We start from the raw sequence: 71,401 nt of genomic DNA on the forward strand, positions 1-71,401 counted from the left end.
TAAAATGTATTTTTATAGCAAGTGTCAATTTTTTTACAACGAAAGTTTAACATTTTACCCTTCCTCTGATTATCTTGCTGCTGTTCAGAAAATAAAAAAGGAGAAGGGTCTGATGCTTACTTTACTAACATGTGATACTTCCTGCAGAGCACTGCCCCCACCCAACACGTGTTTTTAAACAAAATTCATGGTCGGTTCAATGGTCACAATTATTCACTTGTGTTATGGCTTATGTGAATCCATTTCTTGCAGCAGTTGTTGGAAGGTGAGGACCCCATTCCAGCCTATTCTCCAGGTTAATGCCTGAAAATGTAAGAAATAGTTTATCATTTGCACCTCCTCCTCCTCCTGACTGGACAATCCCACTGCTTCTTTTGATCTATCAGCTCACCCCTCCCCTGCATACCTGTAAGACATGTACATTTATTACATTATATGTTTGTATTACATGATATTTTTATTTATGTTTAATCTTGCAGAAATCTCTTTTCCTCCTCCATGATACCTCAACAATTTGATTTCTAGCCAGGCCTCAGACTGTTTCCTATTTTAATTTGATACGGCACCCACAAATTCTTGTGTTGTTACAGTAAAACAATACAGTAAAATATTTTAAAAGTATTTTAAAAGTGCCCAACCCACTTTAACTCCACACCCTCACAGCTGCCTCCCCAGACCTGACAGAAAAAAGCTGATATTAAATGCAAAATTTTCAGCCTGCTGGAACTGTTATAACCCTGATCCACTGCTTGCACATGCCACTTATAAAAACACAACTCCCAAGCAAAGGCTTCTTCTTTGCTCCCTTGAAGTTCTCATCAAGAGGCAAGTAAAATATTTTGCCTTAAAGCCCCAGTTGTTCACACCAAAACCACTTGCATTCCTGACCAAATATGACTGTTTTAAGTTCATGGTTTTGTTTAAACTAAAGAGCCTGGCCAGTTACAACTGCTATGGGTGCTGGACAAATGCAAGAGTGGCTTGTGAGGGGCACAAAGGTACAAGGTGGCTAATGCCATGCAAGGAACAGCCTGTGTCTTTCTTGGGAAAATACTTTCTGATTGTTTTTCCTAAGGTAGGTGCTACTTGGCCTTCAAATAAATAATTGAAGGACTGTAAAAACTTTGTTCTGGACTCCTTGGAAATGGGAGAGGGCAAGGATGTAGAAGTTACTTCAGTCTCCAGCAGCACCCGTCTCCCAGCACATCCGGTGAGACTGGCAGGAAGGATGCACCAATAATGGTGGCGTTTTCTTATTTGTCAACCACAAATCCATTTCAGTATCAACAAGCAAGTTACACTCACTCAAAACAGCTGTCAGAAGGGATCCATCTGAGTGGGTTTTCACAGCATCCAAGCCATAGAAAGATGCATGGTCCAAAAAAAAGGGGCAATGCTGCAAATGTTGCTATCCCAGGGTGGGGGTTAAAGGCTGTATAACTTATTGCAAATGCTGGAATATCTAGTCCCTTCCAGAAGACTAGCCTAAAATATTAATCTTTAAGAATTCTTAGCAAAATTACTTATAATGAGTATTTTATTTACTAGTGAGCCATTTAGAAATAAATTTCTTCAGTGGTTTTAATGCATCACTGAATGGAAGATGAGCAGACTTGAGCACTGTAATCATCATGGTTGCATTGTTAAAACTTCTGACAAGACCAACAAACCATGGCCCTGGATACTTCCAGGGATGAAGCACCCACAGTTTCTCTGGGCAGCCTGCTCAAGTGCTCCATCACTCTCAGAATAAAATTCTTTTCCTAATATCTAATCTAAACATCCTCACTTTTGATTTGAAGCCATTCCCCCTTGTCCTGTCATTACAGGCTCTTACAAATCATCTTGCTCCATCTTTCCTCCAAGTTCCCTTCAACGACTGGAAGGCTGCATTAGAGCACCCCAAAGTCTTTTCTCTTCAGGCTGAACAATCTCAGTTTTCTCAGCCTTTCCTTGTTAGCAGAGCTACTCCATCCCTCTGATCATCATCATATTAAAATTTCCTATAAAGTGAACAGAAGAGAGATCCTCAGGAGGGACAAAGCAGTCCCATGTTAAGAATTGTGTTCCTACAGGTATATTTTTTGAATAGGATCTTACCCAGACCTGAGTCCATTCCTAGATATAGCCCTATGCTGATCACAAGTCTATCAAATGATGATTTTTTTTTGGTATTTAGAACGTGTTGGGCAGGCAAATTTCTTGGGTTTGCTTCGGCCGCCTTGTACTTTTACAGAACAAATGTTACTTCCCACAGTAATTGCCATCTTCCTTGTGCAATGACTTAGAAATGCCAGACAGTCCTAACACCAGAACAGTGAAAACTGAAGAGAATTATTTTTATTTCCAGGAAGGAGGAGTTCAATTAATGGTGAAAGACAGATGCTGCTGGGCGGGACATCCCTGCTGGGCCCTGACTGCTTGTCAGGGGGCTATAGGCAGATCTTCAATTTGTGGTTTTCTAACCCCTTCTAATGTGCCTGAGCATTGAAAAAGCAGTGATGTAAAACGGGACCTTTTTACAAAAAACTGGGAGGACACCTGGATAAAATCATTACCAACTTTTCCAGTATCTCCATATCTCTCAAGCTGCTCATTCATGTGACTGTTTGCAATGCTTAGAGCAAAGTTTCTGATGTGACTAAAACACTATAGGATCAGGAATCCCCTGCTGCCCAGACTGCAGGATTCTAAAGGATATCATGGAAAAATTCAGGGGGTGAAACACAACTTTAAAGACAGCAGCTTGTAGCTCCCAGAGACTCCAGAGGATTGCATCTTCTTTCATCAGGATTGAATTTGATCCAAAGTGTACAAGATTTGTGTTGTGCCTCAAAGCTAATTGAGGATTTGTGGCTCTCTCTCTCTCAGAAGGGAAAGGTCAGCCTTGAGATTTCCAGGTCAGAACTGCTTGACAAGGATTTAGTGTCATCCACAACTTGAGACATGCTAACCAGATTTCTTCTTTAAAGGCAGTGGTTTAACTGTGAAAAGAAGCTAAGAGGACAAAACTGTGAGGAAAGAGATGATTTATTCTAGTGATTTATCCTTACACTTCCAGGGTCTCAGACTAAAAGATGTTCTCAGCACTGCTGTGCTGAGTTATTGCAGTTTAGAGATGTAAACAGGACAGATTTCCTAATCTGTGGGGTTATTTGTACAAAATAATTTGTACCTTCCTGGAAAGACTGGATCCTTGCTTGGTGTAACAGGGCAGCCCAGCCAACTTCTTCTGTCACTTGGGAAATCAAAGACAACTCCAGAGATGAGCAGTGGGACACACACCATTTAATTATCACCAGCCTGTTTAAGCATTCCTGTTTTTCCAAGATTATATGGCTGGACAGTTGGAATTAGGCTGTAGCCTGGGAGAACATTACACTGGCCTCTTGTGCACCATATCCCCTTTCATTGACAAACTAACACTTCTTTAATGAGATGTGCTGAGGTTGTTATCCAAAATACATTCCTTATCCCAGATCTCATCTCTAGCACCTCTCCCAGGGGTATCTGGGAGTTTGGACCCAGACATATTTGCAAATCCAGGACTCGATCAGGTCCCAGTGAAGTCAATAAAAATATTGTTGGTGCTGAGCAGACATGCATTAGGCTCAAAGGAAAAGTAAAACCCATCCAAGAAAATTACAGGTTCTTTTTTCAGTCAAAATATGTCTTCTCTCTAATTTTTTTTCTGCTGTTTTAACTTTATAATGAGTCTAAGTAACTGAGAAAATGTTTAAATTTTTAAATGTTGAATAGTCCTGGCCCAATGCCCAAAAAGTTAATGTGACCTTTCCTAATACGTGCCTCTTATTAATTTTGAAACTTACTGACTCCAGTCAAGAATTTTTGGGGATGATAGAACACTGAAATGTAGGAAAAAAATACTAGGAGGTTGAGAAGTGAACTGTAGTTCACAGGCATCACCATTTTCAGAAAAATGGAAAAAGAAGAATGAACACTTGCAAAACTTTGGTGAGTTAAACATTTCATAAGCACAACCTCAGGGTTATGTTAATGCAATTATTTACACAGGAATATTAATTTTTGAAGCTTTTGTGCCTTCAGTTAAGCTGTTCCTTAGAAAAATGGTAGACTTGCAAAGCAGCCCCTGGAAGCGACAGGGGCAGGTCTGTGCATCCCACCACCCACCCTGACCCTGCCAAGCATTACAGGCGTGCACATCATTTTCTTCCAGAGTGGTCAGAGGTTTATTTGCTGCTTGGAGAGGAGAGGAAAGGATGGGGATGAGCTTGGAGACCTGCATCTTTGTGCAGTCCTGCAGCCAAGGAGCACCTGTTCCTGGCACTGTCCTGCTTTGTGGAGAGGAAACATGGGATAAATAAGCACTTTTGTTTGTCGGTGTGGGGTCTGGACCTCAGCAGGGGGAAATCAGTCGGAATCCTCAGGGGACCCCTTGCTCTCACCTTCCCAGACCCGCTCCAGCACAGGGAACGGGGCATTTGCCATCGGCAGGGAACGAGCCATTTGCCATCTCCACCTATTCCATTGGCAACGCTAAGGCGCAAAGGTGACTGCGGTCACCTGTCCCTGCTGGAGCCCCAAGCAGGGGGTGGCAGACGAGGGGACGGGGCCAGCGGCTCTGTGCGACAGCGGGGGGATGATCTAAGGGTCCGAAGCCATGCCGAAGGTCAGAGCAAGCATCGCCCCCTCCCCGCCCACCCTGCCGCGGGGCTCGGGGCAGCACGGCCCGCGGCGGTGGATGACAGCTTGCGGCACTCGGTGACAGCCCGGCTGCAGACAAAGACGGCAAGTTCGGCGCTGCCGGGGCAGGAGCCGGGGACACGGCGGCACCCGGGGGCTCCATCCGCCCGCGGCCGTCCCTCGCTGGGTCCGGAGCCAGGCACAGACCTCTCCTCCTCCTCCTCCTCCTCCTCCTCCTCGTCCTCCCGGAGCCCTGCGGGCCGCAGCCCCGGCAGGACGCGAGGTAAGCGCGGCTCCGGCCGCAGGCACATCCCGAGCGTGGCTGCCGGCGGTCCGGGACACCCCTCGGGATTCTCACACACGCACAAACATCTCTCTCCTGCCGGTCTCTCTCTGCCGTGGTCCGGCTTCCCCCGGCTCTTCTCCTCTCCTTTCCTCTCTCCCGCTCACTCTCGCTGGTTTTCTCCTCCCCCCGAAGCCGCCGCCCCCCCTCCCCCTTTCCGCCTCCCCTCAAGTTTCTCCTTCTGTCTGATTAAATGAGAAGGAAGTGTGGGAGTGGTGGTTTTGAAGCTCTCCCTTTAAGAGGCAGCCTGCAGTGACGAATTGTTGAAATTGCCATTGCAGGATGGCATTCCGCTATAAATTCATTGTTCCACCTCCTCTCATCTTCACATTTCTCTCCCTTCTCCTCTTGTTCACATCGGCAGACTGGGGATAACAACAACAACAACAGGAAAGATACAGGGAGGGGGCTTTTAGAGAAATCCAGGACGTTTTCCGCTTCTTGGGCTTTTTTTTTTCTTCTTTTTTCTTTTTTTTTTTCATTTTTAATCATCTCACCGGGGACGATCGAGGCGGTTTTGGGTGCCTGAATTTCTTCTCTCCCCTTCTCCTCCTTCTCTTCAAAACAAAAGAGGGCAAAAGAAGGAAAGGAGCCCACCGGAGCCCGAGAAAGTGCCGAGTCGCAGCAGACCTGCCCTACTGCTGCTGGTGATGATTCGGTGACTACAGCAGAGAAGTGGAAGAGGAGTGGGAAGTGCTCAAACTTCTCTACTTGCCGGCTCCGAGCCGTCTCTCCTCCTTTTCCTCTCTCCTCACTCTGCCTCCCCGGCAGCAGTGATTTGGGAATTTTTTTTTTTTTTTTTTTTTTTTTTTTTTTTTTTTGCCTCTTTCTCTCACTCTCTCTCCCCCCTTCCATGTTCGCCCGGCTCTTCCCTGCAGAGAAACACAAAAGTTCACACGCGAGCTGCTTTTGTTGACATTTTTTTCTCTCCCACTCACACTTGACTTCGGGAGGGAGAACTTTTTTACTTTTTTCCTTATTTTTTTTTTATTTTTTGTTGTCGTTCCTTTTTTTTTTTTTTTTTCCGTTCCCCGCACCTCTCCTTTTCCTCCCATCCCTTAACGACGCTGCCCCGCTCCACCGGCCGGCTCCCGTTCTTGCCATCATTATCACCACCACAATTCCCAGTACCGCCGCCCCGCTGCCCCGCGCCGAGGCGAGGATGCTGCCGGCGCTGCTGTGGCTGCTGCTGGCCGCCCGTGCCGGCCGCGCCGCGCCGCCGCCGCCCGCACCTGCCGAGCCCGGCGCGCCGCCCGCCCGGCCCCCCGCCCCCGGGCCGCCCCGCGGGGCCGTGCGGCGCCTCGACCCGACCTACGCGGGGGGCGGCAGGGCGGGCTACGTGCTCTACGCCGGGGGACAGCGCTTCCTGCTCGACCTGGAGCGCGACGGGCCGCGCTGCCACTACCGCGGCACGGTGGACGGCAGCCCGCGCTCGCTCGCCGTCTTCAACCTCTGCGGCGGCCTCGACGGCTTCTTCGCCGTGGGCCGCTCCCGCTACACCGTGCGCCCGGCGCGCCGCGCGCCGCGCGGGGAGGCCGCGGCGCGGATCTACGGCGAGGGCCCGGCCCGCGCCCCTCACGTCTTCCGCAGGGAGAGCTTCAGCTTCGAGACGGTGCCGGCCCGCACCAGCTGCGAGACCCGAGACCCCGCCAGGCCGGCGGGCGGGGACGGGCGGCGGCGGCGGCGGCGGCGCTCCGTGTCCCGGGCCCGGCAGGTGGAGCTGCTGCTGGTGGCCGACGCCTCCATGGTGCGCAAGTACGGGAAGGGGCTGCAGCACTACCTGCTCACCCTGGCCTCCATCGCCTCCCGGCTCTACGCGCACGCCAGCCTGGAGAACCACGTGCGGCTGGCCGTGGTGAAGGTGGTGGCGCTGGGCGACAAGGAGAAGGGGCTGGAGGTCAACAGGAACGCCGCCACCACGCTCAAGAACTTCTGCAAGTGGCAGCACCAGCACAACCGCCTCGACGATGACCACGAGGAGCACTACGATGCCGCCATCCTCTTCACCCGCGAGGTAGGCATGGCCCTGGGCTGGGCATGGCCGTGACAGCGACGAGATGTCCCTCGAGCCTGGGCTCCTGCCCGGCTTTGCCCGGTGGTTGCCGCCCCGCTCATGGATCCGGCTCGTCCGTCGGGCAGTGCAGCATCTCGGGGACCGGCACCCGCTGCCGGGAATGGCGGAGCGCTTGAGAGCTGTGTATGGCCCCTGCCCTGCGCTGTCACCCCCGCCGTGGGTTCACCAGTGCAGTGTTGGGACCCCAGCCCGGTGGAAAGGTGGGAACTTTGATCGTGCGACTCAGCCCAATGTCCCTTTGCTTCAGCCTTGGTCCTGTCTGTTCCTGTGAGATGTTTGACACCCGGCTCCTCTCGCTGTGCAGAGGTGGTCCAGTCGGGAAGGGCTGATAGCACCTCCTAGCCTAAATTAGTCCCCAAACAAAGCTGCTAGGGAAAGTGGTGGAGAGCACCTTAAGAGCACAGACGTCTTGCTTGTGGAGCACATCGGGACGCTGTTTCCAGCAAGGATCGCTCCACCGCGCTGGAAGCCAGCAGCGCTTGCGGTTCAGGGGTAGGACGTAAGCGCAGACCGCAGGTAAACAGGGCTGCTCAAGCCGAGTGAGCTGGACAGGTTGGTGACAAGGGGCTGCAGTCCCTGTCCTGTCCCCCGAGAGGATGCCCTGATCTGCTGTGGGTTGGATCTGCTTGTGCTGCCCATGCAGAGCCGTGCCTTGTTGCTCCACGCTGGGTTGTTGATTAATTACATTGCCAGAGGTCGTTAAGGGACATTGCTCTGGTAGACATGTGGCCGAGTTTATGCAATGAAGTTCTGTAAGAATATCCCTTCAGCGGTTTGGGTTTGGTGTTTTCTTTTTTTCCCTTTCCCCAAGTACGAAAAAAATAACTGCATGACTTTCCGTTCATTTGAGTTCTCCGGCTTTGCTACATCGTAGGAGCCTGCCAAAAAGGATGCTTTGGATGGTTTGTGGAAGGAGTTGCTCCAGAAGGGGGGAAAAAAAGCGCCTGGCTTGCTTTTATGGCTGTAAATAGTTGAAACATTAGGTCCTGTGTCAGGCATCACTTGTACAACAGGAGCCCTTTTTAGCAGTTTAAAGTCCATCAGTGCAATTTGCGAGCTTTCATTTTTTTAATCACTATAACCTGAATGAAAGCAGGCTGCCTAGACTGGGTCAGAATGTTTTTGGGTTTGCTATAAACATCTTTTTAATGGCTTATTCAGCCTGGGCCAGAATCCGTAACTTCTCTCTGAAGAGTGTTTCTCTCTGCCAGTATTCCCACTTATTTCCCTGGTCTATATGACAATTCTGAAACTAGGGTGGGGACTGTGAACCTTAACGTCAATTATTAAGTTAATTTGGACTGAGATAGTATGTGACTTTGAAGTGCAGTTGCTTTACAGATGCTTAGCTGTAATTCTTTGCATGGACACCCTCCTGCCAGAATAAGAGGGTGCTACTAATCAGTAATCCACTTTCAAAGACTCATGAGCAATGCATAGCATTACCTCTGTAGGATGTAAATAGTGCATAGAATTAACAAATTACCACGGTTCCTGTGGTCTCCTTCCACTCTTAAGATGCAAATGTTGCTTGCACTGCTGCTGTGGGCTGCTTCTTAAGAAAAATAAAACAGGCTTGTGTTTTCTTGGTTTACATTTTAACAGCTTTAACTCTGGGATTAGCTGCTCAATGCAGTTCAGGACAACTTAATCTGCTTTAATACTTTGCTGTGTGCACACGGACATTGTTTGGCAGTGTTTGACTGAATTAAGAACCAGACTGGAGTTTCTTGCTACATGCGTTCATAATGTTCTTTGCAGAGAGTGTGTGTGAGCCCACACGATTTTTATATGCTTACCCTTGAAATGTCAACATGAATCTATTTGTTCCTTGTGGAATGTAAACACGAAAAGGGTTAAAGGATGAAAAAGCGGTGGAGATGTTTCCTGGAGAAAACAGCCCCGCTTTGAACTAAAGGAGAGATTTTTTCCAGTTTAGCTTTTCAATGAGAGTGGCAGCAGTTGGCAGGAGAGCACCGCTTTTACAACTCTGTTTTGGATGGATGAAGTTGGTTGCTAAGCTACAAGACGCCTAGCCGTGGCTGCGTGTTTTGATGGGCTCTGAATATCGTCATGCTGATTTTTGAACATCCAGATGTCTCTTTCTAAGTGCCTTGGGTTTCAGGCATTGGGCAAACGTGTGAGGTACTTTTCCATCGTTGTTTACTAACTGAGGCCACCTTGAGCTTCGTCAACAGAATAATATTTGCAGACCGTTTGTCAGCTGAATGCATGGCCTCAGCTGTATGGAACTGGCTTTGTATAGATAGAATCTGCATTGTGCATGGCTGGTGCCATACAAATCCCTAATATAATAATTATCTTTGTTCCAGAGTGACATTTGATTGGATGTTATTTTTTTACACCAAAAGAGGGCTTTATTTGAGTTCCTATATGCAGGAAGAATCCCGACAGAATTCAGCAGTGTTGCTTCATCCTCTTTGGTTGTCTTTACTTCTTTAAAAACATATTAGTAACCTTTGGTAGACTGAGACTGCATTGGTAGCTCTCCTTTATTATTAAATTAGTTGTGGTTCACATATTATATAAGTTCAAATTATGGTTGTGATCATGATCATCATACTAGGAAGTACTTCCTGTAAAAAAAAATTAGAAGGAAATTCACTGATTCTGAGTTAAACCAGCCACTTACTTCTGGTCATAATCTCTATTTAATTGGATAAGGGCTTTAAAGCAATTATCCTGCAGATCACAGTAAATCAAGATGAACATGAATTCAGTTTAGAGTGATACAGGCAACATCTTAAAGCTGTTTTTAGGCTTTGTGTTGCTTATCAGTAATGGCAAGGGTCCATTAGCTGCAGTGGGTCCTGTGTTTACTCTGTAAATGCAAGGATCACTAGAGTTACATATCTGGCCATTGTGAAAACCTTATGTGGACACAGAAATCAGCTGTCACTAAATATTGAAGAAATTTAATTGGGTTCCACAGTGATTTTTTTCAATCTGATAATGAGAAGTGTATTTTTCCAGTGGTTGCCATCTGTTTTTTTGACCCATGAGGAGCAGGATGAAGCATGGCAGAGGTCTGACTTGACAGTAACCAAATGTTGTGATAATTTTCTGATATTTCTAAATTTCCTCAAGGCAGCTTGACCATAACAGTCTTAGAGAGTACATGGGTCCCCTGCTGTTTGATACGTTGTGGTCGAGTCCTTGCCAGCAGCTGTAAAGCTTTGGGCCCATGAATGCTAGAGCATCCTCCATGGAATATGGTGGTGCAAGGATGCAATTCTGGTGGCCAGGTGAGTCTCCTCCACTCTGTAGAGAAGTGGCTGTGTGGTGGGGAGGAGGGAGGAAGAGCTTGCAAAGCCCGCTTTCCCTGGAGATTAGATAACTTGTTTTCCATGGCAGTGAAGTCAACAGCAAATTTAGAATTTAGTGTTTCATCACTTGTTCTCAGTGGCAGTGAAGTCAACGGCAAATTTAGAGTTATTCTGTTTCAGCCTTTTTCATAGTGAGCAGTTTGCTGGAGCTGGAAGCAGATTATTTTCAGATTTTTATGGGTGTAACAAAACACTTGCAAGATTGTTTGCCACAGTAGCAAAAAAGATTAGATGGGACTTGCAAACTGCAGTTGAACTCACACTGTTCTTTTTCTGAGGTCCAGCCTGCTCTGTAATTATCCTGTAGAATCCATACAGTCTATTTCATTAGTGGCCCTTAGTTAAATTTTAAGTGAACTATTGAATGCAGTTGGACAAAATCCAGCTCTCTTCCTCTCCCTCCGGTTCTGAATCATCTGAAGATTAAAATAGATGTTTCTCACAGTAGATACAGACATTAGGAGCAAGAAAAAAATCCTTTCCTACGTGCTTGTTAGCATCATCTGTGATAGTACCATCATGCCTGGCTTGAGCAGAGGGTTCATGCTAGAGCCAAAGGCCACTGTCCTGCCTTTTTCTACACAGTCATTATATGGGGCTGGTGTGTTTGATTTAGTTTAACTGTCCATCTGGCAGTGCTGTTGAAATTTAACAGCAAGCTTTGTATTATCTTAGCTCTGTAGATGATAATTTCACTGCACAGAGCACATGCTTTCTTTGGCTCCACTTCTTTCCTTCTCATATTTTTTTTCTTTTCTCTGTTATCATCTCCCAACAATTATTGTGCCCTAGCAGTAAAACAAGTCACTGTACCAATGGTCAATACAATATATTTCACTGTTAATTATTATTAATCTGAAGAAATTGTAGTGTGATGTGTATACCAGTTTCATAGTGTTTTCACCAGCTTTGTTGCACATCAGATACATTTAAATAATGTCCCTAAGAAAAACAAAGTGGGACATAACTGATAGAGAAGAAGTTTGAATTACCCTCATCTGGAGAGATGGTGTGGAGTTTTCCCACAAAGGAACTGTGGCTTAGGCAGGTTAAATCACACATTTTTTCTTGATCATCACTCACCAGTTTCATAACTGAAACTTCTCCTCCCCATGCAACTCCTCCTTCCAAATGCTTTATGTGCATTTTGTCAGTATTTTAAATAACCTGTAGTTTGCATAACTGCTGTGGGTTGGGGTTTTTTTTCTTCAAATGTTGAAGCCCCAGGCTCATATTTATCATATAAACCCCAAAAGCAAATCACCTCAGTTTTTAAACTAAACTACTGGGGAAATTACATTTGGGTTTTGTTTTGGCAGGTATCACCATTGTGGTTTTCCTCAGAAGGTAACCAGGCTTTGGCCACCCTCTCAAAATAATGGCCAGGGGAGGACAGAGCAGTAGCCCAATGAGCCTTTCCTCACCCAGGATCCTTTCTGCTTATGTGAACATGACATTTTAAACCACGTGTGCCATTCTAGGTTGCTGTGACATCAGTGAAAGTTCACCCACTTTGCAGAGGAGCTCATGGGAGGGTGGATGTGTGTGTTCCTAACACCACCTCACCCCACCCTCCCTGCCCAGGCCTGCGGTGGGAACACTGCTGCAGGAAGTTGGAAAGTCGTGCTTAATTCCTTCCTCTGCTGCAGGGATTTTAGGTCTGTATGGCCCACCTCCCAGGAGATGTCCTTAACCAGGAGGTTGTAAGCTGTTCCAGGTGTTAAGGAAACTTTCCACCCCTCTGACCAAAGGTCTGTCACTGTTTAGTGAGTAATTCATATGGTGAGAACGAGAGGAATCATGAGCTGAAGCCACTGAGTGGAGCGCAGCGCTTGGAGCAAGGTGGTCTGGGTTCCTCAAGCACGGAGAGGAACTGTTTCTGTGATTTACCACAGGCTGTTCAGTGGGAAAGAAAAGGGATGAGCAGCAGGGAGCAAAAATTGGGTCCCTTCACTGACTGCACCTGAGCTGCAGCCTGGGCTAGGGAAACCTTGGGCTCAGGGGCTGCTCCAGGAGGAGCCACAGCTCCCTGTGAGCTTGGCAGGAGCCTGGTGTAGACCATAAAGCGCTCTCCGAAGAAAGATATTTCTTTTTGGCCTCGTCCCTGGAAGGAATTTGTAGCTGGATCACGTTCTTACTGGGAAAAGGCTTGAGCTGATGAGCTGTTGCAAAGGGACCAGAAGAACAAGTTAACAGAACTGTAAAGATTTTAGCTGTGCTTCACAAGAAGGTGATGTGCAGCTTGGCCTGCACAAAGCCTCATCCTGTGGGTTCCTCTCATTCTGGTCTGAGAAGCGCTGTAGTGTCGGTTACCTCAGGGCAAGAGGTGGAGAAACATCTGAATGAAACATCTGCTGAGTGCCCAGCCGTTCCAGACTGTGGAACTGTGGCACTTTGGGATCCCACAGGATCCCAAACTACAAGCCCTGTGAGGGGTAGGTAGCTCAAAAGACCTGAGGACATGTTTTTCTGTCTTTAAATCCCACCAAAGTGTCCACGTTGGTGCTCACATTGCGTTTTGGATCTGGTCAATGGGCTCTGACCTAATACCAGGTTTCACTAAACAGTTTATTCTTGTTTTGAAACCTACTGTAGAACACATTTCAGGTGAAATGAACTCCCTGCTCCAGCCAGGACATGGTGATAGTTACCTACCTCCCTTCACAACAAGGCCATGTATACATGGCAGTCAGCCAGCTGTTCCTGATGGATTTAGGATGCCAAGAAAACCTGGCCTCTAATGCGCTGTCTAATTAACTACTAGACTTGTGATGTACAGCTTAGTTTTACTAAGCCTTTGCCAAAGTTTGAGTCTTAACATCACTTGCCTCCTGCACAGCAAATGCATTTCCTTGTCATTCTTATGTTTTGAAACTACTGTAAAGTAAATCAAGGGCCGAGCTGCTTTCCTTCTTTAGAAATATCAAAAACTTTCTTTTACACTGGTGCCACTGTTTCAAGGCAGTTGAGCATCCAGATCTGAGTAGCTGATTAACTTTCTAGTAGAATTTAAAAAACCCAGAGTGAAGTAATCATTAGAAACTGATTTTATGTATCACGAGTCCCCTCTTTCCTCATGCTTTATTCAGAGTATGAAAAGCTGAGGCTACCCACACAGATTTTTTAAGATTGCGTAATTACATTGAAGCCTATTTTTAACAAAAAGTTAACATATTTTCCAGGGAAATAAAACCTTCTACTGTACTCCCAGAAAGTTTACTTCATGAAAGTAGTAGACTGCTTTCCAGGACTGCCCAGGAAAGCAAAAAACAAATGTAACTATTGATTCTGGTAATGAATAATCCATAGCCAGTGTTTGATGGCTAAACAGGATTTTCAGTAACATCACTTGCAGTCAAGCTGGTATTGGTGAGTTGACCCAAAAGGAAACTTTTCAGAATACTTGTCTCAGAGATGCCACTTGAAAGGCTGCAGTTCTGGTTTTAGTATGTACTTTGAATAGAAATATATTCCAGTTCAAATCATACAGAGGCAGGAGAAGTAAAGCAGTGAATGAGACAATGACAACATAGAGGAGCCCTCAGTAATCTGCCTAAATGATTATTGATAATGTCAGCCTTGGCTGCATATGAGCATCCTCAGGCAGCCACCAAGGGCTGGAATTGGCAGGGAAAACCAGGATGCTCAATCCATGCTCTGCTCAAAGCACAGCCATGGCATGCCCTGCTCTAGCAACAGATGGGCAACCCACAGACATCCTCATAACAGCTTCTGACAAAGGAGCTGATGCCAGAAAATATTTCCTGACCTTGTTCTCAGAATCCTTGACAAGCCCCTCTGCTGCTTCCCAGCTGGGATTTGGCAGCGGCCACAGAACTCCCACACCAGCTGCTGGGGGGCCACAGGGAGGTGGCCACGGGGGACTGAGGGACCAGGGCTTTGCTGGAGCACTGCCCACACTTTCTGACCCCAGAGTGGGCACTCTTCTCCTTTCTGGGGATGGCTGGTCCCACGTCATCTGAGGACACCTGATTGCCAGCTGTCCATGGGGAACTGGAGGAGCTAGGTGATCTGGCATATCAGCAGTTTGCAGAATCATGTCTTTCCAGCTGTGGGATTTTCTAGGACCAGCCTTGATCTAGGGAAGACATTGTAATGCAGTCCTGTGCACAGCTTTTGAAATGCTGAGGTGAGAGGTGACATCTCTGCCCTAATGTTCCATGCTCCACACATCCCATTAGAATTAGCTCTGTGAAAGTTTACAAGATTGCCTGCTTAGAAAAATTTTATTTTTTTAGTTACATTTGTGTAACAAACTTAGTGAATAGTTTTGAAGTCTGGTTGTGTCTGCTGGTGTAAATTCCCAGTGTAGCTGCTTCTTGTGTGCAAATGGGAGTAAATCCTGAGTGGCATGAGGCATTTGGGTGCTGCTGGCATTATTGTGCCATGCTGGAAGCAGCACTGATGTCAGTACCTATGTAATAATGACACCCAAATATAAGAAAAGACCGAGTGACATAGAATCTCATGCAGAGACAAAGCCTGAATTAACAGAGTTTATACTGTTTTGGCACTCTCAACCTGTCTAGCCCTCCTAAGTAAGCTGCTTTCTGTCTGATTTATTTGCTTTTTGGTACTTGTGTGAGAATTCAGTTCAGCTGCTTGTGTGGATTCAGGTCACATTGCTCCATCACAGAAGGACAGGATCAATCATGTTGGAAATAACCTCTGAGACCATTGAGTCTAACCACCTTGTGCTAGACCATAGCACATCCAGTCTTTACTTAAACACCTCCAGTCTGGGGACTCCACCACCTTGCTGGGCAGCCCCTTCTAATATCTAATCACCCTCTCTGGGAAGAAATTCTTCCTCAATGTGCAACCAAAACATCGAGCTTAAGACAGTGTCTTCTTGTCCCAATGACACTTTCTTGGAAGCCAAAACTGAGCCAGAAATTTCTCCTCCATATATGTAATACTGATTTATATTTTTAGCTTGAAAATTATCTTTGTTGGGAAAAAAACACCTTTTTTCTTTCTTTTTGTGTGTTTGTAAAGAGATGCTCTGTCACAGTATCTGTGCACTAGGTGTGGCTTTCTTTGACTTCAGTGGGATTTGAATCCTGTGCTTTTCCAGGTTTGCCTAACCTGTCATAATCAGTGAACACTGTTGCTCTGAAGCCTCCTACAAGGTGTCTGTTATTCATGTGGATTAATTATGAAAGGCTTCATAAAAGGAAGCCCTTGTAGAAAGAGATCTGAAGGGAAGAAGAGAATCTTGAAAATGAAGGGGAAAAGTGCTCTTTGATCATTTTGATAATAACATTTGTCATGCCTTGAAAATGACAATTTCATTCAACCAAAATGAAATGTTGAAGTGTTACAAATGGCATGGCCTCTGCTTTTCCTTCTCATCCAAAAAATGTGTATATATGCACATGCACACTAATATTCTTCCCTCTGCTTCAACAGAAGCATGGAGAAATTACTGCTGGAGAGAAAAACACAATGTCTGACCAAAGCTGAAAGACAAAACCTGATGCTACCTGCCTGGTAGCACCTATCTATCTGCATGTGGGAGAAGTGGTTAAGTTGTTGGGATTTTGCACTCTCATATCACTGACTCTCAGCAATCTCTGATAATTGCAAAATACTTGGTATATTATTGGGTAACACACTAGTAATTGTACTGCTTGGCAGATGTGGAATAAGGTTTCACATGTAGCAATCTCATTTTTGTTAATTCAGAATATAGGATTGGTTTCAGAACAGAAAGGTGTTCTCTGGTTCAAGGACTGATCAGGAAGCTGAAGCTTTCTCTGGGCCTTGGTTTACCTTCTGTAAATAAAGATAATTTTCTGGTTTTATTGTCAGTGAGGGAATGCTTCCACAGCATTTTTTGAGTACTTATCTCAATGCAAGTGTGAACATCACAGAAATACAAATTCAACTAACAAAAATTAGCTGCAGAACATATCCAAAACCTGTTAAAGTCCATGGAAATACTCCCGCTGACCTTACCAGGGATTGCCTTGCTGTGCTTTTAGTATCTCTAGCTGGAACTTTACACTGACATTTTCATCCAGGCCCTGCCATTGGCAAAGGCGCCTTTAACCGGTTGTTACCGCTGGGTGTAAAAGTTGATTGTAATGATTTTTATTTTCCCTTTTTTTTTTAATTTTTCTTTTTCCCTTCCTGGGCAGGATTTATGTGGGCATCATTCCTGTGATACCCTGGGAATGGCAGACGTTGGGACCATCTGCTCCCCCGAGCGCAGCTGCGCGGTGATTGAAGACGACGGCCTCCACGCAGCTTTTACGGTGGCTCACGAAATTGGTATGCGGTGCCTTTTCTGTTCCCCTGCCAAGCCAAACACTCCCAACAGCTGCATTAGGAACCAAAATACCCTGCAATTAATTCCAGATTTCCCCCGGCCCAGAGCCCCGCCTGGGGATTAGGGCTGTGTACATATGCACTTCAGGGTTAACTAATAAGGGATCAGAAGGCAGGGGAAGGCGCACAGTAGGTGTTTCCTCCCTGACAGTGGCCTTTCTAAGCAGCACTTGAAGTGAAAATTCAAAGGCTGCTGCTACTGCTCAGAGATGTCAATGTATCGCCCTCCTGAGAAAGCTTTTGGCCCATCTATTGTAATTTGCATATGCTTATTTATTGGAAAATAAGTCACATTTTTCAACTTGTTGCACCCGCTGCTGTTAGGAAGCTTTTTTCTTTATATTACCTGGAGAGAAAAGCTTTTGTGACAAAAACCCAACATAATTCCAGTATCTTTGTAAGTGTACAGAAATTCAGTTTAAATTCTGTAATAAGTGAAATAATATTTATGTGATAAAGGTTTGGTCACAAAACCTATTTAGCTTTGTTTCAGTTTCCATGTCAGTGGACAGCAGTTAAATTAGGAGCTTTGCATGTACCCTTCAGAAGGGTTTAAAATAGAATTAGTGCCAGAAGAAAGTTTATGTTCTGGGATATTAGTTATTATTTATTATGTCATGATATAACCCTTCTAGAGAGATGCTGCCATCTTGATCATGTTTAATTTACTGATGTTTTGTGAACTGTGTTTACTGGAAACACATTTGCTATAAGATCTGTTCGCTTTGGGGAGTGAACAGCAGTTTGAAAGTGGGAGAGTGTTGCTTTCTTTTTCTTTTATTAAAAAAATATTCTTGGAAGGAAATAACAAGGAAAGGAGAACTTTCACAGAGAGCCAGCTGCTGAATTGCCTTGTACCTCGTGCCAAACCATAGTAATGTTTGCTTTGGGAGTATCATTGCAGTGGTTCCATTTTCAAGGAGTTTGCAGGTGGAGCCTGAGATTTGAGTGTCTTATACATATGGCTGAGGAAACAGAGGTCACCAAGGATGGAAAATGACCTCACTCTTCAGTGACAAGTGATCCTAACCCTGCTTCTCCTATAGCTCTGCAAAATAATTGCATCACTAGTACATGAGAAGTATGTACACTCAGGCATTGCATGAAAGCATCAAATACTGTGGCAGGATGAGTCTCCAAAGCAGAAATTTTGTTTTAGTAAACAGTGATGTCACAACAAAAGAAAAAGTCCTCTGGAATCACTAATTTAGTGAATTTAGAGAGAGCTACAGCAGTGTAGAAAGACAGATTCACATGAGATGTGGATGTGGATGCTGTGAATGAGCCATCACAAGTCTGGGATGTGTTAAATGGGAAACTTAACCTGTCATTCAAAGCCAGAGTGCTTGGTATCCCTTGCACCCAGAAGTGATGTCTCTTCTGAGGGGCAGTGGGCAGGGTTGGGTGAGGAGCCCTTTTCTTGATGGATCTGGTGTGTGAAGAAGAGAGCATTGTCTTTCCTGCCATTTTATCAGCAATAAATACATTTTTAGGTAGAGTAAAAATGAAAGAACACAGATCAATAAAGATAGGGATGAGCAGCAAACGCTCACGTAGTTACTTTGAATTCCACACAGAGAAAATACAAGCAAAAGTGAATTATTTTTAGTGATCTAGAAGCACATTTTGGAGAAAGGCCATTTTCATACCAAGGCATTTACAAGAATCTCTTAAAACTATAATTTTCAATGTAAAAAAGGCATGAATTGAAGTGAATAAATAAGAAGCCTAATGGACATAAAACCTCTAGTTTGAGGCTGTTTAAAATAACATCCTCTTTTTTTTTCCTCCTCACCAGAAGTTTTTAAGAAAGGAGGGGTGTCAAGTCACAGAATGATCTTTGTGTGTGTGGCCTGAAGTGGGAGAAGCTGAGAAGAAAACAGCTAAAATTGCTTGAGTACTTATATTAAATCAAAGGTCAAAAAAGGATGAAAAATAAAAGTGTGGCATCAATACCCTTTAGTTAAGCACTTTGGGGAAAACCTTGCTATATTTTATTTGGAGACCAGATTTCCTCCTGCAGTCCAGAAATCTCCAAGTTCCCCCTGTCCTGTGGGCAGGGTGTAGCTTTAATTTTACAGTGGCTCAGTTCTTCAGTCAGAGGGGATGCTCTGAGCCCGAAATGTTTTTTCCTGTCAGTTGGAAGGTCAAGGTGAGCTACTGGCTGAAGCAGAGTCACTCAGTGGTTTTTGTGCATGGGAGCAGATGCAGCATCTTTAGCATGGACTTGATCCTCACTGTGACTTCCAGGGGATCTGAACGCTCTTGCTTTCCCTCTGAAGGATCCAATAGCATTTTCCAGGCTCAGAGTCTTTCTCTGGAAGGCAACCAAAGTAAATTGAACTGCAGCTCAACCCGACAGAGGAGGATGCACAGCCCAGGATTGGTGCACAGGAAGCCAAAAAGCAGCTTTGCTGCACAACAAACCTGCTGCTTCTGTTGCCAGGGTTTCTGCCACATCATGTGGGAGATGTTTGTTTTATTTCTTCCAGATAAAATAGATGGATTTTGACCAATAGTTTTCGAGGGGGGGAGAATGGACAAGCAGCAACAGGCAAACCCTCCACAGGCCTGTAAAGGAGAGCACAGGAAGGAGTATATGCAGCCAAATTCTTGGTACAACTGATTAGCTGGCAATAAGAGGTGGAGATCTTTATATATAAAGTTTGATAAGGTAGGACCTAAACTTTGTCCTGCTTGTACGTAGGAAAATCAGTAATAGCTTGTCTCCAATGTCAAATGGAAAAAAAAAACTAGGATAATGCAACAAAAAACCAGAAAGAAACCTTCTAACTTTGAATGTGGTAAGCCAGTTAAGCCAGTTTCTGCTCAGAATACAGGGGAGCAGTGCTGCCATAAATATTACTCTGAAATCACAGCCTGCCAAGACATCCAGCCACCAACAGTAAATCCATATCTGGTTATTTTCTAGCAGAGGACATGCTGCTGTCAGTTGGGACAGCAGTAGCTTCATTTTCTCAAAAATAACCCCTTCTCAGGATTCTTTCCTGAACTCATCACCGTGTTGTGGCATATGGATGCTTCTTTTTTACTTCTAGCAGCTCCTTCAACTACACCTCCACAGCTCTGTCTGAACTTAGGAACAGTATGTAGGCATTCTCCAAGCCTTTGTTATCAGCAGCCAGCTGTCTGCAAAAAAATGATATTTCCTTGGTTCATGCACTTCCCTGCCTCTTGGGGACATGTGGAGGAGAGCATTAAAGAGCCTGAGATTGCTCATAATCTTAACAATTATTTAATGTCTTTCATAGGGCAGCACTACATTGCTTCTCCATGTGTCCCTTATTAAAATAACCATCAGGAAGCAAAAACAATGAGATTTGCATTCTTAATACTCTGGACGTTTGAATCAGAGATTTGTTACTTTGACAATGCTGAATTATAAACAAGTGAAGATCAGCATGATCTAGCATCAGCAACAGGCACAGTCAGTCAGCTGGAATTACATTTGACATATTTTGTGATGGGATGTACCCATGTTTTGCAGCCTGGTGCTGTGTTTTGAGGTACAGTCATGGTCAGAAGTTTGTGCTGGATTCCCACTGTGCTTTGGCACAACCATACCACACCCTAAACAGTTTGCCATCTATGAAAGAAAAATGAGAAGAGTTCACGGGGATCTAAGTGGACCTACTGCTTGTTTTATCAATAGGAAATTTCCCCAAATCACAAAGGGAATCCCAGGGAAAGCCACGAATTAAACCTGAGTTTTGATTTAGAGTCTCATGAGTTTTGATCTGGTCCTCAAGTACAAAAGCAGCCTTCCTGCAGCCTTCAAGCAGGCAAAGCTCCAGTTCAGCTCAGTGGGAGTTACATGGGTCTAGCATTTTAAATTATATTTGTCTTTGTTCTTTCCATCAATCTTGAGAAACTTACTTTTAAAAAAAGAGGCAATACAGCTTTTTTTTCTCAGTGATAATGTCCATTTGACCTTTTGCAATGTTCCTCTGTTACACAAACACTCTGGCATGCAGTTACTCCTTCTGTCCTAATACGGTTTACTGATGTTCTTTCCAAGTATTTTATTTTTAGGCTATAGCTTTAGCATTGCTGAGTGGAGCTAATTAAACCTTTGTTCATTAGTTTCCTTTTATCTTTCACATGTGACTTTTGGGGAGGAAAGGCCAAAGGGTGGGATAAAAGCAGTCTTCAAATACATTTAAAAAATTGCCGCAGAAATTTGCATAATAAATCATTCCCCATGTCCACAAGGGGTAATGGCCTGAAATCGCAGCAGGGGAGATTTGCTTTAAGCATTGGCCAAAATCATCTGAGCAGGACAGTTGAGGGCAGAAGTGAGGTGTTTGGGGAGGCTCCTATTCTGGAGGTTCACAGGAGCCATCTGGCTAAAGCAGCTGTGGCTCAGGGGATGCTGATCCTAGCCCAAGGCAGAGGGATGCACAGGATGCCCTTTCAAGGTCTCTGCTCAGCATCATCTTCTGTGGTAATGAGGAGGTATCACAACATCCTCCACAGCTGGGCTGTGTGATGCCTGAAACCAAGGTGCTGCACAGAAACTAAAACTAGAAAATCATGGAATGGTTTGTCTTGGAAGGGGCCTTAGAAATGATCCATCCCACGCCCTGCCATGGGCAGGGACACCTTCCACTATTCCAGGTTGCTTCAAGTTGGCCTTGGACACTTGCAGGGATGGGGCAGGCACAGCTTTTCTGTGCCAGGGCCTCTCTGCCCTCACAGCCAAGAATTTTCTTCATATTTTAAGTAATGAGTTTGGTAGCAGATCTTTTCCAGCATGGCATCATTCTGTGGCCTCTGTCACCACTGAGGACAAAAGTGTCATGAGCACCATTAGCAAAATGCATTAGAGAGCATAATTTTCTGTAAAAAAAAATTTTAGAAGTGAAGTATTGCTCCTGGCATCTCTGCTTAGGTAGTTCATTGAAATAAATCAGAATCCCATGAATTCTGGATGGATTGGAGCTGCTCATTCAGAGCCTGAGCTGTGTTTGAGCTGCAGGCCACTGAGGAAGGAATACCATGTCTAACTTACAGCAAACTCTGATTCTGACTCCTTCAGTAACAAATGAAACTGAGAACAGTGTGTGTGATACTTAAAGGAGTCTTTTGATGTCCGCAGAAGAGACAAAAAAATCCTCCCACTCCTTGTTTTACCACATGTGCTCATTTTGTGTACACTCAAAAGTAACTAAAGACAGCAGTCTTTCCTTTGCCATGTTCTGCTGAACATGCAGCCCTTTGATTTCAAGGCTGTCAAGATAAAGCAGATAAAGACAAGCTTCAGACCTGACAGCTACAAATCTCCTGGAGCCTTTCATTTCAAGGGGGATACCTTGCCAAGGGCACAGAGTCTCACAGCCACATGAGAAAAACAGTGGAGGTTGTGAGTCTCATATTAGGTTTCTTTCATGACAGATGAAGTTTAGGCAAATATCCAGGTAATCGTAATTAGGCAGATTTGCTTTCTTAAAACAACAAAAAATAACAGAGAATACACTCATCCAAGTCTTCTCTGCTGACATACATCAGGAAAATTGCTTGATTCCTCCTCTTTGAACCTTTTTTTTCAAAGTTCTATCTTAACTTCTTCTTGCAAAAGCTCTCAAATTAAGCCTTCATGAGCATACCCCTTGTGATTAAGGGGAAAGGTGGGCAGACAAAGCAAAGTCTTCACAAGAGCTGAAGGTGGGGCAGAAAATTAAACTGATGCCTCAAAAAGCAAACATCTAAAAGGTTGTTGATTAAAATTTTGAATAAAAATTCTTGGCTTGCCCAGTAATATTTTTATTAACTTGTAATGTTATATAAAATATAGCATCGGTCCACCTGCAGCAGACATGGTGCTTAAAGCAAACTGTAAAACTCTGTGTTCTGCCTAATATTTCACAGCAGTCATTATCAAAAAATATGTTACAGTCATGGTTTAGTGGTGGATTTGGCAGTGTTAGGTTTATGGTTGTGCACAATGGTTTTTTCCAACTAATCTAAGTGATCTCTGATTTTATGATCCTAAAAGAAATTCAGTGTTCAGCCAGGGCCTCCAGCCTTCCAGACTGCAGGTAAAGTAGGGATTGCTTTCCTCCTTGGCAGCTAGATAATACCAATCCAATAATGTAGTTTTTGTGGGGGAGACTTCCCATGCAGCAGACAATGCAATTTTTTCATTCTTGCACTGTGTACTCCCACAGATTCATTCATTTACTGTGAGCTGCTGTGAATTATGTTCTTTCCAAGCTCCTGAGTTGAACAGGTGTGAAATAGGTGTCACCATCTCCTGCTTCTTCATTAAAATGAATATTTCTCTTCTACATGCCCCATTAATTGGTGCACTGTGGACCTCCAAGGCCACATCTTTTTAATGATTATTTAAGTCTGTGTGGACACAGTGGTCTCAGGATTGCCTGGGCAGAGCCTTGCCTGGGAATTGCCTGTCTGATAGGGGTGATGAGTCTGTGATCTCCCACAAGTCTATTACAATAAGCCAGCTCAGCACAGGTTTGTTTTGTGTAAAGTCTGCAGCTCTGGTGGGTGAATATCTTATTGGGCCTTTTTTTTTAATGTCTGCTCCTGAGAAGAAGCTGCACTCCAGACTATTGTTTCATTGAGTCTGAAGAACTCTTTTAAGCCCGAAATATTAAAACCTGCCTCTGGGCTGGAGATTTAAAAGAGAGAGTTATTTTTTTTAATTATTTTTCTTTCATAAGTAGCTGATACCAGTCAAAGAAAAGTGTACATAAAGTTCAAGAATAAAAAAAAAAGTGGAATGGCTAGTTTTATATTTTATCCAATTTTTTGGTAAGCTTGTGTTCAAATCACTTCTGTTTAATTAATTGTTATTGCTTAGGTCCATCATGACTTCAAGAGGATTCCTGAGTGATAACACCATGAAGTTCTTAAGAAGGAGTCAGAAACTCACTGGAGCTAGAAAAACAGCCTGTGCCAGAAGAAATGGTTTTATTTTGACAGAGTTCCCACATGCAATCTTTGTTTAGCCAAGGGGAGAGCAGGAGGCTGATACAGAAGGTCTGGGCTTAGCCCAAGGAATATTGAGCCAGGAGCTTCCTGAACCCTGATCCCACGAGAGCCACTGACTCACAGGGGAACCTGGGGCAAATCTGACCTTCTTTTGCTCCCCAGTTGTCCCAGCTGCAAATGGGGTGAAAAGCATGACCTCACTGGCAAACATGTGCTTCATCCGAGCTGAGCTCCTCTGAGAAAACAAATTACAATGCCTGCAGCATTTTTCAGCCTGCTGTGTCACCTTGCATGCCTCCTGTGGTCAGAGGGAGTGCAAGAACAGCTCTTTGACATGCTGTCCAAGTTCTTGTCCATAAGCAGGGATTGGTGGCTTTTTTCCAGGAGACCCACCTTGGTTTGTGCTTTAGCAAAGCCTGGAGTTGGCTTGCTGTACGTTGTGGATATTTTGTTTTCTTGTTTCTAATGCATGAAACACCAGTGAAAAATGTGTGACAGTACAGTAATTTTGCATGCTGTTCACTCAGAGAACCTCTGCAGATCGTCTAGAACTGTATATTAGGAAAACCCAGAAATATCCAGACTCCAAGAAGCATTTGGACAATGCTCTCAGGCACAGGGTGGGATTCTTGGGGCTGTCCTGTGTGCAGGGCTAGGAGCTGGACTTGGATGATCCTTGTGGGTTCACTCCAGCTCAGGATATTCTGTGATTCTGGTTTGCTTCCCAGTGTTCCTGGGAATAAGAGAGCTGCTTCACCACACATACAGCACAGCTCTGGTGAACTCCTGCTTTCCCCACAGGGCTCTTGTGTCCTGATCCTTTGTCAGAATCTGAGGTATTGATGATTCTGAGATTGTAGAAAGTCTCTGTCTTTCTGCCCCGCTGCCAAAGCAGAAGCCATAATTGGTCTGTGCTGGTTTCAGGGTTGTTTATTCTGTTTATCTCTAACATGTTCTGCTGCCCTGCCCAGCTCTGTCCTGCAGGGCAGCGTGTGGGGCTCTGCCCTCAGTGGGATGTTACAAACATTAAATACCAGAAACTCCCTGGGCTGGATTTACAATAATGTGCCAATATCTGTCACCTACGTTGAACACTGTGTCCCCAGCCTAAACCAACAGAAAAATGCCAACACCACAGTGAAACATGGAGGGCATGAAGAAGGAGAAAAAGGACAAGTCACACCCAATTTCCTCCATCTTGTGCCCTTTGGACCCCTAATCTAGAATCCTAAAATTTTACTTTTGCACCCGTGCCACACTTAATTATTACTCATATCAAACACTCAGAGCTTGTAATTCATCCTGTAAGATTGAAAACTCTTTTCCATGGACAGAGATCCCAGACAGTGTCTCTGGGGGCTCTGTCCAGGGGGTTCCTGACCCCCTGCCAGGGTCCCAGACCTTCCAGGGCAGCCAGAGGGATGCCCTGGATTCCCACAACCCTTAGAGAGGATGGAAGTTTTAACTGACTTCTCATAATTTCTCTGAAGAATTCCCACCTTGTATTAGGGATATACACCCCATTCCTGCAAGGTGTAGGGGTCCTTTTTGAACCCATTGCAGGTATTGTTTCCTGTTTAGCAGGTGTTGGCCTTCAGCAGGGAAAGCTGTGAGGAGCGGATGTCACTCCATTTGGGTCTTGGGTCTTTGTGGAGTTGAGATGAATTTACAAGCAAGCCACCTCCTCCTTGGCTACAAGAGGGCAAACCCTGCCTCCCCTCCATCCGTTTCCTTCACCATTTCATGCATTCCTACAGCATAACTTAACCAAACACCATTGTCACACCATCCTGCTGGTAAAATTGTACTATGTCATTTTCACTCAGTGGGAACTGTCAGCACCAGTAAGATGCTTCATTAAGGAGAAAACAGCAGATAATCTACGAACCCATTCTCAATCAGTCATCATTTTACACAGCTGCTGGGAGCCTTTTTTTTTTTCTTCAGTAGCCCAGTTTGACGTTTGTACTGGTACAAAATGGGGTGGGGCTAAAATTGGCATTGTTTTCAAAAGCCTTCTTTGTAAGATTTGTATTCCTCGAGTCTTCACTTCTGTCCACAGCTTTCTCCAGAGCTCTGCTTCCATGCAGGGTCACTTGAAGGATCAACCTTGCAAATTTGGAAGGGAAGTACCCCACCAGAAAATGCCAGAAACCATCCTAATGTCATGTAATAACATCAGCAGGGTTTTATGCATGTGAGGGGTGGTGCGGAGAGACTTCTTGAAGTAGGAAGGGAAGTTTTGGATGCAAAAGGATAAAGGGTACAGGTGTTGAAGGACTTTGCTGTTCTCAGTTCTGTGCTAAAAGGAGCAAAACTTAGCCAGGCAGTATTTAGAGATTACACAGCCCAGTGATGTTTTGAATTTTGATTATTTTTAATGAAATGCAAAACCAGATTGCAGGATCATTGGGAGTTTCTCATATGCTTTAATCACTTCTAAGTCTGGTCAGAGGTCCTTAAAAGGCAAAGTTAGAGCAGGGAGAAATTTAGGTTGTGGTAAGAATTAGGAATTTTAGCTCCATAAAATCCTTTGAGAGTTGCATTCACAGTGTTTATAAGTTCATGTGTCTGTCACCCCAGGACACATGCATACAAAGTTAACTGGCAAATAGTATGGAGAGCTAAAATCCATATATTTAATGCTATTATCCTCACTAACATCAGTGGGGGGCTAATTTAGAAGCCCTAATACCGACAATCAGAATTATGTATTTTGGAAATTATTCACTACGTACAGCTTCTTTCCTTGTCATGATGGGGTTTTTTAATTATTTTTGAAAATTTTAAAGATAACGAGGGACAGTCACAAATACTTTGGGAAGCTTCTCCTCCTCCAAAAGGCTGAAGTCTGCCAAGTAAGTGACTTGGCTCTTGTCATGTACTGGAACAATGTCCTGATTTAATATGACAAAATAGACGCTGCTAATGAGGTGTGTCCTCAGCTCACCCTATTTATCACTGTAAAGCAGAGAAGTTATGCTGCTCTCTAATTAAAGGTGAATTCAGTAGCCTGACACTTTCCAGGAGATGACCCTGTTTCAGATTCCTCTGCTTTTGCCAAAGCATTTGGGATGAAATATTCTGTGTTGAACAGTGGCCTGAGAAGCATTTAATTTTATTTATTTACTCTGAAATTCTCCATAGAGGCTGTTCAGCCTTTTTTTGAAGAGGGCAGATAAATTGCAACAGTGTTATGAAGAAATCCTCAGTCTCTCTGCTTCAAGTGAAGAGCTTGAAATTTACCTGCAGGCTTCCTCATATCCAAAGGATATTTTTTTTATTTGTCTCTATGAAGGAGAAAAAAAAAAAAGAAAGATGGCATAGGTAGCAGAGAAACTCAAGAGTAGCCCAAGCTGCAGGAGCATTAACAGGCTGTGAATTTGTGCACTGTATTGTTTAATTATATACTTGCATGGGATGTTCTTAGCAGAAAATGAACAGTCCTGAAGAGTGAAGTACAGTTATGCAATAAAGGGATTTGTCTGGGGAACAAGACTGCATCTTATGTGGGTGAAGTGCTGCAGGGTGGTACCAGAGCCTGAGACAAACTGCGATTCTGCCCTGCAGGACTGAAAGCTCCATGTCACAGAGTTCTGGGGAGTTCTGAATGGTGCTATAAAATGCTGAGCACTCTGAAAAATTACATCCTGGAGTTGCTGGTGTGCACCCAACTATCATTCATATCCCATGCTGAGCCAGTGCTGAGTGCCATGGGATGTTACTCAGCCAAACTCTTTGGATCAATGCTCCAGCTTTTTTTTTTTTTTTTTTTTCCACCCAGGGCTGTTTAGTTCCAAGGCAAAGACTTAAAAATTAAGCTCCTTATCCACTGAGAGACCCTCATTGCCTTACTTCACAAACATTCTGCAGTGAGGTAATTTCTACAACTGTGAGCACTCTTGGATCAGTAAATACAATATAAATACAATGTATTAAATGTTCAACCCACTTCCAGAAAATTTGCTCTGTAGGTTAGAAGTGGTGCACTCATTTGGTTACTCTGTCAGAAGAATCTGTCAGTTTGAAATAATAATCTTAGCAGTGAATTGTGTTGCTCAACACCAGCATTTGTCTGGAAAAAACAAGGCTGTTGTCATCTCTTCAGAGCAAGTCTTTGTATGTAGTGCTGTGTCAGATAGAAACTTGACATGTACCTCCCGATATTCAGTGTCTTAGTGCAGCATAAAATCAGCATTATCTGGCCTTATATAGGAAGTATTGCCAAAAAAAAATGGTTTTACTTACTTGAAAAAAAGAAAAGGCCCAATCCTACAGAATGGGTCCCTTTCAGGGCATCAGGCTTTTTTTTCTGCAGTGCCTTTGATAGGTGGTCTTGTCCTTATTAAAGGACTCTCGGTTTAGCCTTGCATATCTTATTAATCAACTTCTGGCTTAAGTTGAACATTTGGAGCATTAAGTTCAGGCTTCAGCTCTCTGCAGCTTTATTCCCATTTATTCTTCTACCCTTTGTTTTGTTGCATCTTAAATACTTTTATTTTTAGCTTTTTAAAAAGATGTAGCACCTTTCTAGACTGTTGCAGACCATTTTCACAAAGTTTTTCTTGCTGAAGGTGATTTGGAGAAACAGTAAGAAGTCAATTGTTGATAAATATAAATGAGTATAGTTCCCTTCCCTCACATGGCTGTGAGCTCCAGCTGGTAAACGCTGGATAGTCATATAATTTAATTAATTTGTTTCATTTCCACAGGGCACTTGCTTGGGCTTTCCCATGATGACTCCAAGTTCTGTGAGGAGAACTTTGGCTCCATGGAAGACAAGCGCCTGATGTCCTCCATTCTGACCAGCATTGATGCTTCCAAACCCTGGTCCAAGTGCACTTCAGCAACTATCACAGAATTCTTTGATGATGGCCATGGTATGTGTTATCACTCGCTGTGTCAGCTACATGATACTTCTTACTGTCAATCTATATTTTTTATTAAGAACATTTTCTGGCAGTTTATTTGCTAAATATGACATTTACCCCTTGGGGAATAAGGACAAAAAATTTGTTTTCCAAAAGTAGAAATGAAAAAACATAGTCTTCAGCTTCACTCTTTAATGAATTTTAAAGTCTTCACTGTGGTCCCAAAGCAACTGCAGTTATTAAACAAACCACTCAGATTCCAAAAGGCTGAGATAAAAATGACATAATTGAGTGAATGAATCAAGTTGTTATGGTAACCAAAATGCTTATGGATAAATGTATGGTGTGTCTGTTGAATGTAAAGGTTTGCTTTTAAATATTTTGTTGGCTGGTTTCAGTGCTCTCTGAAATACTTTTCTGTGAATGATTTAATTTTTTTTCTCTCAATTTTATTAGATCCATTAATCTGTACTATCCTGTTTTATGATCCATATTGCTCTGGCATTGATTTAATATTACCAAATTAATTTCCACAAATGAAGAGAACTTTCCCTTTTGAGTTACTGAGGTAACTCTCCCACCATCCATGAATGACCTCTCAGAGAGTGTAAGGAGCTGTTTTCTCCTCAGTTCATGAGTAGCTGTCATTTAGCTGTGTGGTCTTCAAGAGTTATTGATATGATGAAATTATTCATAGAAAATTTCAACTTCTCATCATGTAGGTCTATAGTCCTCTGGGAATTAATTTTATTGCTGATGCTGTTGGTGTGATTTTCAATTCATATTTAAGGAATCTCTTTTCTTAATGGATCAGCCATTCAGAGACCTTTTCTAAGTAACAGTCTTCTGTAGAAATTTATAATTTCCCAGGTTTTTTTTTAATCACAGATCTGTCCTATCAGAATACAAATGCCATCTATTAAGTCAAAATGGAAGTCAATAATTTGACTTCAAACAATATGAAAATTTCATCTGACAATCACTGGCCTCAGCAGCACAGGGGCATGCTGAATGACACCATAAAGTGATTTTCCTCAGCAGTGGAACACCTGACAGCTGAGTGCACTGCAGACAGCAGCATTACATGAAGCCAGCTGAGTAAATCACAATGAAAATGTTTCGTCCAAGGTTAGACAGGGGCCTGGGGAGGATCAAGGTGCTGATTCCTTGTCTCCTGGTGCCTGCTCAGAGAACAATAAACAGCTCTGTCATGGTATCATCATTTTTTTTACACTCACGAGATGACCCCAGACAACAGTTTGACATTTAGGAAGAAAAGGCTCGGTTGGTGTCCAGAGGAGAGTGACATTTATATTCATCTGCTTTTAGCAAAGCCTTTCCAAAGGTACTAATTGCCTTTATTGTCATGCCAACCACCAGGCTTGGGATGGTTGCTTGGGACTTAGTGTGTTCAGTCCCAGTGCTCTGTGCAACCTGGAACAAGGACTGTTTGTATTTTAATTAATTTATATCCTGCTTATCTTCTTCCTGCACAGATCTTGTTCCACCTTCTTTTTTTTTTTTCCCCTCCAAGATATATTACACATGGCATTGAGAGAGATAATGAGATGGCTTAATTAGCACTGTCATCAGCCAACAATGTTGCTCTATTCCAGGGTACAAAGATGGTCTTTGGTTCCCAGGACTAAAGGAAAAAAAAAAAAAAAGGGACTAGCAGTATTATATGCTCTGGATGTTGAAATATAATGCAGAATTGAAGCGCTCTCTGCCCTCCCACCAGGGGCCATGACAAGCAGGAGGTGGGACCAGCTGGTGATAAAAACACCTGCAATTCATTTCACCCTGTCCAAACACAGACACTACTACAGTCCACCCATATAAAGATGTTTTTTTTTTTTTCCTGTGGGAAATCCATAGGGGCCTTGCCTATCTTCAGTTTTGAATTTATCGTATGAGATCAGCTGGAGCACCTGGCTTTGTAGACATTGCACAAACAACTTCCCTCAGTTAAAGAGAAGTTTGGATCTCATTTCCCTGTGTTCTGAAGGGGAAAAAATGCTACATTTGCTGTGTGAGCTTGTGAAAACTGTTTGTTACTCACATATAATGGGTTTCAACTGGAATGATTGACAGATTACTCTATGCAAGGATTAGACTTTTCTTTCCTTTTTCTCTAAATTTTTATTTCCAGTCGAAATGAAGTGTTAGTATGGTGTTTTAAAATACTGAAAAACAGCTCTGCTTGCAAGTTTGATAAACTTAGGCATAGGTATAAAAGCAACGTATAATACTAAATATTGTCATGCTACAGCCTTCCCATCACTGCCCTCACATTTCAGTGGCTTTCTCCCTCCTTATGAGATATATGAAGGAGGATTTCCACTGCTGTTTACTTTTACAAAGTGTATTTTTTCCAGAACTTAAGCAAATTATGTCCAAAAACTCCAGGAAAAATCTTACTCTTCATCACATCTCTAATATTTTGCGCTACAACAGCCCAGGGTATTTTTAATTATCTTTATTACATGACAGTTAGCATTGGCACACCTTGTCTACATTACAATTTCAGCATAATGCAGATTAAATAGAAGGCTAGGGTAAATCAGGGTCAGCAAATAGAACAGGTTTAACAAGACAGTTTTTGGTTGCAAGTCATCACACAGAAAGAATTTTTGGCTAATTTGGCTAATTGGCATTAGTCTTTAGAAGAGCAGAACAGTTGCAGTGTGTGTTTTGGAAGGAAAACTCTAGCTATTGAGAAATGAGGTATTTGGTTTGCTCAAACTCCCTGCCATGGCATGAAATTCTATTCCATTTTGTGTAAATAGTGAGGGTTTTATAGATAGGCTTTTTTCGGCCATTATGCAAGTGAAGAACACTGGTGTGGGTTCCAAAGTGAGGTAAATTGTGGTGAGTTATTTTGGCCGAGGATGAGTGAAGCTTGCCCAGACCACATATCCCTTTCATGAAGTGTAAAAGAGGTTACACTGAATAAATAGTTCTCCGTGTCAACAAGTGAGATTTTCAATAGTAAAAAAAACAGCTATCAGAAGATAACTAGAACATAAATGTGAATTCTCATTTTTAGAGTGTACCAGACAAATCTTGACCACTGCAGACCTTAAAACACATATACAAATCTTTACATTCATGCAGTTTTTTCTTCATGTTATTTTTGGGTTTTTGTATAAAATGCATAACCCTTTTCAAACTAGTTCCATAAACAGCCAAGTATCACTCCTTAAAAGAAAAGTGCAGTCCAGCTTTAGTGGCAACATTAGTTTTGATATGCAGAATATATTTTTCTTTTAGGCTGGTAGAAATTTCGATTTTTCTATCTGTTTTGTTTGGGTTTTTTGGCCTTATTGGCTACAAGTCTGTGCTTTTTGATTTTTCTGGAATCCCTTTAGAAGCTCTACTATTTCTGACATCTCGATTTAAAACTCAGACAACAACTGTGCTTGCTTTGAGTCTTGCTTACATGAGTCTAGCTCGCTCTTTAAATTACAAACTGATAAATAGCACAGAATGTGTTCCTAGTCTTGTGTAAAGGACTGAAAGGCCAAAAGGACCTGGATAAACTCATTTACACCTCAGGCTGGGAGCAGGCAGCTCAGCAGTGGGGTCAGAACACAGTGGGCAGTGGTTTGACGTCGTGCAAAACCTGATGCCACCTCCGAATCTTCAAATCACCATCCCTTGAAGAAGGCTTGCTGTCGCCCAAACGACTTCGCAGCGCTGCAGGGAAAATAACAGTAAATAAGTGAGTGAACAACACCTTGGCTTGCTCTTGCAGGGAACTGCCTGCTGGACCAGCCCAGGAAGCAGATCATGGGCCCCGAGGAGCTGCCGGGGCAGACGTACGACGCCATCCGGCAGTGCAAGCTGGCGTTCGGCGCCGAGTACACCGTGTGCCCCGGCATGGACGTGTGCTCGCGCCTCTGGTGCGCCGTGGTGCGCCAGGGACAGATGGTCTGCCTCACCAAGAAGCTGCCTGCCGTTGAAGGAACCCCCTGTGGCAAAGGAAGGATCTGCCTCCAAGGGAAATGCGTGGACAAAACCAAGAAGAAATACTACTCTGTAAGTCACCCCAAGGGGGATTTGAAAAGGTGATTCCATGGTGCTGGTTTTTGTGGGAGTCAGATTGAAAGCTGCCTTGGTTTTTTTTTAGCACATAATTGGGGTGTTGTTGGTGAGGGATTTAGGAAAAATGCTGCTGAGGTTCAGGAATTGTATTTTGTTCTTTAAGGAAAGCCTTTGTTCCTGGAGCATTGGAGGTAGTGATTTGCCCATTCAGTAAATGGCACTTTATCAGGACATGAATTTCTGACATGGCATGGAAAGCAAGATAAATCTCATCTCCATGTTTAATTGACAGCCCTCATCTGAAAGGCCCCAAGGCCCTAATTCTAATGAAGAAAAGGGCAGATGAAATTAATCTGGAGTATAACTTCTGGATCAGAAAAATTTGTGCTTCCAGTGACAGAGAACCTCTGTCTACTTTATACATCTGAAGAATCCCCATCCCCATGAGAGCTGTCAGCTGCACAGTTTAGATACTTTTAAATTCTCTGGGTAGAAAGTAGCCCCTTTTGTTACACCCACAGAAGAGATGTGTAGCTTTGTGAAAATAATTGCAAACTATGGGAGCCATTCAAATCAAGATACAGCCTTTTAAACACTTTTTTAATGGATTCCTATACCATTTTTTATGTATTTCAATACTTCAACCTGATATTGCAATACTATGGCCAATGTAGCAGAGTTGTCAACTCCATCTCTTGCCAGTAATTCCAAGCAATACCAATGTGTACATCACAATAACTGGATTTAATTAATCTCAGATGAGAAGTATGGGTTTATTCTGGGAGTTGAATCCCTTGGAGCCAGTTTAACAGGCCTTTCTGGTAGCAATAGCAAAAAATAAATGAGCAGTCCATGAAACCATGGGTGTGTTCTGTGAAGAGGCTGGACGTGGCTGTGTGGAGCAAGGCCCAGCAGTCGCTTTGCACCTGCAGTGCAAATCAGATGTCATCATCAGTGTGCAGATAAAAGATAGAAATTAACTTTGCTGGGAGAAAGAAGGTTCCTAAGACCTGTTACCCCTGAATGGCCAACTGAAGGAATTGCCTTTAGTTGAGGAAAACATTAACAGTGACTTTGAGGCAACAGCTCCATTCATGCTTGGATGACAAACTCACCTCCTGCTGCTCCATGTGTTTTTCAGGCTTCGAGCCATGGCAACTGGGGGTCCTGGGGACCCTGGGGACAGTGCTCCCGTACCTGTGGTGGGGGAGTTCAGTTTGCCTATCGCCACTGCAACAACCCAGCCCCCAGGAACAACGGGAGGTACTGCACAGGCAAGCGGGCCATCTACCGCTCCTGCAACGTCACCCCCTGCCCCGCCAGCGGTGAGTGCCCCCCTGCTCCAGCCCTCCCTCCCTTCACAGACCCTAAACACTGATTATCTGCCCTGAAACCACACAGCAAAGGCTCTCTGTAGCCTCCCCAGACTGTATTTATCAAGGCAAGATGTTCAGCATTCGTACAATATCCTAATTCTTCACCCACACCTCGCCATGAATGCCATGGAGAAAGTGAAAAAAGTCAGTCCTCTAAAATGAAACATCATGCAAACTTCAGGCCTTTAATGCTTGTTATGCCATTGGGGGATTTCCAAGCTAAAACAGTAGAGGGATTGGAAGGCCGGTTCTAAGTAAAGAAGTGGTGTGACATAACTTAAAAATGATGTAGGAAAGAAATTGGAATAATAGATGGACATAATGATATTTCCAGCATGGTCTGAAATAGCCACTAATGATGTGAATAATTCCACAGCTAAATCTTTCAGACAAGAGCAGTGTGAAGCAAGGAATGGCTATCAGTCTGATGCAAAAGGGGTCAAGACTTTTGTGGAATGGGTCCCCAAGTACGCTGGAGTACTACCTGGAGACGTCTGCAAGCTCACCTGCCGAGCCAAAGGAACCGGTTATTATGTGGTATTTTCTCAGAAGGTAACGGTAGCTCCAGTCAGGGTTTCATGCTCCAGCTTAGATATTTTAGAAATCTTTCCCTACAACCAGGGAAAAGAAGTTAATCATATGATGCAAATATTTAACTGTGTGATGAGATTTAATAGTTTGATCCACTGGTTGTACCTTAGGGCCAGAAAATGAGATTAAGTTTTTCCATATCTCAGTATGTGAATGCATGAAAATTATGGGCCTCTCTGCAGAAGTTTGTTTTCAGTAGTGGATAAAGGACTTTCTGCCCGGAGTTTTCTGTCATTATGGGGTTTTCTGGAGGAAAAAGAGTATTAGGAGAAAAGAGTAGGTGTAACCCTGAACTGTGTTTAAGGAGTCCAGAGTAACTCCTAAAGAACCAATTAGCATAGGATAATTAGTGGCACAGATGAGACTTCTGGTCAATTTGTTCTGTCAGATGCAGTCCAAACTGAAAGTTAGCTGTCCTTGCTTTTGTCCTTTAATCTGCATTTTTTACCACCAATATTAGAGGAGCTCAATGTGGTCTGTCAGGGGAGGTGGCCTGCTCTGAGTTGGTGACTAAAATGAGGAACTAGGTTTTGCCAGGTGGATCCAAACCCACAAATCTCTGTGGCAGTTTCAAGCAAGTTTTATTTGCTTGCCCAGGTCACCGATGGCACGGAGTGTCGACCCTACAGCAACTCAGTCTGTGTGCGAGGGAAGTGCATCCGAACAGGCTGCGATGGCATCATCGGATCCAAGCTCCAGTATGACAAGTGTGGGGTGTGTGGAGGAGACAACTCCAGCTGCACAAAAGTCATGGGAACTTTCACCAAAAAGAGGTACTGATCTCAACATCTTGTTGTGCAAATAGTTACTCTGCCACGTGCTGCATGCTTTCACCCTCTAAATGCAATTTGCTTTCACATGGGGGGAAAAAAACATACTGCTTGTAGCTTATTGCAGCTTCCAGATGTGCACAGCTGGCTCCTAGCATTATCCTGAAATTGGTAAAGCATCAGCTGGCAAAACTGCACCCAGCTAATTTCTGATACAAAGTGCTAGTGAAGCAGGTGAGCACTAACAGGAATAGCAAGTCATGCCACTTGCAAATCTTGCTGTGTCAGATGGATTGTGGTTCCTAAAGGACAGAGGAAGAGAGAGGTGAATCAGAAAGTTGTTGGGATCAGAGTTATCTTCATCTCTCTCAAGTTTTGCATTTTCTACTTGTTGCTGCATTAGCAAGTTACACCCTGAGAGTGCTTTTTCATCTCATGTATTTTGAGTGGCACTGAGGACATCCCGCCTGATTTTGTGACACGCATTCCTTGTATTAGAAGTGCAGAGAAGCAGACAGCTATAAACACCTTCTTTAATAGCTGAGAGACATTATACCCCAAATTTGCCTTTTCACACTGCTGAGGATGTGTGGAGTTCAGGTAAACAGATGAGATATCAGAAGTATCATAGGATTACTCATGAGTATATCTCTTCATATCCCTTCATGTCCACTGGCGTAATATCAATCTCCATATGGATCTTTTAAAGTCAAAATATTTATAGCAGTTATCCATGAGCCATTTTTCTGTCAGAGTTCACCTTTTAATAGTAATAAAATATAATACAAGTAAAATAAAAGGAGCTTCTGCCATGATTTTCCCTCACCGCACTGGGGGCAATACTAATAGACCAATCTCAAGTAAGTCCTTTCTGTCAACTACTTTTTTCCTCTTCAATTCTTAAGATTCATAGAAAAATTGGGATTTTTAATCATCATTTTCACAGATTCCAAGATATCAAAGGACTGATCTACACATAGAAACTTTTACTTAACAATATTTACTCAGAATCAGTGACAGTGTTAAGCATATTTTATATATGAACTTGATTTTTATATCTTCCAAATTCTTACATAGCATGGTTAAAGCTACCAAAAGTTGCAATCTGAATCCTGAAATGATCTTTTATTTCTATACATTTCAACAGCTGATTAATAGCAGTCAAAAATGGCTTGGAGAGTGAATTTATTCTAAAAATAAACATAACTAATCTTCTTCTTGGTAAACCAATGAATGCTCACCTAATGATGACCTCTGCCAAAAAGAATTTCTTTGGCTTTCCAACCAAATTACTAATTACATAAACCAAATCTTTTCCAATTTGTAAATACTGGGATGTCTGCGAATGTCTAAATGCAATTGACAGGGGATGTATTTCATGTGATTTAGCAATAATCAAGCTCCAGGAAAAGTGTTAGAGGGACTCCTTGAATTTCAGGGAGGCCAGATTTGTACCATAGATACACTTGGAAATTGAGGGCTTTATTATAATTATCCCTGTGAAGCTGCCATTTTACTCCTCAAATCATGCCTTTAAATGTCATGATACTGGCCAGAGGGTAAATTTGTGTTATAATATGATTTTGATTGGATTTGGGTTTGCTGATTTATTTTTACTGGAAAAGTTGTTTGGGGCAATTCTTCTCTGCAAGTAATTGACATTAAAATAAACCCCTGATTAAAATAGTGAAATCTTAATTGTCTGTAAACTGTTTTTACAGTTTGGTTTGAAAGGGCAGTGCTGGTAGGAAAGTCATGTTTCCTCCACTGAAAAATGGCGGGTCCCTTGTTGCTGTCCACTATAAACTTTAACAATTTGTACACTAAATGTACAAGGAAATTTAAATATACAAGGGAAAACTAGTATTTCCCATTACAGACAATTGCTATGGCAACATTGGTTTGGTTTAGTTTTTGGGTTTTTTTCTTTTAAAGCAGGCAAAACAGAATCTTCTGGGAAATCTGCTTCCTATGATTTTTGTTTAAAAAACTGTAAAACCAAATTATTAGAAATTGGGAAAGAGGAGAACTAATCTGCACATGCTTCTCCGTGCACATGGAGCATTACAGCTCTTTTTGCAGACAACTGAGTGTAGCTCTTCTTGCAGACAACTTGAATTTTCCAGGACTGCTTGTAGGTTTTGAACAAATGATTTTGTAACTTTAATTACATGTTTGAACTGTGTAAAAATATTTGTGCAGTGCTGTAGAGCAGAGTCCCCAGCCTGGGATTCACACCATATTGCTCCAGCTTTATGGAGCTGCTAAATCAATGGAGTCTTAAGTCCTTGTCCCATAACTGCTGGAAATATCAGGGGATCAGCCCAAATGTTTCATCTGTAATACGTGCAGTTTCTGCTTGTGCAGCCAAAAGTTCTCAAAATTAGCAGTCTATTCTTTAAACAATCCCAAAGGAGATGCCATCACTTTTATGTATTTTTCATGTATTTTCTCATGAAACCTGTCAGATATGAGGTACTTTCAGGATGGCTTTGCCACGGGTTTAGGAATGAAAACACATCTCCAATGTCCAGCTGGTAGCTTACAGCTATGTTAAGCCTTTAAATTGTTTTTTATATATCAGTAAAGTTAAAATAACATACTTGAGATAGTGACAAATTCCAGCACACTTGCAGGTTTTGAATGCTTGTCACTTTTGGTAAAAGAGTTTAATCTCCTTTTCTAACTCCCTGTTAAGATAGTTCATAATTAGTAGAGAATTCCGTGGTGGTACGAATGCCTTTGGGTGCCCCTCTTATTAGACACTTGACAATTAATCTTTGGCTTTATAGATTTCAAAGTAAACAGATTTTTTCTTGGTGATCAAGACTATTTTTAAATGTTCCCAAGGTACCTCTACCCAGCTGTTCCTCTGCTTGTGCTTTCCTTAATCATCATTATAGCAAGAAACAGCTGTAACCAATGCATATCTCATTATCTTTTCCTTGGCAGGCAGCGCGTGCATCATATTTCATATTTCCCACCCTTTGCTGAAATCCATAAGCTATCTGTTATGTTTCATTCCTCTGGTATCTGACCCACGTCAAATTGTCCCTAAAGCTAAAGATTAAGCAATCTGCAAGAATTGCAGTAGGAACTTCTTGGGGAACATGAAGAACAACATAGCAGGCCAAGAGTGGAACCTGGTTAAATTAATCTTAGGGAAAATCCAGGTGGCCTGAACTGAAATGAAGCAAGATGTTGTTGTCCATAGGTTGGACTCAAAGATCTGTTCCAGCCTGCTTGATGCTGTGATTCTGTCATGCTAGTGACTTTGTGAGGCGTTGCAGTGAGAATTTTCCTTCTTTCCCTTCCTTCAGCAAGGGCTACACGGACGTTGTGAAGATCCCGGAAGGGGCGACCCACATCAAAGTGCGGCAGTTCAAGAGCAAGGACCAGAGCAGGTTCACGGCCTACCTGGCCCTGAAGAAGAAGAACGGGGAGTACCTGGTCAACGGGAAGTACATGATCTCCACCTCGGAAACCATCATCGACATCAACGGCACCGTCATGAACTACAGCGGCTGGAGCCACAAGGATGACTTCCTGCACGCCATGGGCCACTCGGCCACCAAGGAGATCCTGATCGTGCAGATCCTGGCCACCGACCCCACGCAGCCCGTGGACGTGCGCTACAGCTTCTTCGTGCCAAAGAAACAGGGCCAGCTGGCAAACTCTGTCCCCAGCAGCGGTGGCAGCGGCAAAGTGACGGCGCAGGCCGCGCAGCCCCGCTGGGTGACGGGGCCGTGGCTCTCCTGCTCTCGAACGTGCGACACGGGCTGGCACACCAGGACTGTGCAGTGCAAGGATGGGCACGGGAAACTGGCCAAGGGATGTCTGCTCTCCCAGAGACCCTCAGCGTTCAAACAGTGCTTGCTGAAAAAGTGCTAACCTGTGATGGCGAGCTGCTTTCAAGGAGGTTTGAGTAAGCCGTTGTTGGCGTACTGGTGTCAGGTCTGCCCACACAGACGGAAGCAAAGGCTTCAAAGTACTTGCGTTCAGTCTCTAATTATGGGCAGAATCTGCCTGTTTGGACCAAATGAAGATGTGCACTGCTTTAAATAAGAGTAGGGTGGTCTTAATACGTCAAAGAAAGTAAGCGTTAAAGTTGTTATAAGCCCTCTGTGTCTGCAAAAATGTAGAATAAAATAATGCAAAAGAAGAAAAACTAGTGAATGGAGGATCCTGGGATATTTGAAGGTTACAGAATCATCTCCCCTTTTTCACCTACCTCTACTACAGTATGTCCTTAGGAAATGTCACATGTCTCCATGATCCCACAGTAGCTTATTTTATACTGTTTTGTAAATATCTTTCAGTTGGTGTATCACTTTATATCACTTCCTTCTATTAAAGAAATCAAAAGACAAACTACATAAGCAAAATGATTGACCAAAGTATATCTGCAGCCCTTGTGGACTTGGTCCATCCTTCAGAAAGGGCCACAGATGTTTTACTGGAAAATGAAGAGCTTGCTGCTGGTTTTTAAAAGTGATACCTTTTGGTTTTGACAAAAGGAAATACGTCTTCACAGTAGGAATTTCCTGACAGTATATCATTAATGTCTGACAAATCCTGTGTTTCCACCCCAAAATTCTCAGGAGGAGCCTTGAGCCTTGCAGCAGCTTGCAGAGCAGGGAACCCCCCATTGCTCCAGCAGCAGGAGCATCAGCAGCTCCTCCTCGTCTGTGTGTCAGTCATGCACCAAAGCAGGAGCTGGCTGCAGGAGGAGTTTGTGTACACAGTGCTTGTGAACCTCCCTGGTTCCAGCTGTGTCACAGCCTGGGCTCCTTGCTGTCACTGAGCAAGAGCTGTCCTCTCCATGAAACAAAGGCATACTGTGCTTTGTAGAAAACTAGTTAGAGAAACAAAACTTACAGGTGAGGTAATCAAGTGTCTTCTGACTCAGATGCTCTGAGGCTGTGTTCAGCTACTTTCTCTGGTATTTTCTCTATGGCTTCTACCTTGAATTTAACAATGTGTAATGTACCTACATATTTTCAAGAGGCTCTCAAGGTCAAAAAACACAGCAAGCAGTTAATATTTTATCACTGTTTTGTCCATCGTGTCTAACTCTGGTATTCATCTTACCAGCAAAAGTTTGTGACTATTTGTCTTTTTTTTAAATTGTTTTTGTTTGTGTTTTGGGGTTTTTTAAAAGCTATAGAAGGCATTCATGTTTTGTATATCTACCACATTTGGGAGGAATAAGGGTCACTAGGAAGTCAAACCACATCAGGATGTGGAGGACTTGTCCAATATCAATAAGACTGTTTCCACAGCACAGGCAGTAGCTGGTAACAGTTTTCCTTGGCAGCAATTCCTGAATCCTGTTATTGTCTTGTGGAAGTTCTGTGACTGAGGCTGGGCATTTCACCTTGTGCAGGTGGAGGCCTGAGAGCAGCCCTGGTAAAATTGCTTTCTTTAATATCAGCAGGTTTTGAATTAGACCCTAAGGTAACAAGTACCAAAATAAGTGGTAAAAAAAACACTGATGAAAGTAGAACCCCATCTTTTACTCTTTTGTTCATCCACACAGGAGAACAGTAGACTGCAGGAGGATTTTCAGACAAGCCTCAGCTGTAAGTCAGTGGTACTTCAGCAGTGAAACACCTCAGGCTCTTCTGAAAATCCCAGGCATGAAATCAGCAGGGAAAACTCACTGGAGTGTGGAGCAAGAAGGGCAGGTCTGACTCCAGGCTGACACAAACATGTTTTTGCAACTGTGGTGGCATGTTTGTGTGAACTCTTAAAAATCATGTGATTATTTCAAAACAGCATAGAGTTGCTACATCTACAACTGTGAAATCTGGAGATGGATCTGGATTTTACCCTGTTTAAAATAAACAGTACCAAGGGAAGGGCCTCCTCCTCTGTTATTATATGGATTGCCAACAAATGTTATTAATCAGCTTTTAAAAATGGTGTGGCCTTCTGTTCAGGAGTAGATCCTGTGCAAAACTGTGGATCTTTAGAAATACTCCCCATTTGTTCTTGATCCCAATCTAAGAACTGAGATCAAGGCTCAGATGATTTGCAGAGTGCTGGAAAGTAAACATTTATGCCTCCTCTGCCTGTTAAAATAAGATCACTTTGAAATGCCTTATTTTTCCTTCCAAGTAACCTAATTTTGATGCTTATATATGTATTACACATGTCCTAGAACCTCTCCAAAAAGTCCATAACAAATAGAAACCATCATGAGAGGAAAAAAAATCAGGAGATTGAATGTGTCTCAGCATGCAGCTGCTGCATTAATTGGTGTTTGTGTTCTGTCACAACAGAGACAGAATGTGCAAGTATTTGTATTTGCATCATAGTAATAATTTATTATATATTCAGCAGGCTGAGTAAAGCTTTTGGATGCTATCTAGGCATGCCATATGCAGATATAAATTCGGAGCTTCCTTAGACCAGGAGTATCTTTTAAAAATGAAAAGAGTTTACTTAGAAATGAATACAAGAACAAACCACTGCAGTGATTTTCACCAGTGCAGCAATGAAGCAAATTCACACAAGCAAATATATGAGGGGACAAAGGAGACAGACCAAGGCAGAACCTGAAAAATGTAAGATAAAGGTAAAGCCAACACTTGCTTTTTCAGGTGTTCCTAAATCAGAGTCCAGTTCCAAACCATGGCTGTCCCATGTACCTGATGAATGAAGAATTGGTGCAAGGTCTGTTCTCAGCTGAATCCCGTGTCACTCACACTGTGACATCATTGTTTACATTTCTGCCCAATGTTGCACAGCTGGATTCAGGAAATGCACTGAGGGGATGGAAACCTGGAGTTCTGCTCTTGGCACAGCCAGGAACCATCTCAGTGTTAAATTCACTCTGACTTTGGGACAGGCTTCCAATGTCCATGGGTAAATTTGGACCCCTGAGCATCAGTGGGGTTTATAGCATCTGCTTTTCAAGTAGGATATTCTCATTAGGAAAAAGCCTGGCATCTTTGGTTTGACTGTGTACAAGAAATTAAGTTCAGCTGCCCTCCTGTGGAAACAGTTTTATCACAAGGGGAAGAGGGAATAATCTTGTGGATTAATAACAACTGTTAAAAAAAAAAGCAACATAGCACTGAAAAAAATAAAATAATTTATTGTTTTTACAACTGGTATGTGAATGGATGTAATGAATTTATTTATTCTTATTTAACAAAATACCAATTGTGCAAATTCTATATTTAAAATGTTTTGCTATCGCCTCTGTCTCTCTTTCTGGCTCTCTTTTAATTTATGCTTCGGGTTCGTGTTGAAAGTACACCTTGTGAGTTTACATAATATATGGCACTGGTCATTTTTTGTATGATTTTATTTAGAAGACTTTCTGCATGGAACAGGAGTATATGTGTATACACACATGTGTAGATGTATTCTTTTTCTGCTGCCACCTTTTCCTTTGAGAAGTTGTAGCTTTTTAATTTGATGACACTTTGTGCTCCAAGCGCCTTGTTACACTTCAAAAAAGCTCTGAACAAGCAAGTCCCAAAAGTCTGCTGACCAAAAAAAGTCCTGTAGTGGCTCCTGAAGAAGTCAGAAAACAGATTGGTGTCTCAAAGGCACGTGCAATTCATGCTGCAGGCCTCAGTGATTGACCCCCCCAAAGCTGATCCTACCCCTTGCTTTAATTGTAGCAGAATTTCAGTAACTGGGAGTCCATGGGTGAAATTCTCTGAGTTGCCAGCACTCTTCTCTCACGCAGTTTCTTTATGTTTAAGTGACAACACTAAAGAGAAAACTCCTGGGTGTCTCTATAAAATAGCTTGATAAACAAATTATTTGGTTTATGAGGACTGAACCATTAAAAAAAGCAGTTTTTTCTATGTTATTACTATTTATATACATATATAAATATGCATATATGGCTGTAAAAAGTCAAAAGCCAACTTGGAAGGCTTTCCAGTGTTTTACTTAATTGTATTTCAGCTCTTTGCACCACATCAGGCAAAGATAGATTAAAAAAACCTAACAAAAACCAAACAGCAAAGCATGTTTCCATGAGAATAATACCTGTTTTTCTTCCAATCCAACTAGTGCAGACCTCAAGGGAATAGAATTGGGTGCAGTATGAGGGGAAAAATGTGATGTGAACAAACCTCTCCAGCTTTTCTGCAGTCAGTTCATTGACCAACACCAGTGGCTCTGCAAGGGCAGTAGCACAGCCTGCACATGAACAGTTCCACTCTGCTGGAAGTCACCTTGCTCCCCAGTGCCCTCCTGAGTTCAGTTCCAGCTCAGCCTCTCTTCTGTCACCCAGGCACTGCCCAAAGCCAATCAGCCACGAGGCTGTAGAGGGATTGGGGATGGCCAGTGGGTGATGCTTCCTCTCTCAAGGCCCAGTCCAAAATGCCAAGGATTACAAGCCTGGCCTTTGATGATTTTAAGGGCAGGCTTTGAATAGGGTTTCATCATTAATTGTGGGCTTTCAGCAGCAAGTTCAGGTGAATGTTTCTGTTTATGCCATGCTGTTCTCACTGGAGGAAGTGAAGCCTATAGCAAGAGGTAAAATTGAATTCTCTGGGCATAGGTTGGAATTTTCAGGGAAAAAAATTAATGTGATTTGGAGAATTCTTTCCTTTTTTCATTAAATGATTTGATTTTTATAGAGCTGCCAGAGTGCCTCACTGCATTCATATTGCCATGTGCAACATTTTCAAGGCTTTTTTTCCTATGGGTGCCCTTATACTAACTTGTATAGTAAAGCTACTTCAATTCTTGTTTCAAACAACATTGTAAATGCAGACACTTCTGGTTTATTACACCCACCAGCAATGTCTCTTAATGTAAGAGAGATTATTGGGTCCTCAACTGGCACCCCAAAAGGGGTCTTAGAAGGTTTAGGCCCAAGCACAAGTTTTCAGTGATAAAATTTGAAAAGCCCTAAATACAGGTGAGTGGTGCAAGAGCTCCTCCCCACAGCACACCAAATACCCCAACACCATCCCACTGCTCTGCACTCTGTGAGTCACAGGACAAAACTCACAGCATCTTTTGCCCTGGAAATTGTCTGTGGAAGCTCAGAGCCAGTGTAAGGACAGCAAAATCCTCTCCCCAATCATCATAGACCATGTTCAGACACCCGTGGCTAAGTGCAGGTGAATATTTTGTGTGTGTGCTTGTGTATGTGAGTACTTGGGTCTCCATTACTCCCACTCACAGAGGGAAAAAAGTTACACTGGGTTTAGTAATACCTACATAAATTTGGAGTTACTTCATGGTATCATTTGGCTTTGCTGGAGGTGCTTCAGACTTGCACCACTGCGACAGCATAGTTTTTTCTTTATTTATAGTAGCTGGTTTACACAATTTATCATGTGAACTGTGAAATCTGCAAATAGGTTATCTTATGAAACATAGTGACAGGCATTGTTAAAATCCCATCAGATACAGGAAATATGCTGAATTAAGTAAGTTGGAGACAGGGTATAATTCTGTAGAGCAATAAATTTAACTTCTATTGCCAGGTCATCTGCTTAGCATCAGATAAGAGAAAATGAAGAAGGCATTGCAGTTAAGAGTAAGGGGAAAGCACAAAGTTTGGGTTTGCTTAGTTTACTTCACATGACTGTGTACATTGTTGGTGTCAGCATATTGTGGGAAGTCACTTTTGTCACCTGGCTGAAATACCAGTACCCTTTCAGAAACCAAGATGTGTCACAAAACCTATTTTTCATCCTAGTCTTTGTCTAATCAGAGGGAGTTAATATTTTTAGAGCACCACTGTGTCAGCCAGTTTACATCATAAAAATATGTTACACAAAATATAAATTTATTTGAACTGAACTGTGCAAGGTCCACACTGTACAATGACACACAGAAGGCCAATATTTTGTTTTGTAAACTATTACATATGTATAATTTACCAGTTGTAATCTTAAAACACTTGACTCTGTGATTTCAGTAAAAGTAATAAATACAAACTGTATCATAGGTCCAAAAGATTTGTTTATATGGTATGTCTGGGGGCCTCTGTTCTTTGTGCCCTACTGCAGGCAGATGAGCATAAAGATCTTGAGCATAAATTTAAGACATAAATATTCATTTTATATGTGAACACTGCATTTTGGTTGTGGTAGGGTGGAGTTCTAAAGTGTTTGGGGGAGTTGTGAAACAGCAGGAAAGTACAGAAGGGGGTGTTTTTTTGCAAGATTCATAATTATCCATCTAAACCAATCTCAGAGCAGTAAAGACCTGCCAGAAGGGATGGTGTTGGTGCACTCTGTGTGCTGAGGTGGTGGCACAGAAGGGTGAGAGTTTTTCTGGGGAGAAGAGCAGCAGATACTCCAGTTGAAGTGTGGCTCTTCAGCGGCACTATTACAAAAATACTTTTCTAATAGAACCTTATAATTCATTTTTCACGCTGATTTCTTGCTTATCCTTTCACATTCCACAACACTATACTGGGATCTTTTCTTGTTCCCAAAAATGGTGCTTTCCAAAAAGATGCTCTTGGCAAAAGTAAAAGCAAACTCATCCTGTCTAAATCTTACTCCATGTACCTAATCTATTGATGGCTGGCATTTTTATGAATTTGGGATTTTGCCTTTTATTAACTTGGAGGTTTTGCTTTCTTGTGTTTTGCAAGTTGTGAATGAAATTGGTTTTTATTTACAGAAACAGTTTATATATGCCTAGGAACACCTTTTCTTCCTAGGCTGTTAAACAATGGCAGTGCAGCTTTGCAGAGCTGTCAGTACCTACAGAGGGGCTCAAGCTCTTTACAAAAAAGTCTTATCACCACAAGGATACATCAGTGCCTCCTCCACAGCTTTGCATAACAAGCTGTAATGTCACTGTGATCATGGCAGGTCCTGTCTCTCCAAAATTCCATTTTCATTTCCCACTTCAGAGTTTGCAGTAGCTCAGAGAAAGCCATTACTGGCAAGGGAAATCCATTGGTGTACAAATCAAATGGAGCAGACACAGCATTACAGCCCTTCCCAAATGTCCAGTGCTTCCATAATCCCATTACTGTGCAGGGACTGTTCTGTATCAGGAAGATGAACTAATTCTCTCTTAATGCATTTTCCATCTCATCATATTGTGACATTTCACCTCTTCAGAAACCTTTAATTATATGTGAAGAGGGAGATCTTTATTCCCAAGATTCTCAACTTGTAGACCCAAATCTTATTTTTAGGTGGAGATGCAAGATGGATTTGATCCAATTTCAGTATTCTAGCCAAACCAATCTTTTTTTCTTTTTTTTTTTTTTAATCAGTTTTGGAAACCGCCAAGTACCTCCAGTAATCAAACTAAAAAATGTACAAGTCTTTCCACATTGCTTTTGCTGTTACCTCATTCTCCAGGACTCTGTGAAGTTTAAAGCAATAAATCCATCATACTTAGACCACTCACCATTCTGAGCTGACCCAAGGACAGGGTTGAAGAGTTAGAGCATGGGAAAAATAATTTAACAAAAGCCAAGGAAAAATACTCTTTTCCACGCTTGGAGGGCCAGGACAACAATCTCTTTGCTTTCCCTTGATTATTCTGGGGAAAAAACCCACATCTAAGTGAAAAGTCACAGATGTTTTCTTAAGCAGCTGCTCACGAAGGCTTTGTTGTAGCAATCTAAGGCTGAGCTTATTAAAGCAGCCATTTTGGCCATTGCCACCATAGTGACTGCTCCAAGTCTTGCTAAAGAAATACAGCGAGACAAGGAAGTTGGATGAAATTCTGGAACACGTAGGTGTGGGAGAAAGAAAGGTGAAGAGCCCTTACTCCTTTTGAGCTTTAAGCTGCTGGGTAGCAGGTGCTGTTCCCTCTCCCAGTGGGATGCCTCCCATGCCCATGGAACATTTTGCTTATGATCAAAGGCCAAATGCCCTGATGAGGGTTGCAGATGTGAGTTCTGCCCTAGTAACCACACATTCACACGTGTTAGTGCACATAAACTACATCTGGAGGGGGGGAAAACATGCAAATTGCACCTGAATGGCAGTGCAGCAAGGAGGCCCATTGGGAAGCAGCCCTGAAAAGCCATGGAGGTACATGGCTTTTTCTTGAGGAACATCACAGTGAGCACCAGTGACACCTTAAGTTTTAGCTTTCATATTTTCACATTCTGAACTCCATTAGTATATCACTCTGAACTCCATACAAAGTGTTAGCAAGCTCTCCTCACAGCTCAGGCAGACAAAACAATCCTTTTCCAGCCCCAGAACCATGGACACCATTGCAGCTTCAGGCCCAAAAATTGTAAACAACAGGGAAATGAGGAGAGCAGTCTGGGAGGATGGGACTGCATCACCTGAAGCTGTAATTGGACAATGAACCCCAATATGGAGATGAACCAAAACTTATAAAATTGTGAAAACTCGTGATTCAGGGCCCATCTTGGGTCCATCTTGGGTAGAGCCATGACCAGGGTCTTGTACTGCTCAAGGTTATCCTTTAAGGCTTTTTTAACAAACCCCTACTTTATTCCTTTAACTCTGTCCAGCCTGTGCTCCAGGGAGCCTCTCAAGGCATCAGCAGGACGGTCCTGTCGTGCCCCAGAGCATCAGGGAACTCACATCTTGAAATAGTTGAGAGCTGGCAGCAGGCCACCCATGCAAGGGCTGAGATGGCAGCTGCCCAACAAACAGGCCTGGTTACCTACTAAAGGTGGTCTGTAACTAAAGGGGAGCAAAAATTACACTGGAAACTTTCCGAGAGCACTTTAAAGTGGTGGATTTGAGGCCGGGCCCTGCCCACTGGAAGCGGGACTTTGCCGAAGGCCTCGCTGTGCTTGGCCAGGTTCAGTCCAGAACAAACAGCGCTGGGTGCGTTCTGTGTGGGCTGGGAGGAATGTTTTCTCACTGATATTTATGTGGCATGCTAAGATCTGACAGACATCCAGAGGGGGGTTTGGGGCCAATATTTCATTTTAAGTACACGCTGCACACGGAGGAAGGAAAGCAACGTGCAGTGGCATTGCTTATGAGGGGTGATGGGAGCGGCAGAGCTGAGACGGGCTCCGTATGGCCAAGCAGAGATAGAGGTTGTTTCGACAGGAATTTCAGCTATGAAAGGATTTAAGGGGAAATTACCAACCAGTCTGGCATTCAGATGCCAAAATACACAGGCAGACTTGGCTGCACAGGCACGCTGTAATGCTCCTCAGCTTGGTTTCAAAGGGAGAAGGGAAGTGGCAGGACCTGGCTGTGGAAACCTCAGCCTCTCTATGCACGCAGAGAATAAAAATTCTCCATCATGGCACCACACCTTTGTCAAAATCAAATCAAACTCTGAAGAATTCTATGTGAAGAACTTTTCCTCCAGAGAACAGAAGAAAGAACCAAACGATGCTTTGCTTCCCTCTCCATCAGAACATTTCGTATTTTGGGATGAGTCTGTTGTGCATTCTTGGCTATTTTTTTCCCCAAAATAGGCCAGGTAGACATGAAGCCAGAACCTCAGGCAAGTGGTGATGTTGCTGTGGAACAGCTTTGCCTCCAGAAGGTCCCTGCCTGCCTCAGCCTGCTCAAGGCTTTCCCAGTATGGCTCCAGTGTCAGGCTCTGTTTCCCCAGAGCCCACATCTTCTACCCCCTGAGCCATTTCCTTTGGCTGCATGAATAATGTGTATTTAAATCATCACCTGGTTTGCTTTCAGAGCTGGTCAGGTTTCTAGAAATATGGAAAATAGGATGTCTAATACCAAGTAGACTGGGGGAAAAAAACCACATCAGAAAAAAAAAGAAATTAGGAGGTGTAGTTTACAGCTACAAAAAGAAAAAGAAGGGGAAAGCTCCAAGAAGGAACAGTATCTATGAACTGTATCTTTTCCCTCTTAAATCTGGATGTAAGCCATAACCAGGCAGTATCCAAAAACTTTGGAAAACTCAGGGAGTTAATTTAGATCTCACAGAACTCAGTATCTTGGATTAAGCTTTAAAATATAAAGCAGAACAGCTAAAATAAGAGAATAGAGCAGCAATAAAGGAAAAAATACTTTAATTTTCAATTAGATACTGCAAGAGGGAAAATTAAATAAGAAGGGAGCCCAGATGGTTTGAGATAACTTCATTCAAGGTTAAATGTAACAGATAAATATAAGGAAAAAAAAATTGATTTCAAAAGGATATATATGGATTTCCATTAGAAGCAGTAGCTGAAGAATTCATATGTCATTTTTTATCAGGATGTGGATATTGTTACTAAAAAACTGCAGCCTAGACAGGTCTAATATTTTAAGCCTTTTTAAAGCCTAGTTCATTTATTTAATTAGATATTCTAGGAGGCCCCTACTCCTGCACAGAAGCAATGGTAGCTGCTATATACATTACAACTCTGAAGGGGTGGGAATGACTCAGTCACTCCTGATGTACCTCAATGTAACACTGGTTTTCAGAGCAAAGGGTTAGCAGGGAAAAATATAATTTCTTTGTACACCTTCTCAGGCCAGGAAGATGCACCTGAGACATGGGATTTAGGCATCAGCTTGATTAACAGGAATAACCACAAGGACTCTTAGTTAAAAGAAAAAGCCTGGGACCAGGGTGAGGCTCCCTGCTGGAGGTGCAGCATGACCATGGTTTGCAAAGGTTCCTTGAGGGATTATTTCTGTGCTGCCCCCAGAAGTTTGTGAGGATGAAGGGATAAATCCTGCCTTGGAGCCAGTCCTTGAGCAGGACTGTGAGGCCAATTCACCTGACTTGGTCCTGTGAGTAAATAATTTGGGACACAGCTCAAAGCACTGCAGGGAAGTAGCTGGAGGAGCACAAAAACTACATTGGTGTCTATATGGCAACAGAAAGAGGTTATTTTAGCAGTGTGAAATGCTTTCGGATTTGAAGAGCACACAAATAGTGCCAGAGTAATTTGCCAGTGACAATAATGTGTGCTGTAATGCTGAGGATGAAAAGCCTTCAGCTGGGTTTGACCCAGACCATCCCTGGGTTCTACTCCAGTTGTTTGCAGTGTTTATCAACTGTATCTGGGCTTTTTTTCTGGGCAATATCCATCCTTTGAAAAGAGATAAGTATTAAATTATGTCTACAATTAGATTTACACTTAAAAATGTAACTTTTATTTCTATGTCATTCCAGTGAATTTGTAAATCCCATCCTTAAAGCTTTTGAAAAACATACTCTTTTTTCACTCTGCTATTTAACACCAGAGTGTGGCTCCAGCCAAAACCTGAAATCCCACGCAAGGCAGATTATGTTCAGCTCTCTGGCTGTCTGTGTATTTTCCTCTCCTATGTACCTTACAAGCCAAAGCCTGAATTTAGCCCTAAAAGCATATCCTGAGCATACACTCAGGAGACCACATTCAGGAGCCTACCACCCATCATATTGAACTGATGGATTCTACCAGGATTGGTAGTAAAACCATAATTTCAAAAAAGGCTCTTTACTTAAAACCTTTTTTTTGTTGTTGTTGTTGTTTTGATGGTATAGTAGTTATGGCAACTGCTTCCTGCCACCTCTGCTGCCAAAAGCCACAATCCATCAATGAAAAAGAGCTCCTCCATCCAAACACATTTTTCAGTGGACAGCAGCATTCCCTGGCTGGAGCACACTCTTCCCTTCCCTTCTGCCAAACAAAATGTGTAACGAATGTGATCTAAGAGTGAGGAATTAAGTGAACTCCTTACAAATGACTTTGTATTTTTACACATATATGCAAGAGACAAGAAATAAGAACACCTCTCAGGGAGGATTGAGGGGGAGAAAAGGGTAGTGAACCCCCAGGGCTGTTCAATAAAAGAAAATGTTTTCCTTTCTTAGAAAACATTTGGAATTCAAACTCTTAAAAGTCTTGGCAAAATGCTAATTAAAAAATTGGTGAGTTATTTCCCCTTTTCCCTTAGTTTTATTCTACCTTCAAGGTCAGTGGCAGGATTTCTCAAGTCTGGGGTATTTGCTGCACAATGATCAAAGTTTGCTCAATTAATTTGAAAATGAAATGTTCCTATTCTTTGCTAATCCCATAACTCTGTTTCTGTGGGCAGTTCTTCCTGGTCTTGACACAAAGTCTTAAACTTCTTGTTTGACAACATGGTTTTAGAAAAGCTTTACAATTGCTTCTATAAGGCTGTAATTCCAATGCAGAGCTATATGGATCTTGCTTGTCTTTCCCTTGCTTTGCCGGCTGTGACCTTTCACCACTCAGAAAATAATTAGTACATTTTCCAGCAGATAGCTGGATGTTTTCGTGCCCTCTTATTATGGGAAAATATTGTAACAGAGCACTGGAGCAAACAGTTCAATGTGCTGTTCTTTCAAGCTCCTGTGCAGCAAATGAATTTAAATTTACAAGAATGTCAAAAAACAGAGGGAATCAAGAACGAGCAGCTGCTAATAAAGCAGGAACTCTCTAATATGGACTGAATTTAGATATTTTCTCAAAATGACTGCAATCATCATGATTCAAGTCCCTTGAAGATTTTTGGCTGCCTGTGAGAAGATAAGGCATGGGTTCCAGGTCTAATTAGGCATTGCACGCATTGCAGTCATTAATGATTTCCACCACAGTAGCTTCAGCCAATGAGATATTTTGCAAACAAATGGCAGAAGCACAGTGTGGGCACCCAAACACACATACAGTACACAAGCTGGAAATCATGGGAAATAAAAGAGAAGGCAACTGCAAATGCACAGGTCCAATCCAAAATTTGAGGTCAATACTATCAGCTTTAATTCCAGGTTCAGCATCACATTGCAGCAACAGCAGGACCAAAAGAAATGAGAAGGCAAAGCTCATACATATGATGCCATGAAATAAATTGATGTTTGCATTTCCAAGGATTGATTGATTAATTCATTGCTTGGATTTTCTCCCAAGTAAGTTATGCTGGGTTGATCCAGGCCTAGCCTAGCTAAAAGACAGTGCTGCCATTCAAAGCCTAATCCTAATGAAATATCCCCAAGTTCCCCTTAACTGTGAAGCTGAGCTGCAAGATTTCAGAATTTGTCTAGGCTTGCACAGGTCAAATGAAGTGGTGACAAATAGGCACCAGAAGATATTCTTCCCCCTGTTTCCCTGCTGAAGCAACTGGAAGACATAAAAGTCATAATTATCCTGGTTTAAGTCACACAGTGAGCAGAACCATAGCCAGGAATGTACCGTGGGCTTCTAGGCTCCAAAATAGTGATATAAAACAACTGTTCTTCTGTTACCAGGATTTTTTACAGCTGCTTTCAGCATCAGGTTTACATTCGCAGTTATTTTTTCATTCCAGCCACCTCTTGCAGCTGCATCCACAGAAGCAGCTCCACAATGCAGACAGGAGTCCTGGCCCTGCCTACAGCATCTTTAATTAGTCAAACCAGGTACCTTTGCTAATTGACAGAGAACCCCAGAATCACTGAGGTTGGAAAAGACCTCCAAGACCACCGAGTCCAAGCTGGGTCAGATCCCCTCCTTGTCACCAGCCCAGAGCACTGAGTGCCTTCCTTGAACACCTCCAGTGATGGGGACTCCAAGTGTCCCCAGGCAGCCTCTGCCAAGGCCTGAGAACCCTTTCCATGGGGAAGTTCCTGCTGATGTCCACCCTGAAGCGCCCCTGGCCCAGCCTGAGGCCGTTCCCTCTCCTCCTGTCCCTGCTCCCTGGAGCAGAGCCTGACCCCCCGGCTGTCCCCTCCTGTCAGGGGTTGTGCAGGGCCACAAGGTCCCCCCTGAGCCTCCTTTTCTCCAGGCTGAGCCCCTTCCCAGCTCCCTCAGCCTCTCCTGGGGCTCCAGCCCCATCCCAGCTCCGTTCCCTGCCCTGGACATGCTCCAGCCCCTCCATGTCCTTCTTGCAGTGCAGGGCCCAGAACCGCCCAGCTTGGTTTCTTCTGCAACTGACTGAGGCTGCACTCAATCCCCTCATCCAGATCATAAATAAAGATATTAAACAGAACTAAAGATATCAAACAGGACTGGAAAGCAGGCACCTAAGAGGTACAATGCTTGTGGCTTTTGCCCCTGAGCTTAGTTTCAAATGAACAGTGCCCAACAGGCTCTTGCTTCTCCTCAGGTGATTATAGATGGAAAATGCATCTTCCTTTGACCAGATAAATCCATCCCTGGGCTCAGACTGCTCTACAAGCTGCATTATGGAACAATGGCTGACTTTTCTGGGAGTAGATCTATGAAGACAAACACTGCTGTCATAATTTATTCCAGTGGCACGCTGTCTGCCAAGGCTGCATTACACTGCTCCTCTTATTTATTTATTTTTAAAGCCTAAATATATAAAATTGTTGCAAATGTTTAACAGACTTTCAAGAATGTAAAAAACCAATATTTTGACACTGGAAGGGATTTCTCCCAGGACTTTTGGATGTGCCTCTGAACAGTGTTTATGGGTGCCTTTTGGATGCAGCAGGGAGAGAATGGGAACTTCACTCACTGCTCTTCTTTTCAGCCCGCAGTGTATACGCAGTCGGTCAGCTGGACTGCACATCCCAAATGTGTGTTCCTTTCCCGTGACAAAGGGACACAGGGTTCAGATGCAGGCAGCCACAGAGCAGATGTCTGAGGCTGTGTGAGATGAATCTCCTTCCAGGTCTCAAAGGGCTCAAAGTTCTTGGGAGCAAATACCCTGTTTCCAAAGAGTTTTCAAGTAAGAACTCAGTTCCAAATGGCCATAATTCTTTCCAAAAATTGACTGGTTGAAGGCAGGTTTGTTCTGCAGCATTTTTTTTCACTGAGCTACCATTGTGAGAATTAGTAATGTTCCAATTCAGCCTCTCTCCCTCCCTATCATCCCTCCCCTTGATGTCCTCCAGCTCTTACTTCACTGCAAAGTTATCTTTGAGCCCAAAGTAAGAAACTGTACCTCCTGTCTGTTATAGAAAATATCTGCAGAGCATTCAAGTCCCCTCAGAATGTGAACGTTGCAATGATTGTCAGAAAAATGCTTTGCTCACCTTCTCCTGCCCAAAATATATTCCTGCAGAGTGACCTAATTTTTATGCTGTGACTTATTTTCAATTAAAATATGAAGTTGTTTAAAATCAAATTAGGAAGGCCTTGGAGAGAGGCACAAGTATTTGCTTCACTTGGCCTTGATACACAACATCAAAATTGTAACTACAGAGCTTTTAGAGTCAATTCTTAAGTTACATATTTGCAGTGGTTATTAGCACTCAGTATCCCTATTGCACATCCAATATTGGCAAGCCTTTAGCTTCAAGGAGCTGGGACTGTGAGATCCAAAATGTGGCCATGAAACACACAGAGGCTTTGAGTGCTCTGCATTGTGCAGAATCTCCCGGTGAGGAACTCCTGTTGCTGTGCTACCAGCACAAAGGGAACCCAGCTCCTCACCCATTTGCTGTGGGTGTACTTCCACTATCTCTCCTCTTTTGCCTTCTTTACTCCATGGTGAATACATGTAACCAAGCCAGCTGCTGCTTTCATGTCCGTGCAGTTTTTCTGCAGGTGGCACTCAGTTCTCTTGAATGTGCTCCAGCTCATTCCCTGAAGAAAACCCCAACATCCAAGCTTCTTATTTTGATTATAACCAAATAGTTAGGCAGTAAGAAAGGCAGAAGTGAGTGAATTATTGAACTCATAGAGAGGACAAGCTTTGGAGCAATTGGTGCAAATTTTTGTGTCTGGTTCCTGGGAAGCTTCTTTTTATCCTCCTATTTCAGCTGTAGTTTTACAGTCAACCACATTCAAAAGAGGAGCCTCATAAAATGGGGAGTCAAATATTTGTGGAAGGTGTTGGATCTCTCAACTTCTTTTGCTACCCAAATGATTTCTGCTCCAAGCAAACTGGTGCTTAGTGTTGTTTCATTTGTATAGTTTATTATTAACATGTATTTGATTAAAATAATGAAACTGAAGTATTTGTAGAAAATTACTCCCACAGGATGTGAGGATTCCTTCTCTAGCACTTTCTGTGAACACTCTCATCTTTATGGTTTGGTATTTATTAGAGGTCACTTCTGAGTTTTTAGAGGTTACAAATATGAAATAAGTGGGTTTTTTTCCTCCTTCAACTATTATATCATAAAATAAGAAGTGACTAGCAAAAACATGTCTTTTTCTTCCTACTGAAGAAAATCAGCTAATTTAAAAATCAAAATAATCAGCCCTATACATTTAAAAAGGGAGTAACAGTCAGCCCCTTGCTAACACTTGTCATTCCATGTAGCTCTATGGGCTTTGGTGGGATGGCTCCACATTGCACCCACATAAATAAAAATACCTTGGGCCAAATAACCACAGATTTATACAGGTCAATGTACAGCTTCTAAAGAAACAAATATTTTAAGTGCAGTGCCTAACTCCTAGGTAATTTTAACCTATTTTCACAGCTCACCAAATGTAACATTGTCATGTTTACGAAAACATGACTGCTTTCATGTGGGCCTAGGGAAGTCATATTTGCAGTGTAAAGTTTACCTGCTTACATAAAAGTCTCCCCAATTTTCCTGTTGGTCTAACATAGAATTATCTAAAACGATTCCTACTTCTGCACACAAAATTATAGAATTCAGCTAGTGAGCTATTTCTGAATATTATTAGCAAATTTTGTGCATGTGGGTGCCTGTGAGCAAGACTAAAGGTTGTTTAGTGCCATCTTTTGGGTGGTCTAAATACTACAGAACAGCTTAATCAAAGCAATTATGGATTTGCCACCATTTCTGTGCCTAGGAAGCCATGTGTTACTTGTTTCTAGAGAGTGTGGGGATAACAAAAACTCAACGGGAGTAGGGATTGCTGAGAATGTTTCCATGCTGCATAAAGAATCATCCCCTCCAGCCCTTTCTTAGCACAGAAATCCCCAAATCCCCAGCAGCAAAATATTTTCCTGTTTAGAAACACTGCTTTTTTCCAGTTTTGGCCAATGTTCATGCTATTTTATAAGATAATTATCCATGTATGCAGTCACACCCTATAGCACCAAATTTCCTTCTCCTGCCTCTCAACATAAGACTGACAATAAACTCACTAATGTAATTGTTTCTCTTATGTCTTTAGTCAATATTCCTTGCTAGCCATAAAAGTAGATCCATGTCAAAACCAGAAAAAACCCAAGCATTCAAAACTCCAACTTAACACCTGCTCTGACAACACAGAATTAAAAATGCATATAAAATATTGCTCTCATGGTACCTGCTACGTGATAATTACAAAATCTAGTCATAAACCAATGGTTTTAATAGGCTTTTAAATAGGATTAGGTTACAATGTCCCTTTGAAAAGATTGGTGATCAACTAATACCACCTTAGGCAAGAAAAAATTGAGTGTACTGAAACAGGTAATGCTTTCCTTTTGCCTTAATGGGATGAGAGAGCTTTCTAGCCCCACTCCTGGACAAATGAGACACTTCCCACAGCAAAGGCTAATTTCACCTTGTGGGGAGAGCACAGACCTTGGAGGTAGCTGGGCTTTGGTGCCCCTTAGGAGCACAAAGAGCAGGTCAGGGTTTGTCCTCTGTTCCCTAACCCAGAGGCAGCACACACAGAGCCAAAGGAATTACTCATGTGTGGAGCAGCATTTATTTACAGCACTTGGCCCTGGAGTCTAGAACACCAGCTGATCCTTTTTGTGCTATCTGCGAGGGTTGAAATGACATACAGAGCAAAATTTTGGACAAGGCAGCCTCTCCAGCAAAATGCTGATGTCTGTAATTAAACTTATCTCTGTGTGGTAATGTTCCCTAGGCACTGCTTCCTGCTCCAAGTGCTTGTTGGAGGCTTTCTGGAAGTGTCAGAAGGTTTGCATTCCCCTGCTTTTGGATAATCAAAGCTGCTCACAAATTTGTTTGGATGTTGAAACAAGATCAGGCAGGGAGTTTATGCACGCGTGGTTTGCAGCATTTTAGGAACATGGGTCCGGAAGCTGCTTCCTTCACCAGTGCATCCTTTCCTCTGCTGGGGTAGGAGGTAGATACACATAATTCATCCCTGAAGTTCATCAAATTCAATTTTACAGCTCTCTGTCTCCATCCCTCCTGCTGGAAAACACATCTACACATGTGCCTTCCCCGAAGCAAAAATCACAAGTTAATGTTGTCGCTTCTTGCAGTTTCTGAGTGCCTGATGTCATAGCTGGAGTGTTTATAGCTTTTCAATTTGTTTCCGACACCATGTTGGAGTTTGGATCCTTTTGAGGAGGTAAAAAGAGAATATTTTTCTTGGAGAGCTTTGAAATCCAAATTGCAAAGCTGGCAGGGCCCTCTCAGTTAAATTTGGGTTCACTTTTTTGCCTTATTAACAATTTCTTTGCACAACCTATTTTAGCTGGTGTATTTACCATATAAAGCAAAGCCAGCTCAGCTGGCATCACTAGAATTATATAAATGTATGTTTTTATAAAGTGGAAATTTTTTACCTGTTTGCTAAAATACCTGATGATGCTTTGGTTTTAAAAACTGTGCTCTATGTGACAGCTGTGCATATTTGCACAGGACCTGGGATTTTTATACCACACTCAGTTCATAAATGGCATTGAGCAACAGATTCTGAGACTTTTTTAAATAACCAAGAAAGGAAAAGAGAGTGAGGGAAGCTTGAAAATTGTGCTGATCAATTCTGGGACATTGGAGGTCTCAGGGAAGGGGCTTCCCTGGATGGCTTGGAAGACACATAACATACAAGCAGAATGGTTAATGGAAAAATTGGAATACTTGGAATGTCAGCCTCAGAAGTCCAAGAAGTCTCCTCCAGTTCATATCCCTTGTTAAATCCCACATTGAATGGGGACCAGCCCTCTCCTGCCAGTGCACCTGTGGGAATCCAGGGCTTCCCTGGAAGGTCTGGGACCCTGGCAGGGGGTCAGGAACCCCCTGGACAGAGCCCCCAGAGACACTGTCTGGGATCTCTGTCCATGGAAATGAGTTTTCAGTCTTACAGGATGAATTACCAGCTCTTAGTGTTTGATATAAGTAATAATTAAGTGTGGCACGGGTGCAAAAGTAAAATTTTAGGATTCTAGATTAGGGGTCCGAAGGGGACAAGATGGAGGAAATTGGGTGTGTCTTGTCCTTTTTCTCCTTCTTCATGCCCTCCAGGTTTCACTGCAGTGTTGGCATTTTTCTGTTGGTTTAGGCTGGGGACACACTGTTCAACGTAGGTGACAGATATTGGCACATTATTGTAAATCCAGCCCAGGGAGTTTCTGGTATTTAATGTTTGTAACATCCCACTGAGGGCAGAGCCCCACACGCTGCCCTGCAGGACAGAGCTGTGGCAGGGCAGCAGAACATGTTAGAGATAAACAGAATAAACAACCCTGAAACCAGCACAGACCAATTATGGCTTCTGCTTTGGCAGCGGGGCAGAAAGACAGAGACTTTCTACAATCTCAGAATCATCAATACCTCAGATTCTGATATGCACCCCTGCAGATCAGCCCATCAGCAGCCACATGAGCTCAGCCAGCACCTCCCTGAGCCCAAACCACCCGGATCAGCCATGAAGAGGGCTCCGTATCCTCTTCCCCCACTTGCACTTCCCAAGGGACATGCAGATACGCAGATGAGGCAGCCAGAGCCAGCTGCAATCCAAAGAATTTGGGGTTGCCTCAGCTGTGCTCCCCATGGACCCAAACTGGGCACCAGACCAGGACTCCTTCCCAGCAGGAGAGGGCAATGCCAGCAAGGAAGCAGACATGATGTCCACCTTCCAATCGTGTCCATCTTATGGTCATTAAGGATGGCTGAGCTTGTGCAGGCAATTACATTAATTATTCTGATAAAAACAAATATCCCATGTGAAACAATGCAGCATCTTTCTGCCTGCAATGTTTTAACAGCATATCTAAATATATTTGAAATTAAAACTTATAATCTTGTGATTAAGCTAAAGGCGGAAAACAACTATGAGAGAATGAGTCAAAATACTGAGATTAGATAGAGTAATACTGGGAAAAGCTTTCTCCATGCCTATTTTTACCCCTTCCCTCTCTTTGCCTAAGGGTTTGCATACCAAAGCAAGAGGAGAAATTGAGTGATGCTGAATGGAAGTTACACAGTTTGTAAACCGACTTTTGATGTTTGGTCTTATGCAGCAACAATGTTTCTTTCTGAAGACCTAAGAGCAACAAGACTGAAAATACAGATTTGGTTTGCCTTGGTTTACTAGTGTCTGTTTATTTCCTGCTGTGTCAGTGGGATAAACTGACCTGGAGGATGGATGGGTGTTTTGTTTGAAAAGCCTCACTTCTTGTAGAGGACACTGCACATGCTTCCTCTCCATACCATTTGTAAACAGAGAATTTCAGCCAAGTTTTTATGGAGCTTTCGATCCTGTGAGGGGCTAGCACGATGCTGGGAGCTAAGCCTGGCTGTAAATATTCCCAGGAGCGGGGCCTACGTGTTTGTGAGTCCCCTTTGTTCCCGTTTCGTGCCCCAGCTCTGCATCCCATCGCTGCAGAGGGGGCTGCTCCTGGGGGGAGCTACTCCCACTGGGAATTGCAGTTGTGCAAGAGAGGTTTTGTGCCACAGGGGCAGGGAGGCACGGCCAGGCTTCTGCAGGCCACTGGGACAGACAGAGAGGGGGAAAAACTTCCAAAAACAGAAGGGAGGCTATGGCTGCCACTGCTCAGCTCCTCTGCCCACAGCACCCACCTGGGCAGTCATGATTTATCAAAAAAATATGGATATTCATCTAGTACCCATATCCAACTGTGACGGACAAAACCTCTCTAACAGCTTAAAGTTAGAAAGTGTGTGTTTATTGTGTGCAGGATAGCTCCCAAATACACACCGCGCCTTCCAGGTGATTACAGAGTCCTTTTATCCATACAAGTATTGAATACCCAAAATACAAATACATGTTCATCATTTTGGTACATCCCATTCCTCGCTTTGTATGCTAATCATCCCAAAAGCCATTCAGCATGCGTGGTTTGTCCCTTGAAATGGGTCAGTGTCCCTTTCATGGGGATGGGTTCCAAAATGAGGAAGTAAATGAAGTCTTCCTCCTTCTGACCTTTCTACCTTTTCAATGCAAATATGACAAATGAACTCTTGGTAGAACTCCCATTCCTTGCCTTCAATTGGTTTCAGAATAGAAGAGGCCCACAATTGTCTTATGTTCCTAAAAGCTATTTTTCAGTTTCTGTATTCTTCATTATAAACCCAGCTAACTAAACATTGTGCTGACAAGCAATCAATTATTAGTTAACTACTAACTCCTAACTTCATCAAGGCCTAGTCATTTATTATTATTATTTTAATTAACTCTAGTAAGTTATTTCTAACTAAAATCTTAGCTCCTCTAAAATGTCTACATTCCTTAAAGTTTGCGTTTCAGTCAGAGGCTTCCTTACCTCACACACTTCCTGGGGACATGCCAGCCTGGGACAGCCAGGAAGGGGCAACATCAACTCAAACCCCATGGAAATAGCTTGATCTATTTTGTCAGCTCCTGGTGGCAGATGATTTTTTTTTTTTTTTTTTTTTTTTTTTTTTTTTTTTGCAAATCAATGTGAAAGAGGAGATCTCCTGGGCTTAGCACAGCCCTCCATTCCCCATCCTCCTGCACCACTTGAGAGCAAGGGAGAGGACTCAGGAATTAAGAGAAAAAAAGTAAGGCAAGCAGGCAACATCTTCTCTTTGCTCCTCACCATCCTACTCTACCTGGCAGTAAATTAAATTATCTTTCTCCACGTTAACTCTGCTTTGCTTATGACAGTAACTGGTAATTGAGCTCCCAGCCTTTATGTCTATTCACAAGGTTTTCTATCTTATTTTCATCCTCCTGTTCTGCTGAGGAGGCATGAAGGGTCAGTTGACATCCAGCCCACCATGATACCTGCAGTTCTTTGTCTAAGATCAGTGTAACAACCTTTTATTTCTCTCATTTCATTGATAAAATGGAAATATTAATCATCCCAATGTGTCAGCCAAATTATGTCATGATGTCTTGTCCTCAGTTCAGCTGACCTTGTGATTAAAACTGTGTGTCAGTGCTGACATAGAGAAATTATGTGGATTTAGGGAGACCTAAATCCAGGATCTAGGAAGACCTTTTTGGAGTTTGTTCCAGCCCAAGACACCTAAACAAGTCTTACTGATTTACATGCCCTTCTACCTGATGGCAAACAAAGATTTTCCAGTCACTTCATACCCAACATTAAAAGAGAAGCAAAAAACAATCTGAAATTACAGCCTAACATTAGGAAACAAGGGGGACTGAAAGCAGAAAAAAAAAAACCCAAGAGGTATCCATCCCATGTCCTGTTCAAAATGTGCATATAATTTGCCAAAAAGCAAGAGCCATTCAGCAACACCATGGGCCCTGTCATGAAAATTATTATAGAGCTACAGGTTCTGCAAATGTTTAAGAATTGCATTGATGTAACAGAGGAATTTTGCCTTATTGCTAAGAAATTGCTAAATCACTTTGTACCTCAGGTTTTTACCTGTTAAAGAAGGATAAGCTCTCCAGGGAATTTTAGGAGATACTCATTACTGGCAATGAGTGAGTGACATCCCTAGAAAGCAAGAGGAAAACCCATCCAAGCTTTCAGCAAAGCATGGATTAGATGGGTCTGAGCATGTATATAAATTGTTTGGAGAGTGGAGAGTGGTTAATCACTTTTCATAAAGGTTTGTGCCCTTTGTTAAATGCACTCACTGCCAATCAACTTTAGATTATCCATCACAACAGGGAGGAAGGGTGGGGGAAGAGGGGATGAGCCAGGGTGAGGGAACTGATATTTAACTCCACTGAAAATGTCTGCTGCTAATGTTCAAATTTCTAGACACTTTTAATAAGGTTTTATCAGCATTATATGGTCTCTGGTCAAAAAGAATGACCAACACATCCAGGACAGTGTGGAAATCCTACTGGGCAGTGGCTTTGGAATGAGTGTGGCATCACACACAGAAATCTCAAAAGTAAAAAATTATTAATAGGTGCAGCGATGAGTTTTCATCAGGAGGAATTCCACTGAAACTGTATCATGTCTTGCAGTGCTTTTGAAATGCTCTGTCCACAGTACAGGAGAAAATGAGGGATCTGTTGAAATCCCAGTGTGATAAAAATATCAAAATGTCAGTGGAGCTCAGGGCACTATGAATGTGCTCCTTGCCATTTGTCAAGGGACTTGGGAGCCATTTTTAAAGCTGTATTTAACTTCTGAAACTCTTTTAAAGCAGACATGCCATAATGCAGCATTTTGCTTTGCCTGATTGCTTTTATTTGAAACCTGGCAGTTGTTTTGACCATGAAAATTCAGATTTAGGTCAGCTGTTCACAAGAAATTTAGATGGCGGCGCAAATTCTTCTGTGGGAATGCTTCTACTACCAGAAAGTGAGACACAAAGTCAGACCTCAACACTTTTAAACCACTTATTGTGGATTTCTGCAGGGTATGGACAGGTCTGAGTTCACATTCTCATGCAAGCCTCCTTCTTTTTAAATAGCAAAATAATTGACTCACACAGCCAGAAGTGTCAGTCCAAGATCCTGCTGAATCACATTTTGATAAAAATTTATAAAGGAAAGTACAAAGAATTAGGAGCAGCTCATTTTGAGTGCATACAGGCCTACATGAGTTATTTAGCAATAAAATTTGGAGGCTGCCCAAATTTCTGCATCTATTTTTTTTAAAGCAACTTTGATAACAAGTAATGTTAAAGCAGAAATTACAGAGAAACGCATCACCATGTTAAATCCCATTATTCTCCTCCAAAATAAAAATGTGTACTTCTCATTGAAGTGATTATGGACATTGTTTTGCTTTTTCCCTTTTCTGCTGATTATCGAAACAGGCAAAATTAGAGGTTTTCTCTCTAAACGTTCTTATCTTGATAAAAAATCCCAACAGTTAATGACCTCAAAATGAACAATAAATAGAAATATATAAATTAATCACACAAAACATAAAGACATCATAGAGAAACAATCCCCAGACATAATCTTGGAAGTGTTTTTCAGAGGGCTTTTTCTACAGCATCAGGTCTTTTATCCCCTATTCAGTGGGCCTAATGTGCCATCTGCTGTTTTAATTCTAATTTAATTTTAATTATAACCGTTTTTGAAAGAAGCAATCATTCTGCAGCATTGAAACAAATAAGGTTGGGGTGGTTGGTTGTGTTGACTTTTTTTTTTTTTTCAATTTTGGAAACAGCCGTTATTGCCAACAGTAGTGAAGAAATTAAGGCTTCAGCATTGTTAATCCTGCTCAGAGACCGACAGCACTTGGGTCTGAGCCATAAAAACTGTTCTTGCAGAGCAAAAAACGACGATTTGTCCCAAAACCGATGATGTGGTGGCGCTATCTGGCGGCTTACTCGGAATTACACCGTCTTGTACTCCTGACAGCATGTGCTTTCTTCCTCCAAGCACTAGAAATCTCTTTTAAGAGACCAATTTCATGCTTTTTCTGGGTCATTATCTAAGTGAGATTTTGAGAAAGGCCAGTGTGTTTCTTTCTAAGGCTTGATTCAGACAAACTGTGATTAGGAGCTGGCCCAGATTTGGTGCAATGTAGATGAAAAATACATACACAGAGGTTTCAGTGCCCTGAATAATCCAGCTAAATTCACGGGGGTTGCTCACAGGAAGCAACTTAAGAACTTGCAAGATGATCCAGGTGGTGATCCAGGTGTGGCAGGCAGCAAACCTGTTGTAAAAATTCCTTCCCAACATGATTTGTGTTCAGGTAGTGCAACAGAACAGCTGAGTTCTTTGCTAAAACACTTCCCTGGATGTTACATAAAGGCCAGGAAAATTTCTGGCCTAATGAGGGAACTATAAAGCTCCCTGCTAAAATGTAAGCCTTTCCACCAGGAAAGCTGGGAGATGAACCATGAAACTTTCCCAGAACAATCTTTTTTATAAGAGAGTGCCACCTGGTGGAATATGGAAAAGACTTTTCAGCCTGAAAAAGATCTTTTAAGGTGGTCAGGATCTTTTCAAATCAGAGAATTAACATCAAAAACAGCAGGAAAACCAAAGGTGCATCTGGCAGCTGGGTGGAAACACCATTGGTGGCCTGGCTCTGGTCTCTGCTGATCTGCTAGTGACACTGATTATGTCGACAGACAGGGAGATTTTAGTATTTTTAATTCATATCTATTTGCAAGAGTCTCTATCTTGAACAAATGCAAGTTCAAAAATAAATTATGAAAATTCTTTTCTTTCAATTCCATGTTTCTATTTCCAGGCTTTTAAACTGGCAATTCCCTAAATTAGGTATCACGTGCCAACACCAAATTAAATAACAGCATCAATGAACGGTACCTTTGTTGTGCTCTATCCTAGAAAACGCACAGCAGAGCTGGGCACACATAGATCTCAAAGGTAAGGGTAGAGATTGACACACATTTCCAACTCAAGTAAAAAATTATCATAACTGAATGGATTTTTCTGCTGCTGATGGGCAGCAGTTGCAACCTCTGGAAGTCAATCCAGCACTTCCTGCTGTGTTGCAAAGAAAATCACACATTTTGAGGCCTACTTCTGATTTTGCTCATAATTCTGTGGGTCAAAAGCACTTTTGCTGAGCAAGTAGCTGAGAAATTTGTTTCATCTTTTCCTGTGTTCCTTTGCACAGCTTCAAACAATGCGCAATTCTAAACTTGCAAGATCTACAGGACACCATGGGTAATGGATGCATTGTCAGAACTTAGCAGGCAGTCGGACTGGGCTATTGACACACACATGTGGTTTCAAGTTTGTCTGACATGGTTTAAATTAGGAAGAAAAGCCTTAGGGTTATTAGATTTAGTGGCATAAATGGGACGCTCCATCCCAAGAAAACAGAGGATACTTAAAATTTTAGGAACATTTGCCCTATCCCGAGGTTTTGCTCCTTCTGTTTTCAGTCCCTGAGTTTCATACTTGTATTAAATGATGTGTTGACAGACTCAGAAGCATCTTTGTTTAACTGGGAAGCCCAGGAGTTGTCACCAACAGGTACACACAGTCTGTTTTTATTCACACATTTACTCACCACTTCTTTGCCCTCCTCCTCCAAAAAAGGCCTCCAGAAGCAGAAAGCTGGGGCTGTGCATATAAAGAATTAAGGGGATTAGCAGCACCACCATGCTTGGGTTATGGCTTCAAAGCAAAACATTAGCTGCACCTACGTAAACGCCTCTGTTTTAAGTGATTGGAAACGAACCATTTCTCAGAAGTACAGGTGCATGACCGACTGCAGCTATTAGAGCCGAGAAAGGGCAGGAATTGCTTGGGAAGGGGGGGATTAAAAATGAAAAAAAAAAATAAAAAAAAGGAAATAAAATAGAAAAGCCACGAAGGCGAGCAGAAATGCGTCCCGTCCCTGCCGCGGCCCGCGGGGCTCGGGGAGCGGCAGGTGGACGGTCCAGAGCTCCTGGCGCGGGGCACGGACCCACAGCGCATCCAGGCGCTCCCACGAGAGAATCCCGCGGAGCGCAGCGGCCGGAGCCGGGCACAAAGCCCCCCGGGGCAGGCGAGGGGCGCAGCCCAGCCCGCCGCGGCAGCCGGGGGCCGACCCCGGGCCGTGTCGGTGCCGTCCCGCCCCGTCGGGGGCGGCGGGAGGGCGGCGCGGCGGGGGCCGCCCGCGGGCGCGTTACGCACGCAGTGATCTCAGCGGCGCGGGCGCGGCGGCAGCGCCGGGCTGGGGGCGGCACGGCCGGACCCCATAAAGGGCGGCGGCGAGCCCCGCTCCCGCACTCACCCCGCACGGCGGAGGCGGACGGGCCCGCGGCGCTCCGCTCCGCAAAGGACGGGAGGCTCCTCGGCGCCCTGGAAGTGCAGGCGGGACCGTCCCGGGGCCGCCGGAGACTCGCCGGAGCGTCCTCCCCGCCCGCCGCCGCTGCTGCAGCCGGGGAAGGCTGAGGAGGAGAAGCGGCAGCCGGAGCAGGACAGAAGACAGAGAGACGGAGCGAGGGGCAGCGCTGCCCTCGCATAGCCGCGCTCCCCGGCATCGCCGCCGCGCCCCGGCCATGGGGAAGCCGACGCCGCCTCTGCAGTGACCGCGGGACGCGGCTCCCGCGCGGTCCTCCGCCGGCAGAAAGACTCAGACACCCCCCAAAACCTGAAAGCAAAACCCCATATCTTCCATATCCATTCCAATACAAAGTGAAATAAAGAGAGGAGAAGGGCTGCGCCGAACGATGAGGAGCGGGGGGCGGCTGCCGGCGCTGGCGCCGGTGCTGGCGGCGCTGCTGGGGCTGTGCAGCGCCGAGCGCAGGGCGCTGGTGCTGCCGCGGCGCCTGGGCGCGCCCGGTGCCCGAGAGCGCTTCCTCCTGGAGGCCTTCGGGGAGCGCCTGACGCTGGAGCTGGAGCCCGACAGCAGCTTCCTGGCCCCGGACTTCACCCTGCAGTACCTGGGCGGGCCGCCGCCGCCGCCCGAGGACGACCTCTCCCGCTGCTTCTACTCCGGCACCGTGAACCGGGACCCCGGCTCGGCGGCCGCGCTCAGCCTGTGCGCGGGGCTGCGCGGCGCCTTCTCGCTGCGGGGCCGCCAGTACCTCATCCAGCCCGCGCCCGGCACCGCGCACCGCCACGGGCCGCACCTCCTGCGCCTCCGCGGTGCCCCGCGGGCCGCCCCCGCCGCCCGCTGCGCCGTGGCCGAGGCGGGGGCCGGGGCGGAGGCGCCCGAGCCCGCAGGTACCGTGGGGACGCCGCGCCGGCCTCCGGGGTACGGGGAGGGCAAGGGCGGGGGGTGTGGCGGGGATGCCCGGCCGCTGCTCGCCCCGCATCCCACCCCGAGGTGCCCACCTGGCTGCGGGGCGCGCACAAAGCTTGGGTGCGCATCCTGAGTACCCGTGGGTCTGAGTTTCTAAACGGCGCTGTCTTGCTGCTCTCACCTGCGCTTTCCTTCCCTGTGTTTTTTTAACGCAGAAACAAGAAGCAGGAGGAAGAAGAGGTTCGTGTCCAGCCCTCGCTACGTGGAGACTATGCTGGTGGCCGACCAGTCCATGGCTGAATTCCACGGCAGCGGGCTGAAGCACTACCTGCTGACGCTGCTCTCCGTGGCCGCCAAGCTGTACAAGCACCCCAGCATCCGCAACTCCATCAGCCTCGTGGTAGTGAAGATCATGGTCATCTATGAGGAGCGCAAGGGCCCGGATATCTCCTCCAACGCCGCCCTGACTCTGAGAAACTTCTGCAGCTGGCAGAAGCAGCACAACCCGCCCAGTGACCGGCACGCCGAGCACTACGACACGGCCATCCTCTTCACCAGGCAGGTGAGGGTCGCCGAGTCACATCCAGCCCCACGCCCACTGCTCCCTATCCCCTCTGCCAGGAAACCTCTGAAAAAGTGTCCAGAGACAGCCGTGTGCACAGCTGCAGCAATGCAGGCTGAAAAATAGATGAGCTGCTTTTTTTTTTTTTTTTTTTTCTTCTCTGTTTCCACCATGTCTGGTGAAGCTCACAGTTTGTGCAGTGTCTTTGTAAACTCACAGATTGTGCACTGTGTTCCTGCCCCATATATTTTTAGCAGATTTCAGATGGAAATTATGCATTTCATTTCTACGTGCAACCCCCGCCTATGTTCCAGAGACAGATTTTTGCCATCATACCCATTGAAGTGCTGAATATTTATGCTCTTTCCATAAGTAAAGGCAAACTGCCAGGGCTGGATGGCTCTTGCCAAGGTTAAGTCTCTGATCTGATTAATAATGAAACTGCCTTTTTTTACAGGACCTGTGCGGTGCCAAGACATGTGATACTCTTGGGATGGCTGATGTGGGAACAGTTTGTGATCTAAACCGCAGTTGCTCTATCATAGAAGACGATGGTTTGCAGGCTGCCTTCACAACAGCCCACGAATTAGGTACTTGAAAAGTTTGCAAAGCCGTTCCCTGGGATTAATTGAAGCCAGCTTGATGCCGTAAAGCCCGAAGCCCAGCCTGCACCTCCCCGGAGCAGTCGGGAGGAGGCAAAGCCCTGTCTTGGAGCAGGCTTGGACTCGGGAAAGCAAATCCGGCCTGCACAGCATTGTCTGCAAGAGCTGTGTATGTGCCTGCAGGAAAAAAAAAAAAAAAAAAAAAAAAAAAAAAAAAAAAGAACGCTTCGGGTTATTAATTACAGACCAGGCTATGAGCAGCGCTAGAGCAATATTTAAAATACTGTTGGTAATGCATAGGACAGATTTCCTAAAGTCACAGACTTTGCTTTTCTCCTTCTCTCCAAGGCCACGTGTTTAACATGCCTCATGACGATGCAAAGCAGTGTGCTGGCATCAACGGAATGAGCCGGGATTTCCACATGATGGCATCCATGCTCTCCAACCTGGACCGCAGCCAGCCCTGGTCTCCATGCAGTGCCTACATGATTACAACATTTCTGGATAACGGTCATGGTAAGGTTATTAAGCTTTCCATTCATGTGGCGTTTGAGCTCTCGTGCTTTACTGCTTTAATTTTCTTTCCTTTTTTTTTAAGAGTGTTTCTGCTTCAGCTCAGACTTAACCTTTTGCATGCTGTCAGTGAGTTTAAAAGAGCTTTGTTTTTACAAAAATGGTGGCACAAAAGCAAATGCAGTTCCCTTTCAAAACTGAACCCGCAGCATCATCTTTTTTTTCCCCTTTTTTTCCTCAACTTTTTCAGGGGAGTGTTTGTTGGACAAGCCCCACAGGCCCATCCAGCTCCCTTCGGACTTGCCTGGCACGCTGTACGATGCCAACAGGCAGTGCCAGTTCACGTTTGGAGATGAGTCCAAGCACTGCCCCGACGCAGCCAGTACGTGCACGACGCTGTGGTGCACGGGCACCTCGGGAGGGCTGCTGGTGTGCCAAACCAAACACTTCCCCTGGGCAGACGGCACCAGCTGCGGGGAAGGGAAGTGGTGCATGAATGGCAAGTGTGTCAATAAGACTGAGAAGAAGCATTATGATGTAAGTAGTGAAAAGAAAACGCGGGTGCAGCTTTGGGTTTTGCAGAGCTGAGTAGGAAAATGCTGCAAAGGGAGGGATCTTTTAGATGAGGTTGATACAACGCTAATGAACAAACTTAGGGCAGGGTTTTTAATGAGTTTGGGTGGGTAAAACTGAGCGTGATGATGGCTTTTGTGATGTGGTTTTGTATGGATTTTACTGCATTTAACCTATGTCCTGCTGTTGCTGTCGTTCCAGACGCCAGTGCACGGTGGCTGGGGCTCCTGGGGGGTGTGGGGTGAGTGCTCCCGGAGCTGCGGCGGGGGAGTGCAGTATTCCTTCCGGGAATGTGACAACCCCGTCCCGAGGAACGGGGGCAAGTACTGCGAAGGGAAACGGGTGCAGTACAGGTCCTGTAACATCGAGGACTGCCCCGACAACAACGGTAATTTTTCCCCATTTTTGACAGCCAGAGTTGGTGTGTTGTGGAGGAAGAGCACGGACAGAGGTGATCTCATGCCCACCTGTCTTTTGTCTACCTGCAGGCAAAACGTTCAGGGAGGAACAGTGTGAAAAGCACAATGAGTTTTCCAAGTCTGCCTTTGGAAGTGGACCTGCAGTGGAATGGACACCCAAGTTTGCTGGTGTGTCTCCAAAAGACAGATGCAAGCTGGTTTGCAGAGCCAAAGGAACAGGATACTTCTTTGTTCTACAGCCAAAGGTATTTCAAAACTGCACCTCTTCCAGCTGATCAGGAGGGGGATTTTTATTTTCTCTCTTTGTGCGAAGAGTCAAGCAGTGTAGAAATCTGAAATAGTCCTTCTCATATTTAAGCTTGATTATTCCTCCATGTATAGTGGAATCATTGCAAGTATGCTATAAGTGTTTTGGCACAATCCTTCTACCTCCTCTACCCACTCCACCCTGGTTTCCTTCCCTCTCCTTCCACCAATCTGATTGCATTGAGATAGGTTTGGAAAACTCTGAGGGATCTTTGCCAGAACATTGGTGCTTTCTCATACTGGTTACTAATATGCTGACAGCTTAAAATAAACACGAGGAAAAATGTTCATCTTGCATAGCTACTTGAATTTGCTGTCATCAGATGGTGAGAGCCAAGAACTACCAGGGCGATGACACAGAGGGTTTTTGTGGAACAGCACTCCTAGTAAAGGATGTGCTGAACAGCATTAAAAGCAATGCTGGCAGTGTGCTTCGAGGTCATGGCTGCCTTCTAGTGACACTAGAAATCAGTGGGGCTTTTTTTGTGTGAAATCATTAAACAGTAGGTTTTTAGGGGGAGGTATTAATGAAAATTGAGATTGTTCTTTTCTCTTACCATGGCATCATTTTGGCAAGTGAGAAGACTACCTATGGGCTGCTCTGGTTTTTAGTTTCCAAAGCCCTGAAAATGACAGGTGCTGCGGGTTCCCCACCCGTCCGTATTTTGTGTCACGCAATTTCAGAGCACTGTGCATGTTGTAACGAGGCTCCTTGTGTCCCCAAGGTGGTGGATGGCACCCCGTGCAGCCCCGACTCGACGTCTGTGTGCGTGCAGGGGCAGTGCGTGAAGGCTGGCTGCGACCGCACCATCGGCTCCAACAAGAAGTTCGACAAGTGTGGCATCTGTGGGGGCAACGGCTCCACCTGCAAGAAGGTGTCTGGCACCCTCATTAGAGCCAAGTGAGTGTGGGGCTGCTGCTCACCATGTCCTTGTGGGTGGGATTCGTCCATTAATGATAGGGCTGCGGCTCACCATGTCCTTGTGGGTGGGATTCGTCCATTAATGATAGGGCTGCAGCTCACCTTGTTCTTGTGGGTGGGATTCGTCCATTATCAAGTTAAACGCCTTGGCTTCAGACAAGGTTAGTCTTGGGCCAGGAGGCTTTTTCCCCTTCCATGCAGAGGGCTCAGTGTTTCTCTTTTTTCCCGGGGCAGACCTGGCTACCACGACGTGGTCACCATCCCGGCGGGGGCCACCAACATCGAGGTGAAGCAGCGGAACCACCGGGGCGCGAGGCACGACGGCAGCTTCCTGGCCATCAAAGCCGCCGATGGCACCTACGTCCTCAATGGCGACTACACGCTGTCCACGCTGGAGCAGGACATCACCTACAAGGGCAGCGTGCTGCGCTACAGCGGCTCCTCGGCCGCCCTGGAGCGCATCCGCAGCTTCAGCCCGCTGAAGGAGCCGCTGACCATCCAGGTGCTGACGGTGGGGGACCTGCCGCAGCCCAAGATCAAGTTCACCTACTTCGTGAAGAAGCCGGCGCAGCCCGGCGTGGACAAG

General features: G+C 43.9%; 2 protein-coding genes across 2 annotated transcripts in view; both read left to right on the top strand.

Annotated features, from left to right (window-relative positions):
- The first annotated feature begins 3,018 nt into the window (after window positions 1–3,018).
- ADAMTS5 (ADAM metallopeptidase with thrombospondin type 1 motif 5) lies at window positions 3,019–45,341 on the top strand. The gene is made up of 8 exons (XM_085590611.1): window positions 3,019–7,022; window positions 16,594–16,726; window positions 28,471–28,638; window positions 32,387–32,670; window positions 33,818–34,001; window positions 34,429–34,604; window positions 35,241–35,416; window positions 38,734–45,341. Exons 1-8 carry the CDS (start codon window positions 6,171–6,173, stop codon window positions 39,302–39,304), a joined length of 2,544 nt encoding a protein of 847 aa, XP_085446737.1. The 5' UTR covers window positions 3,019–6,170; the 3' UTR covers window positions 39,305–45,341.
- Window positions 45,342–65,922: 20,581 nt separating this feature from the next.
- ADAMTS1 (ADAM metallopeptidase with thrombospondin type 1 motif 1) overlaps window positions 65,923–71,401 on the top strand; it is a 7,861-nt gene continuing 2,382 nt past the window's right edge. The window contains exons 1-9 of the mRNA XM_021550157.4: window positions 65,923–66,899; window positions 67,134–67,480; window positions 67,938–68,070; window positions 68,431–68,598; window positions 68,846–69,132; window positions 69,370–69,556; window positions 69,657–69,832; window positions 70,619–70,794; window positions 71,050–71,401. The exon at window positions 71,050–71,401 is cut by the window's right edge and continues 2,382 nt beyond it. Coding sequence (XP_021405832.1) covers window positions 66,404–66,899; window positions 67,134–67,480; window positions 67,938–68,070; window positions 68,431–68,598; window positions 68,846–69,132; window positions 69,370–69,556; window positions 69,657–69,832; window positions 70,619–70,794; window positions 71,050–71,401 — 2,322 coding nt within the window. The 5' untranslated portion in view covers window positions 65,923–66,403. The remainder of the gene's footprint in view (window positions 66,900–67,133; window positions 67,481–67,937; window positions 68,071–68,430; window positions 68,599–68,845; window positions 69,133–69,369; window positions 69,557–69,656; window positions 69,833–70,618; window positions 70,795–71,049) is intronic.

This window comes from Lonchura striata, chromosome 1 (genome assembly GCF_050655825.1).
Source record: "Lonchura striata isolate lonStrDom1 chromosome 1, ASM5065582v1, whole genome shotgun sequence".
In the NCBI taxonomy this organism is placed as follows: Eukaryota; Metazoa; Chordata; class Aves; order Passeriformes; family Estrildidae; genus Lonchura; species Lonchura striata.

Coding starts and splice junctions, on each gene's coding strand:
- ADAMTS5 (XM_085590611.1), top strand. CDS start 6,171: ATGCTGCCGGCGCTGCTGTGGCTGCTGCTGGCCGCCCGTGCCGGCCGC. Junction 34,002..34,428: donor CACCCCCTGCCCCGCCAGCG/GTGAGTGCCCCC, acceptor ATAATTCCACAG/CTAAATCTTTCAGACAAGAG. Junction 34,605..35,240: donor ATGTGGTATTTTCTCAGAAG/GTAACGGTAGCT, acceptor TTGCTTGCCCAG/GTCACCGATGGCACGGAGTG.